The sequence below is a fragment of the Gastrolobium bilobum genome, unplaced genomic scaffold (genome assembly GCF_033153095.1).
Source record: "Gastrolobium bilobum isolate Gb01-03AN ecotype WA unplaced genomic scaffold, APGP_CSIRO_Gbil_v1 utg10651, whole genome shotgun sequence".
NCBI classification, from domain to species: domain Eukaryota; kingdom Viridiplantae; phylum Streptophyta; class Magnoliopsida; order Fabales; family Fabaceae; genus Gastrolobium; species Gastrolobium bilobum.
Window position 1 is genome coordinate 239,599 of NW_026898033.1, and position 58,788 is coordinate 298,386.

Genomic DNA, 58,788 nt, shown 5'->3' on the forward strand with positions numbered 1-58,788 from the left:
GCCTGATCGCTGCATGCGGCAATTTTGCATGCAACAACACATCCTTGGACCTGTTGGATAGCTGCGAGGTGCACATGATCTTACACTACGTGGTAAACTGAATGAGGATTGGGAAGCCAAGATGGACCTGCACATATAGTTATGGAACACTAGGCATGAATGTATTGAGACAACAGATGCTTCGCAGTGGATCATTTTCTCGAACGACGAGTATATGACCTAGTATTTCACTCACACTCGACGGTTCATGACGAGGCAAGTGGCCAAGATTGGTCATGTGATACGTATTGATCTTGTTTCTGGCATCCTCCATATTTCATCGTATTATGTATTATTTATTATGTGTTTTTACTTTACTGTATAAACACAAGTTGATAGGGTAGAGTGGATATGGTGGACGCATTCTCCACAATTCCATGTGCAGTGAAACAATGACTAGGTCCAAGAGGTTTGTGACCAGTTACTACAAGCTCTTAAAGAGTTTGGACGAGTTGTCGAGCCCGGTCCAAGTGCATCATCGGGACCGTTAGTTGGTGTACCAGATCCTGAGTTAAAGATACTGCCTCATAAATAGGAGGGTCGGGGAATGGGTCATTAACAACCGCGCATTAAGCAGCTAACCTGGTCCACGCGGTGGAGGTGTATATAGACCACCCATGTGGTCTGCTATGGCTTATACTCCTATTCAGTGGTATCCTACACATATGCCTCCACACCTACAATCAGATATATCCTTTGGGTTTGCTCATATGCCTTTACACACACAAACACAGTATCCTTATTCATATCAGTGGATGGGCACACAATTCGACCAGGGCAGGAGTTTGCAGAGTTCACAACCCCCATTTTTTGCAGGGTTCAACGCCTATCATCCTACACACGAGTGTTCGGCCTTCGGTGCTTATCAGAGCACAGAATCAAGTAGTGCAGCTGCAGACAGTAGCATAAGTCACCTGATTGATATAGCTGATGTGGGAGGGTACGTTTCGGGGGATCCATCACAATCTACTAGCGGTCCATATCAGTTAGCACAAGACATACCGAATGACTTTCTATAGGCAGCCACTAAGGATTTCTATATTATGCACGACATAGATGCACAGCGAGGACCTAGTGGTGTTCTGTCCTTAAGACAGAGATGTCCAGCCCAGTAGGCTGGTATATCGATCTTGAATCTAGTGCCCTCTCCAAGGTATCTATGAATAAGATACCCCTGAGTCAAGCAGATCACTGTGCACAAAATATTGTAATGGCGTTAGCCAATGAGGTGTGTGTGTGCACAATGACAGCATAACAGTAAGAGAGAGAGCATATCGTACCTTTAGGGTTTACCTTGTATTTATAGAGGTTACCTGTGGGTAGTGTGGATGGGCCTTTGGTACCTCTGATGAGGGCCTAGGCCTGTTTGCTATGCTGTCGTATTAGGATTAGTATCCTTGATGGATATCTATTCTTTGTTAATATCAATCTGTATCTTATATTGCGTCTGGTTGGGCTTACCACTTAATGGGCCCATTATATGGGTCCATAACAGTTGCCCCTCAGCCTGGCTACGTGGAAGTCCGGGTAGTCGGGGTGGACTTACGTGTGCATCTCTTCAGGTTTTTGCCCCTGAATGTGTTCGCGTTTCTGCAGACTTTACATGCTCCGCTTGTGATGGAATTTTTTCCATACGGGGTGTCCCTTGCCCCTTTATGTCGACGGTTTGAGCATCAATCCGATGAGATATGTTGCGTATTTCACCTTCTGGGTCGGGTATAATCCTGAGCTGTCGGGTTCCTACAGCCGTGTTATCCCGTGATGTAACTATGTAAGCATATATGCTTATGTAGAGTTCTTTGTTTATGTCGTGTTCACCGCCATTTTCCCTCGTTGCACTGCTTTGCTGGTTGAGCATCAACCATGTTCCTACTCCGAGTTAGGAATACGCTTAAGTTATTCGAATCTCACCGGCGGGTTGCCCTCAAGCGTTATACCTTAACTCAGATTATGTCATTATGCCTATTTGTTTGGTAGACGGTTTGTGCATGAACCCGTCGAGTCTTTCATGGGGTAGCCGGGTAGAAGATGCGCTTTGGTAGTCGTGAGTCGACTATTGAGTTGCCCCAAGTGTCAACGCTTAACTCGGTTAACAGCTGTATGAGTATATATCTTGTCTTATCTGTTGGTTTGGAATTGCACTCATTTCATTCTGCCACGTGGTACATCCCGCGTGCTTTAGCGTGCTGCAGCTGTTTTATGTCGTCGCTGCGTTTCGTGCGCATTTATTGCAGCATCATTTCATTTGTCTAATCATTGATTTTTGGGGTAAATTGGCAGTAATGCCCTTTCCCCTTGGCTTTCTCCGTGTTGCGGTTTCCGCGCATGATAACTGCGGTTTCCACCCACGATTGTGGCAGTTATGATTTGGCGAGCAGAAAGACCTAAATAGCCTTGATTGTTGCTATTCACGACCCCAATGGTCACTAGTCATGGCTATTTAAGCCTCTGTTTCCCCTTACATGTTTTCGTTTACCCATACAGATGTGTACCGTCCACCTGTATAACTGGCTTGCTCCATTTGAACGTCTCACGACATTGATTGAAAATCCAAAAAACATGTTGAAAAATTCGATACCCATTAACAACATGTCGATTGATGATATACAGTTCATCTTGAATATGATAAACATATTCCTAGGAAAAATGCCACATGTGCCCGAACCATCTTGGCAAGAATGCATATAGCACGTCCCAATCACCGTAAATCTTAGCAATTGCTTTCTGTTTTGCCTTACATGCCTTCCTGTAAGAAACATGAAATCCAAAGAGACCAGTCACACATTCTTGTATCAGGATCCCGGGTACCGAAGGTGAATCCTTGACCATGTTTGTAATCCTATTCACAGCATGTGCGTATTATAAATTTTATTTACATCCACTGATAAACATAGATAATTATCAAAATGAATAGTTAAAGAATGCATAGTACCTATTATGGCCATAGAAATAAATTCAAAATCAAGTTGCTTGTGATCTTGGGAGAGAATTTTGATCACACAACTATGATTTTCAACCCATTTACTAACCACTCAGGTGCTGCTATTCTTCAGTTTAATTGCTCTCACTTGTTAATTGCAACCTTGTTCATGGTTTCGACATTTCATAGACAACTTGGTCGTAGTGCTCTCGACTACTAAAACTTCTTAATGTGTACTAATGTTTTATGGCGGCTTGGATGTCATGCTTAAACCCAAACTCTTATTTCATATACATTTCCTCTAATCTTGTCCACGGACCACGACCTAAGCCTTCAACATCTAGTATGTCTTCGTTTAGGTAATCCCTATTAACAACCTCATAGTGTGGAATCGCATTCCAAAATGGTGTAACATCTGCATATACACACGTAATAAGGTAGGGATAAAACATGGTAACTAATACAAAAAATTAATGATACAACTTGTGAACACCTAATTTTGTCCTAAATAAAAATTTATTATGAGCACCATTTTTCTCAAAAAAAATAAAATAAATAAATAATAAAAAAAAAATGATAATGAAAAAACCCATAGTCCCTATCAATGTGTCAATATCACTGCTCAAAACGGAGCAACTCAGCTGGCGCCTCTGTGTAAGTAGAGCCACTTTGTTCAAAGAAGAGCAGAGAGCAAAAATAGGTGAGGAGCAGAATCAAAAGCTAGAAGCAATGTCCAAAAGAAGAAATTGGAGAAGACCATACACTGAGTAGGCCTGAGCGTCTTGGAATGCATGGAAGATCCAACTCTCTCTTAAATCCATCGGGCTTAAGGAGGAAAGGCTGATGTTTTTCTTCTATAAAAGCTAACAGCAAAGAAGTGAAAAAGGGGTTTTTTTTTTTTGAGATTTTATGGAGAGCAAAACGGAAACAGAAAGGAAGTAAAAAAAAATCATAGAAGAAACCAGCAAAAAATACTCAAACCAAGCCTGACCCCAGATTTTCCAACATAAACTCCACAACCTCCTTCATCACAATCTTCCAAAAAACGTGAAATACCAAAAACCCAAGGTCTCATCCCCCGCCACGGTCGCCATTGGGAGATTGTCCACCACCGTGCTACATCGTCCAAAGCTCACGCGATCCCTACCACGCCCTCGCCGTCAACTGCTGCAAGTTTCTCCATCACCATCGTGAGGACCTTCATTTGATCGAAGACTTGTAAGTTGTTTTTGGTGTTAAAATATTATTGCCTCTCTTGTTGATTGATCTGGAAGTTTCCAAAGGCATGATATGAAGAAATAGTGATCTCATTTATTTGTTTGACCCTAAACGTATACACTGGAGCGTGGCTGGAATGTTGAAGGAACAAGTTGAAATATATTATCTCTTGATCTCAGCCACATGTGATGTGTGGTCATGAATCTCTATCCATTTTATTTGTTTCATGTACCATTAGGAGGCCACGTATTAACTTGGGTGCATGATTTTTGTCCTATATTAGTTTTTGTCTTTGTGATGTATGATAGAATTAATTAATGTGCAATTTTTCCCTGATGTTATCAGAAACATCAAATGCTAAAAATATGATTAAAATAATATTGTTAGAAAATATCACATGCAAAATCCCTTTTTGATGAAACACACCTGTGGGTGTAGCTATGCTGTTTACCGAAAATATATACAAGTGATACACCATCCATTTTGTAATTCTTATGAAATGAATATTTTAATATTTCATAGGTTAGGAAACTTCAGCTTTTTAGTTTAGCTACATACATATTCACGATGCAATGTTGCTATGTTTCAATGATTTAATATTTTAACATTTGCAGTTTACCATATGCTTTTGGTTTATGTATTTGTACACTCACGAAGCAGCGATTACCGTTTTTTAATTCATTTCTCTTTATTTGCATTATATTAATGATGGCAACATAACACTTTGCTTTCCTCTTTATTCTTTTTACCATAATATATCAAGCGTTTCCATTATATTGGATTTCATTTTTGTTTTTTTTGTTTTTTACATTGAATTCTATTTTTATTTCTTCTTTCTTTTTCCTTTCTTTTTCCTTCGTATTTTTAGACAATCTGATTAATAGTATTATTATTATCATTATTATTATTATTATTATTATTATTATTATTATTATTATTATTATTGTCTAGTTAATCATGAAAAAAATCACAAGCTATATTTATAGCAAAAAGAGGGATTAACTGAGTCGTGACGGCTTGTTAACTCGAAATATTTCATTTGGGTCATTTTGGTTGAGACAACTTGGTGACCCATGACTCGTAATAAAATTAAAATTATCATATATGGATTAGCTGAGTTGAGACAGCTTGTTAATCCTGTGTCTCGCTCGGATCATTTTGGTTGGGACAACCTGGTAATCCGGGAACATCGAATATAATCAAATGAATTTTTGCAAAATTAAAATCAATAAACAAACGAATATTTTAGAGAACGACGTAGCTTTGAATTCCTCACTGCACCGGAGGGTACGTCGGAGCGGAACTCTTTTCCGTCAAGCTAAAATAAAATTTTAATAATTTTAGTCTTTTTTTTTCTTAATTAAATAATCATATTTATTTTAAGGGATGAAGCAAATATTTTTAAAAGTTATTAATAATTCGCACAATTAATTCAAGGTAACCGTTTTTTAACGGATGTGTCAGGGGTGCAGTGGGATTAAGTTTTCACCCTTCCCTGCGCGTAATTAGGCTCCCGAACCTTTGATCTAAAGTTTTAAAGACCAGTTAACAATAAGAGGTTTTCCAATTTTTCCAAAGTAAATAAAATTGGTGGCGACTCCTTTGTTTTATTTTTTTTATTTCGGGTCGTTACACAACTCACTAACTAACCTGATGATGGTGGAACAACTGCGATATTAGACATAGGGATATTTGTATCCTGCGACATGGGATTATCATGATGTTCATCACCTGCATCGCTGTCATTCTGATTATGGTCATTTGCCAACAAAGTGTCTTTATCTTCCTCTTGCTTTTCATTGTCAGGTTCAACATCTACCATATAGTCGCTTTCTTTTCTATGTGCAACAGTTGATTGTGTGGGCTGGGTACACACGATGATATATAAGTGTTTGACTATTAAGATCTAGCCAACAAATCGATATTGATATATCCTCTGAGTCTCAATATCCACGTATAAATCAACAAATTGAGACATAGTTTTTGATGAATGTTATAAGAAAAACATCTACGTCCTCATCATTAGATATTTGTGATTTCCACACGGGACTCTACCTGTAACTGAAGATATTATCTGATTTTGTTGCAGCTTCAGCTTTTGACAGATCTTCTCATTTAGATTTTCATCAGATATTTCAAGACCTGCATATTTGCGGTTTCAAGACCTGCATTGCTCTTTTTCCCACTTCGAAGCTCAAACTGCTTGCTCCGTTAATTTTAGAACCATTGACAATATACAAATGAACGAAATTGATCCATTGCAGTAGTGTTTTTATGCAAATAACACACAAAATTATAAGGTAGTTATGACTCAAAATAGGTAAATAAACAACGTGATTATATACAAATTGAGAGTTATAAAAAATAAAAATTATGAGAGAAACATAGAAATAAATATCAAATTTAGAGAGAAATATTAAACACGAAGTAAATTGTGAGAAACTGAGCAAGTCATTTTTATAGTGGAGGGTCTATATATACCCAATTTGGTTTCCTAAAACTACTCCCGTAAGGGTCAGTAATGAGAATATTGTTGTATGTACCGGTTACGAGACTTACATCCACGCTTATCACGTTTTCATTGACGTTTTTTAGTGACATGGCAGATAGTATCGTCATATAGGCTGAGAGGACTAGTGCTGAGTGGGGTGACATGGCAACTAGTGCCATCAAGTGCTATGACGGGACTAGTCTAATAATGTGGTTTGACTGTACTAGTTCCGTCAATATAGCGACAAGATTCATTGTGTCAATTTGTTTGATGAGACTGTATGCAGGTGGCTGACATGGAAGCAAGTCTTGTTATGCACACTGATCTCGCAGGTTGGACCAACATGTTTGATTGCTATACTCCAACGTTAATTATCAAATGTGATTTTAGTAGGAAAAGCTTTTACAAAAGATTCGTAGTACAATCGTTTTGCCAAAATGCTACATACGAAATTGTTGTAAATCGCGCTCAGGTCTTGTACAACAAAAGTTTTTTTTTTTTTTTTTTGCAATGACAAAATAAAAAAAAAGGACAAAAGAAAGAATCCCCTCCAATTCTAGGTGCAAAAAAATATTTATGTTATTTAAAATTTAGTAAATTTGACTTCTGAAACTTTTCAAATTATACATGTTGTATATGTGCAAGAATAAATTTACGCTATTTTACCCAATTTAATAAATTCTTAGAATTGAGTTACTAAATTTAAACTACGTAGATAGACGATTTTTGATATTATAGACATTGGCTGGAAATTAATAGAATTTTATCAATCAATGATTATGTACAAGAATTGAAATTTACTCAATGATATTTTTATGTTTGAAAATAATCTTCTTAAAATAGTTTTTTTTTCATAAATCATCTTTATTTTTGTGCATTGTAAATTTATTTCCATATGATTATCACAACATGTTTTTTAATAATTACTTTTTAAAAAAATACTTTGTCAAAACACACATGAGTTGATTATGATTTTTATTTTCGTGCTTATTAATTTAAGCTCCAGATTTTTTATGTTAATTTTGCTCGTTAAATTTTTTGTGAGTTTTATTTTAATTTATTTTTTCCTTAAAAGAAGAAGTCTAACCAAATATATCTTTATAAAAACTCTTATCATAAAAGAACTTGTAATGAATTAATTAGAGTCTGTTTGAGTTTTTTATTTTTTTAAAAAATAAAAGTTACTTTATGATTATATAAAAAAGTTATCTAGAAAATTACTTTAAAACTCAAGCTAAAAATGATTATTTGGTAAAATAATTTTTGGAAGCTCTGTTTCTAATAAAAATTATTATAAAAATATTAGATACCTCTATTATTATTTTTTCCTTTTTTTGGAAACTACAATCGATGTTTGAAGTTTTAATAGGTTTGATTAATCCGGTTTTGGATTTAAGACTCTTCACCCTCGCCTTTTTGATCATGGTGCCTCTCATTAATTTGAAAATAATCAATTTGTCGCTGATCCAAAATATTTAACCAATTTGCCTTTATTTAATCGCTGACCGAAGATTTAATCGATTACAATTAGGACATAATCGATTAAATCTTAAAAAGAAAATTGACAGTTAACACCGCAAGTCAATCGATTACACTTGCGGTTTTTGTGCATATGAGTTTTATTTAGAAAATGGACAGATAGGTGGCAGAACCCAGTTTGAGGATGTGGCAGATAGGCCTTATGATAAGTGTCAAAGACACTATATTTTTAATGTCAAATATAGTTCAAATAATAATTAATATGATTAAAAATATAGTGTTAGGTAATACAATCTAAAAGATATTAAAATATCAACAACTAGATAAGATTATAATCCCTTTTCATATTGTTTCAGGTTGTTTGTAACAAATCACCAATTCTAAGGGATAAAGATAAACAAAGGATAAAGATCAAGAAAAATAAAGAATTAATCAATATTAATTCGTGTTCAGCGAGCTGACCCAAATATTAAAAAGCCCAGTTTATTTCTTTAAAAGGACACATTAGGGCTTGTTCTATATTATTCGAAAGACAGAGGACAACAAAGCTCATGATGGCTGCGGCTTGGGATAGAGAAAAGCTTTGTTCTAGACCTGAGGAGCGGAGAAACGGTCAAAGTTTCACCGTGGAGACCGGGTTTTATGTTTCTTTTATGAATCTTTATACTTTCTTTTTATATTTTAATTTTGTTATTATGACTATGCTTAGCTAAATTTCTCTAAGTAGTTAGGGCGAGACGGAACCAATGGGTTCTTAAATGTTGTTTGCCTTTCTTACGATTTATATTCTTGATTTAAAGTTATGCAACCAATCTGTTCTTTACGATTAGCTTTATTTATGAATTGATCACTCGTAGATAAACATATGAGTCGTGCATGACAATAGGGATGTTGGTGTATTGATTCTGATTGGTTGATTGCTAGAATTTGTATGATCTAGGGATAGACTTATGAATTCTATAACTGTAAGGTTCTTGCGTTAATGCTTGCTTTATGAAAAAGTACTAAGGGATTAGGCTTTTGAGTGAAATAAAAGATCAGATTATCAAGGGATTGAAATCTAATCAAATATAGAAAGAGTTGTTAATAACTTGATCTTGAATGTAATTATACGAATAGGCACACTCGTTAGGAAAACATTGGGGAAGTTGAGTCCTAGCTACGTCTTTTATAAAAACTTAAAACCAATTTTTTAGCATTATTATTTCTGAATTTAATTTCTTAAATATTGAAAACTAAAAATAAGTTTAAAATTTTGTTTTAATTAAATTAAAATATTCTTGTTCGATCTTGGAAAGATCGTATTGCTATACCGTATGGTGTGCGCTCAGAGATACCGTAAGAATAGGTATGTATCTGGCCTATGGCCAATATCCCAATCACTGCGCACAAGCAATAGGCTTATAGCCAAGACGTGGGTGTGTGCACAGTGTTGGCAGTAATCGTAAATAGGTTAAAAGTGTGTACCTGAGGCCTTTAACCTCTTATTTATAAGGGTTACCTCTTGGGCTTGTGTAGATCTCCCAGTTGTAATAGGATTCAACTTCCTTTCTGTAGGGATAGGGACTCTATCCTTAGCAGTCTTACTGTTTTATATTGTTAGAATAATTATCATTTAAGGGATCCTCGGGTAGGTGGTTAGGATATGAAAATATTCCATAACAATTCTCAAACCAACCTTCATGATCGATCCAACTTTAATTAAATAGATAAATTAGCGATTGATCATCAGTCCTTGTGGGATCGATAACTTATTCTTATCACTTTATTACTTGTACGACCGGTGCACTTGCCGAATTCGCAACAACTTATCCTTAGTTGATGCATTCCAAGGCCTTACCAACTACCCCTAGTAAGATGCTATAATTAACGAACAAAAGCTTTAAACTTTGACTGAATCTTGTTATTTCCAACTGCTACGAGCACAAAACCCATTCATAATCCTTGAGCTAGTTTCAACTTTTCTAGATCATTTTATTTTAGACTTTAGACACAGAAAGATTGATCAAGTTGAACAGGGAATACTTAACATGTTCAAGAATCTTTTGTACATATAAATAGTCCAAATATTTCAAAATGACAAAACCAAAGGCTGTTGTTATAAAAACTTGCAGCACTAAAAGCAAATGAAAGCTAAATGTATTTTTATTTGGGAAATGTTATGATTACTGCCTATTTTTCTTACTATCTCTTACTACCAATTTTAACCGCTGATTTCTGTCAATCTAATCGTTATAATTTATTGGAAATTAATAATTAATTAATAAGTATGACTCCATAAATTACAATCGTTAGATTGACGAAAATCAACGGTTAAAATTTATTAATAAGAGGTAGTAAGAAAAAAAGGTAGTAAGTATAACCTCTCCTTTTTTATTTTGTGTATGATATAACACTGTCGTCAGCATCAAAGATAAGTATATCCTATGCAAAAGTAAAATAAGGAGCAGACAAATATACACATTGTGACTGAATATTGAGATCCCCTGCCCAAATCGATATTGAACAAATCCTTAGTTGTGTCAACATTTACATATAACTCAAAAAATTTCCTCTTTGATTGATTAAAATGCTTTGAGCATCACAACCAGAACTTCATCATCACATATTTCTACACTTATATATTCACGATTGTCAGCAATCACTCTTGTCTTCACTTTTTGGTTGGTTTTTTTAGAGCCTCCATTTGCAGTGAATCTTCTACTTCAATTTATCAAAAGAAGTGTCACAAGCAAAGCAATATGCATTGCTCTTTTCGCACCCTTGAATGTCATACCATCGGGATTCACAAATTTACAATAATTATGATAGACAATTACATGAACTATTTTTATATTTGAACTTATTTTTTAGACGATAATAGAAGATACAAAAAGGGTAAGTTAACTAACTAAAAATGTGTTATAAAATTTCTAAGGTGAGCAGAGTTATATAAGGATTTGGGAAGGGGGTTGTTATGATGAATGGTCAGGACAAAGCCACGTGGCATTATCTTGAAAGTCTTGCAAGAGTGGCATACGAGATTTGGTGGTAAGTACATCGCACGAGCATAATCGTGTCATATGGCTTAATCTAGTGGTTATGTACGCTGACAACATAATATTAGTCCCGCACGTCAGCCATATAGGACTTGCCAGTAGGGGTGTAAATGGGCCAGGCTGGCCTAGTCTAGCCTACAGTCCGGCCTACGTTGAAAAGTAGAGTAGGTTTAGGCTTATAAAAAGTTTTTTTAACAAGTAGGTCATAAGCCAATTTTGTCAAGCCTGGCCTAAAGCCTTGTAGGCTGGCCTATTTAATTTTTTAAAATAAAATAAAATAAAATATTTATTTTAGGGTATATGATATACATTATAGAGCCGGAGTATTACGTTGACTCTTTCTTGTTTGTCATTTTTTATGAATTATGAGAAATACTAATGCATGCATGAATGGAACTTTGCTCAGTATATTTTTTTATTTATTTTTTTTACTATTGTAAAATTTTTAATGCTCACTAGTGAATTTTATATCTCGTGTAAAAAAATGCAGCAATTTATGAACATGTTAATGACTTGTAATGTCAAGCGAATATTTTAAAAATTGTTAGAAATATTTTTAAATTTTTTAAAAAATGTTTCAGTAGGAAGGCCTCGAAGACCAGTAGGTCATATAAGGCTCTCTAATTTTTTAAAATAGACCAGGCTTGGCCTATGAATAAAGTCTTTAGTAGGCCAATAGGCTAGATAGAATGAATATTTTTTTACGTAGACTTAGGCCAAGAAAGTCAAAGCCCAGCCCAACCTGACCCATTTACACCCCTACTTGCTCGTGTATGATGAAGTCTCTGCATTGTTAGCATACAAGATGGTCAGCAAACGATATTGACTAAATCATTGGGGTATTTATTTCAAAAGTGCATTAATCTGATGATTATTTTTGAAGACGCGTACAGTAAAAAAGCTTCATTTATTGACAAAATAGAGTAATTAATCGAGGCAATTATGGACAAATAATAAATAATTTGACACTCAAATTTGAAATTAAAATTCACTCATGAATATTTATAATTAATGGAGAACTCACACACACACATATATATATATATATATATATATATATATATATATTTCATAATTAAAATAAAAATATATACAATTAAAATTTAACATAAAAATATAATACAAATGAAAATGCTTATATTATAATATAAAATTCTAAAAATAATAAATGTTTCTAAATAAATAGAAATCCTAAAAAAGGAAATTATTTAAAATAAAATTAATTACGCTTACTTTTTTATTATGTAATTCAAAATTTAAAATATATCCCAAATCTTAAATCTCAATACAAGCTTAATTTGTTCTTTTTCAATCTTTTCCAACAAATTACAATCAACTATGCAGATTTGTTTAAATTGAATTTTGATTGAAAATTGCTAAATATTAAATTGATTTTTCCTTACGTGACTATTGATGATAGATTTGGACCTCTGAAAACTGGACCAATTATAAGTTGAACCAATTTACTAAAAAGAAAAACTTGAACCATATCCATTGATGCCACGTGATAATTCTGAACCAATTTACTAAAAGTTATACCTTTATTATTATTTTATAATTTCCAATGAGCATTCAATAAGCATTCTTATAACACAAGTATTAATTTATATTTAAAAAATAAAAATATGACAACAAACTAAGTTAAATGGAAACAAAGTATAATTCAATTTAAATTTATAATATTATTTTACATCTCTAAATGAAAATGTGAATTCATGCACAAAAGGACACTGTAATTGCACGTCATATGCACCTGAATACAAGAGACTGGCTTTTTTTAAATTGAGAATACAATCAACACGTGGGTCTTGCTTAATATGAGAAAACAAACAAACACAACAAAAGGCTAATGCTAGGAACACAAAACATGACTGTGTCTTTAGTTACAAGCCGCGAAGCGAACTCTCTCTTGCTCGCAACAAAATTAAACTTCCATTTTCAATGAATTGAAACATTTAAATAATTCATGAGACATTTATTTACTTATTTTAATTTGGGCCTTTTGTCTCTTTAGCTCTTATTTTTTTCCTTCTTCTCTCATTAATTATAGCCAACCTTCTTATTACTCTTCATTCTTTATCCTTTTTCTTCGTTTTATCAGTACGTCAATATGGTAATGCAATCGTGGGAATTGAAAATATTTTTTTTCCTTTGTTGTTGTTTTGATTTTGAAAATCAGTAACTACATGGTTGACTCATCCTTTGCCATTTTGAGAAACAAAGAGCTGAGAAGGAAAGTTCATCAGTTTACAATCAATGGGTCCTCATGTCACACATATTTATATGCTACCTGCTTAATCACTGAGACTTTGAGAGAGAACTCAATAATATTTTTTTAATTAAAAAAGAATAATAATTCATAAAAAAATTTCAAAAAATGCTTATTTCTTTTTTTCCGTACGTTCAAAAGCATTTGTGATTTTTTTGTCACTTTCTCAGAAAAATTATGTTCTCCTACTTATTTGGTCCGGAGAAGTCTCTCTCCAATTTGGAACGTTTTCTTTGACACATCACTTTAGATGATTTTTTTTGAGTTTCATTTGTAGTGAATCTTCTACTTCAATTCTCGAAAATAGTGTTGCAAACAATATGTATGGCTCTTTTTTCACTCTTGAATGTTATACCATCGCGACCTACAAATTTACAATCATTGTGGAAGACAACTATACGAACTATTTTTATATTTGAACTTATTTTTGAGACGATAATAGAAGATACAAAGAGGGTAAGTTAACTGACTCAAAATGTGTTATAAAATTTTCAAGGTGAGCAAGGTTATGTAAGAATTTGGGAAGGGAGTTGGTATAATGAACGGTCAGGACAGAGCCATGTGGCATCATCCTGGAAGTCTTGCAAGGTTGGCATGCGAGACTAGGTGGTAGATATGTTGCACGAGCACAATCGTGTCACATGACTTAATCTAGTGAGTTATGTATATTGACAATATGGTATTAGTCGCGCACGCCATCCATATAGGACTTGCCAGCGTATGACAAAGTTTCCGCTTGCTAGTAGGGTTGGCAAAACGGGCCAATCCGACTCAACCCAACCCAACCAACGTTTAACCCGAAAAAAATGAGGGGTTAGGGTTGACTCAAAAAATAAACAAGTCTGAAAACTCAACCCAACCCGACTTGAGTAGGGTTAGGGTTGGCTCAAAAAAATGAAAAATAAAATAAAATTCTATTAATGCTATAACTTCTAAATTTTTCCCCTAAATTATTAATTCATTCAATACAAAGACATATAGATAAATCATAGAAATTTCCTTTTTCATTTGGACTTGGACTTATTGGCAGTTGGCATCACATTCATACTGTCACGCATACTATAAAAAAAGGTCCTTAATGCACGGTTTTGGACTTATTGGCAGTTGCAGGGTATTTTCGTTTGGGTCTTTGGAATTGAGATTTTAGGTTTTAGCTTTCCACTTTACCCTCATTAATTTTTATATTAAAAAAAATCATAACCTGCGAGCCAACCCGTTGACCCGTGGTTGGCTCGGTTTTTTTCGAGCTAAAACGAGTCGGGCTGACTCGAGTTACTAACTCATTTTTCCTAACCCAACCCGACTCATTTTAGTCGGGTTACGAGCCAACCCGATGGGTTGGCTTATTTTTGCCAAGCCTACTTGCTAGCATCCTTGGATAATTTATTTCAAAAGTGCATTAATGTCTCGATTATTTTTGAAAACTGTGAAAAAGTCCCATTTATTGACAAAATGAAGTAACTAATCAAGGAAATTATGGATAAATAATAAATAATTTGACACTAAAAAATGAAATTAAATTTCACTAATGAATATTTATAATTAATGGAGAACTCAAAAAAATTTATGAGGAGGCACACATTATATATTTATATATATATATATATATATATATATTCTCGTTTTTAAAATAAAAACTTATACATTTAAAATTTAATATAAAAATATAATACAAATGAAAATGTCTATATTATAATATAAAACCTAAAATGATTTTATCATTAAAATCAAGATAATATTTTGTGAATTAATAAAATTCGCCAAAATTAGATGAAATTTAAGGTTTTTGTGCTCCAGAACACACATTAAGAGATAAAACCTCAAAGCTTTGGACTTAATGTTTATCCTTTAAAACCCAAAGTATTAAAATCAAGATAATACTTTATACCTCTATTATTATTTTATAATTTCCAATGAACATTAAATAAAAATTCTTATAACACAAGTATTAATTTATATTTAAAAAATAAAAATATTACACCAAACTAAGCTAAATAGAAACAAAGTATAATTCAATTCAAATTTATAATATTATTTTACATCTCTAAATGAAAATGTGAATTCATGCACAAAAGGACACTACAATGCAAGTCATATGCATCTAAATACAAGGTATTGACTTTTTTAAATTGAGGATATAATCAACACGTGGGTCTTCCTTAATATGAGAAAACAAACAAACGCAACGAGAGGAATTTCAATGGTTCTGTATCATTATTTATTCGGTGATCCAAATCAATCAAAATCATACAATTAATAAGAAGAGAGAAAAAAGAAGAAATAAAAAATAATTTTTTTTATCTAAGTGTGACCTCGTGAATGAAAGGATCACATGAGACATGAAACACAAAAAAAAATTACAAACGCAACAAGGCTAAAATTAGGAACTCAAAACATGACGGGAATAGATACTCTCATGTGAAAAAGTGATTATATGGTCATGCTATTTGATTACATTCACTTATTGGTAATGAGATAAGAGAGAGAAAAATATATAATTTTTAAAGGAATAATTTTGATCAAATAACATGACTACTTTTTCACGTGAAAAGATTCATTTCCAAATATGACAGTGTATTTTTTTATTTTTAAGATAACAACGTGACGCTGTCTTTAGTCACACGCGGCGAAGCGAATTCTCACTCTCTCGCCATAGGACTTACTCTAGTCTCTTTCGTTTCTACTCTTCTTCTTTGTTTTTTTTTGTTTTTTTTTTAATTCGTACCTTTTTTAATTTCCACCCCTCTCTCAAATCACAAAACAACTGAAATCACAAAATCTGCAAAAGCTTCCATTTTCGATTAATTGAAACATTTAAATAATTTATGAGAGACATTTATTTAATTACTTTAATTTGGGCCTTTTGTCTCTTTAGCTCTCATTTTTTCCTTCTTTCTCTCCTTAATTATTGCCCACCTTCTTATTACTCTTCATTCTCTTTCCTTCTTCTTTGTTTTATCAGTATGTGAATATGGGTAATGCAATCGTGGGAATTGAAAAGATTTTTTTTCCTTTTTTTTTGTTGTTTTGATTTTGAAAATCAATAATTACATGGTTGACTTATCCTTTGCCATTTTGAGAAACAAAGAGCTGAAAAGGGAAGTTCATCAATTTACAATCAAAGGGTCCTCATGTCACACATATTTATCTGCAACCCCTGCTCAATCACTGAGACTTTGAGAGAAAGAGAGAGAGCTTCCTGTATATCCAAAAGCATTTGTGATTTTTCTGTCACTTTCTCGAGAAAAATTATGTCCTCCTACTTGTTTGGTCCGGGAGAGTCTCTTTCCAATTTGGAACGCTTTGTTCGACACGTCACTCCAGATGTTCCTTCACGGACTCTTCCTCAGGTAATTTTTTCAGTCCTTGTTTTTTTTTTTTTATTCAGTTTTCTTTTTACTCCATCTATACCCTCTCTCATCTAAATTAATTCACGTTTCTTCACCGTTGCGGGAGAAGTGATAATGGGATATTTCATTTTTCTTCTTTTTTTTAAATTCTTTTATGTTTCTGCGTATAATTTTTGGATTACTTTTTAATTTTTTCATAAAAAAGTCCAAGTATTCCGGTTCATATTTTGATACCCATAGATACCTTGCGGCTCTCCGAATTATTATTATTTTTTCCTTGAAATTCTTAGTATGTTACATGAAATCTGTACGATTTTGAATTGTGTATCTAATCTTGTCATGGATAATCTCATTATGGTGTGGAAAATTTATAGATAGACATTACGAAGAATCAAATTTTATTTTTTTATTTGAGAAACCAACAAAAGTGAACACAACTGAGTTTGATTCATTCCTTTCAAAGTCGTGGTTCAAACGTTGTTGACCGATGTGAAGATGTTGGTGAGTGTTTCGAAAATCCTTAATAAAGAGATTGGAGAGTTTTATTTGACTTTAGTAGAATACTAATATCTAATTCCACTTAAATTTTATGTTATAAAAAAAAGTTTATTTTTTTATATGAATCAATTCTATTGTCTGCGAGTACCATAGTCATACGTTGGATTTGGTTCTCTCTGACAACTGAATCGTCACAGTCACACTAACATAAAAGATTGTAACATGCCTAAATTGCCCTCGGTATTTAGGAATATTCGATGAGATGCCATCGGCTGCGTGTCATTTTCATTCATTTAAATAAATGTTACAATATCAATACCATAATGTAAAAAATTGTTTATTTGCCATTTTTTTAATTTTTAAAATGTTTGTTTGGTTAGTTTCGGTCAATGTTGAGGTTGCTTGGAAGGACGAAATATATAGAATAAGGTAATAATTTTGTGATTTCTCGATTTCAGCAGAATCAGCGGGATTTTATTAATTATCAGGGAATCAATCGTTTTACTTGGTCAAAATTGATTCCATGAAATTTTGTGATATTTGATTTTGAGAAAAAATATTGGTGTATTGAGTTGTTTTTTATTTTATACAATGATAAAAATGATCAAATAACCGGCCTTTGGTGTATTGAGTTCTCTTTTTACGGGACATTTGGTAGAGGAGAAAAATTTTTTATCCAAAAATTTTAATTTTCAGAAATATGATTTTTACGTTCAGTTTACAATAATATCTGAAAATTAAATATTTAGAAAAATTCAATTTCCAGAAACTTCAAGAATTCCACGAGTTAAGGTATAGTTGAGTGCCACGTCATTCTCATTATCATTCTCATGGATTAGTATTTTTCATTTTTTTTGTGGAACATTCTATGTGAAAACATGTGGTACGCTGGAAATTTTTATTTGCTTGTTCTAAGTTACAAAATTCCTACGTGATTATGTAGGCATATTTATTTATTTATGTATTTATCAATCTTTGTTCGTTTCGAGAATGGTCAAAAGGGCGTAAATGAAGACAGAAAAAAAAAAATCAAGAAAATGGAGGGTGCTATCTATTGCATTTACTAGGCTAGCACCTTTGCTTGACATTGTTTATAGTGGGTGATGATCTCATCAGCAATTGGTTATATTTTTGGTAAATCTCTTTTCTTTAGACTCTAGCTTTTGCTACTTGAGAGTTAAACCTTAGATAGAAAGCGTGTTTCTTGCATTTTATGAAATTTCCGAACGTCACGTAGTTTCTTGTAAGTAAGTTCTTCTGCAATATTTGACAAACATATGTTAAAGTTGTTCTAAAAAAAAAAATATATATTTTCTTTGTTGGATGGCTAGCATTTAGCAATAGCATTGCATTGTTGGTCCTCTTGTAAAAAGCTATTATTTCTAGCCACATATAAAGCGGAAATAAAGTTGTATTGGTGCTACTAAGACCTTGTAAATCAATTGACACTGCCCTAAAAAGCCTTTAAGATTTGGGGTGTGATGATAGTGTCGTAGGTTGGATCCTCTGCCAGTACTTGCACCTCCAATGCACCAAAAAATGGTTTCCTTAATTTTTGTTGCTTTTTATCATTTTATTTGCAGAGCTGCTTTATTGATCTAAATAGCCAATGGCTACCTCCTAGCATGGACACAATTGAATACTTCACTCTGAAAGATCTTTGGGACTGCTATTATGAATGGAGTGCTTATGGTGCTTGTACACCTGTAATGTTGAAAAGTAATGATACTATAAAGCAATACTATGTTCCATATCTGTCTGCCATCCAAATCTACACCAGAAAGTCTGTTGCAGCTTCTAGGTATGTAGAAAACATTACTGTATGTTAATATACTAAATGTGACAACAAAGTGGTGTGAGTCATCTTCTTCTATTTTAGGAATCGGAGAGAAGACAGTGACAGAATTGAGTGTGAATGTGATTCCTCAAGTGATGATAGTGGAAGTGATTACCTATCTAGATCATCAAGTAACAGTTCTAGCAAAGCCTGGGATGCCGTTTCTTTGGATTCGAGCAGTGACCAGGTGGGTTCATGCCCAACAAGGGATATGCTTGGCTACCTTTACTTAGAGTACACTGAGACATTTGAACCTATCCGGAGAGTTCCATTTACTGTCAAGGTAGCCTTTAACTGCTAAGTATAGTATTCAGAACCTCTTTTTGGTGGTAATACAATTGGGACATCTGGCAGCTAGCGTCTACTGATGGTTTCTTGTTTCAGATAAATGAGTTAGCAAGAAGCCATCCGGCATTAATGACATTGAAAAGTGTGGATCTTTCCCCAGCAAGTTGGATGGCTGTTGCTTGGTGAGCATAATTAGTTGTTGTTCTTGTTATACTGAAATTAGTTGTTACTTGAAGATGAACATTTCAACTTGAAATGGGTGCCACCTGATGATAAATTTGCCTTGTTTTTGCCTGATATCTGAAGTAAGGCTTCACATTTTCAATTAACTTTATAAGAACCATTATCTGAATTATTTTGGCTGCAGTCTTCTAAACTTGCATACTGACAAGTTACTTGGTTTTTTTTTGTATTATCTAAACTTATAGTCGATAACAAGTGGTTGTCTCTGAATTGTTACAGAGAGAGATACTATGTTTTTTTTTTTTTAATTTTACTTGAAGCCAAAAGCCAAAATTGGTTGCGGTTGTGATTTCTCATGCAAGTATAAATCTGTATCAATGTTTTCTAATGAAACAGAACTGAAGGTGGAGGAAGAGAATTCTCTTGCTTATATTGTGGTTCTGTGTTTTTCATAATTACATATATAAGAACAATAAGTTTTTATTCAGTTTTGTCTATCTTGTGAAGTTTATATTTTCGTACTTCCCGTAAAAGATGTCTAGTGTCTGTTGGATTCTATGGTAGAAAAGTTGTTATACTGACTTGTTATCATTGAGATAGGTACCCTATTTATTCCATACCATGTCCGCTACCTCAAAAGGACCAGGCAGCATTCCTCACTTATCATACATTGTCATCTTGTTTCCAAGGTATCCTGATGTAGTGATTTGTTTTTTTTTTTTTTCCCCAGCGGACGAGTGTGTTTTCTTGAAATCAGAAAAGCATATCAAATCATTTGGAGTTCTTGCCATTTCTTTGTATTTTTCTACATTTTTATATGTTTTCTTGTATTTCACGAAAAATACATTGTGCGTGGGTTCTTTCTATGTGTCCACCTGTGTCACATCTGTTTGAGGTTTGTGGATGTTTCTCATTAGCCAAATGTGCTTGTGCTTGATCCTTTTTTTGGGGTAAATATTCTTTGTGCTTCTGGAGAAGCTAAGCACTGTCCCATTTACATTGTGGAGTGCGGGAGCAGATATCTGCATCCTGAATTTTCCAAGTATTCTAATTTTTCATATGAGAGTATTAGATATGTTTAACAATTGATCGTTGTGATATACTCTTGAAAATATTTGAATACAGAGGATATTGTGTGCCATTAATTCAATTTCTATCTGCTATCATGAAGTCTGTTTATGTGCATTGTACATTATTAGATGAGAATGCGTAAGACATTCTATCTACTATCATTTTATCACTCAGTGCTTGTATATAAGATTTTCTTCCAATCTCACACATGCCTCTTATGAATTGATGCTGTTGTTTCTTTCCAAATTCTCTGTCGAGAACTAAAACAAACATGCAATGCATTTACCATTTCAATGCTTATCAAATTTTTGGGGTAGCGTGTTTTGATAGTTTAACATAAAAGGGGCAATTTTGATAGTTTAACATAAAAGGGGCAAAAGTTAGAAAGTTTTTACCGGTGTGATGGAGTCATTTTACTACAATTTAAGAGTACAGGCACGTGTATAGTTTGCTAATTAATATGCAATAAATTAACATCAAGATAACCTTTTCTCCAATATTTTACTAAAATTTTGGTCCTTGATATTTATCTTTGAGCCTTGAGTTGAATGTGTTGCTCTCCTGATTTAATATTATGCATCATGGAAATTACATAATTATAATCAGATTTGATGGATTGATTCAAAACTTTTGTTTAAATAATTGTTTATGCCTGAGGCTTGCCTCTTTTCCTGCATGAAGTTTCTATTCCCTTCAATCTTTTGCATTTCTTTTCCCTTTCCTGAACAATTTAATCATTTCTTAAAGTGTCCTGCTGAGAAATCATTTAGATTCTCCTCGTGTTACTTATTTTTGTCAACTTGGCTGTGGTTTCGTGCATATTATTTAGGGTCCGTCGCTTCTCATGTGACTCCTGATGAGAAAAGTTACAGCAAATTTTTAACACTAGGATACACGTGCGGATCTTAGGATACACGTGCGGATTCTATAAAAAAAAAAAAACTAGGATTCGGACGCGTATCCTGGTAAAAGTAAGTGTTGCTGCATTTTCTCCCTTCTGCAGTCACATAAGAAGTACTTTCCCCATTATTTATTGGGAGAAGCTGGCCCTGAGTTCATTCCTGCTTAGTGTTGGAGCGGGTCAGTAGTTTAAAGTGTATTAACTTTTTTTCTTATTTGTTTCTGCAGATTGTGCAAAAGAATATAATGACATCAACATGGGAAAAAATATAAATTGTTACGGGTGGGGATTTATTCCAGGAGACAAATGTAAGAAAAAGAAGAGTGATTGTATATCTCTCTCTCCTTTTGGGCTAGTTACTTACAAAATGCAGAGTGATCGTTGGTTAAACCCCTCCAATGATGATGATGATGAAAGGGTATATGATGATGAAAGGGTATCCAATCTGTATAGTGCTGCAGACTCATGGTTGAAGCAGCTTAACGTCTACCACCATGACTTCAACTTTTTCACAAAAATACCTAGTAAATTGTTTTTTGTTCACCGCTAACTGACTACCCTTTGTTCAGTTTGGCACACTGACTCCGACAACAGAAGTTCCCCTGGGTGCAATCCTGAAAACATTGAGAAACTGAGATTGCATGTAAAAAGAATTTTTAACCTTAAGCAATGTAAAGTTTTGCTTATTTGGGGGGTTGGTTTTGCTACTTTCCTAGGTATAGATGATAGCAGTTTGTAGGCAACTGAACTATTATCTCTTTTGTACTTAGTTTGTTTTCTTTATTTAAATACTTGCTATTGATTTGTTTGGTTAATTTTCTTCTCTTTTCTTTTTAATCTGGATTCAGGGCAGATGCAATTAGTAATTTAGTATGATGTTTGATCAAATTAAATAAGTTCCAAAAACTGATCATGCCCAATTGTCTTTGGTGATGGGGATATAAAGTAGCTAAGTTTTTATTGTTGAAACAAAGTGGATCAATCCCCAAAGCAATTTTTACTATTGACTGTTCTAATTAGGGAAATTAGAAAGTAGGCCTGCTTATAGAAATCAAGTTTTTTTTTAAAAAAAGTAAAAAAAAAAAATTGTTTGGAAAAAGTTGTTTTGGAAAATGAATCCCAAAATAAATATTGTTTTTTAGTTTTAAAAACTAAAAAAACAGAACAATTTAGGGATGTTTTTAAAAGTTATTTTTTAGTTTTTGTTTTTGCAATGGTAATTTTATAAATATGAGAATTTATTGATGGCACTTTTATAAATAATTTTTTTTATTTTAAATTATTTTAAAATGGCAATCTTATAATTATAAAATCTCATTAATGGTATTTTTGTAAATAATTACAATTTCTTTATAACTTTAAAACTAATTAAATTCAAACAAATTTTATTATTCTTTTACTCTCAAAATCAAATTTTAAAATTTATACTCAAAGCAGTTTTAGAAAAAAAAAACACATTCAAACACATCCTTCAATTTTTATTTTCTTTGTTCGTTTTCTTTAAACTATGATAAAGCCGAAGGTCCCTTAATGAAATATAGAAACAATCAGGCCCATCATGAAACAAGCTGCACTATTGACATTCTGAATTTTATTCCAATTTCCAAAACCGAAGTCTATATAGATCTTGTGCATGTATTTGTATCTTTTGGAACATCACAAGCTCTTTACATTATAAATAATATGGGTTTGATTATTTTATGAGAATTGAATTCTTATGTTCTCGTCTTGTGATTTAATTAGTGGTGGATCTCATATTTATTAAAAAAGAAAAAGAAAAAAAAGTTTTACATGTAAATCAAAAGATCACAATATACTGTTGCAAGCGATGGGTTAGTTAGGCACGTGTAGGTACGCGCGCGAAAACTTTGCTGTCTGCGAGGGTTTGTATTCTGAGTTTTTGCTAGTTCAATGGAGGATTTGAAGGAGAGTCAGAATGAAACGTTGTCAATGGCTAGGAAGAGTACTAAGCGTACGAAGAGTGGTGAAGAAATACCAATGGAAGCTCGAATGCGAGAGGTGGTGAAGGAGTTTCAATCTGGTGAAACGGTTCTTGAGAAACAGAGATCTTTTGCTAAGGTAACAGGGATGGAAAATGGTGTGTCTGGTGAAGCATCTCCCTGGCTAATAGAGGAAGAGGAACCTGTTGTGGAACCCCTTGATCCGAATCAGGGGACTATTTCTGAGTGGGGTTTCCAAACAATAGTCAGAGATGATGGATCGGTGGAAATCAAAAGCAATGGAGAAGCTCGAGCTCGCATGCGTCAGCGATGGAAGAATGCCTTGATAGTTAAACTACTAGGCAAGAAGATCGGTGTTGGATTCATGAAAAGGAGATTGGAAGCTCTCTGGGCTAAGGCAGGAAGCATAACAGTAGCTGACCTAGGGAATGATTTTTTCTCTGTAAGGTTCAGCTGCTTGGAGGATCTGAACCTAGCTATAACGGGAGGGCCATGGGTGATACTGGGGCATTACCTAGCAACGAGGAAATGAGAGCCTTGCTTCGATCCAGAGAAGGAAAACATCCACAAGGTTGCAGCATGGGTGCGCCTTCCAGGTATTCCACAAAAGTATTGTGAGTTTCCTTTTCTGAATCATCTAGGAACTGTGATTGGTAAAGTCTTAAAAGTTGATAGAACAACTTCAACCGGAGATAGGGCTAGGTTTGCAAGAGTTTGCATTGAGATTGACCTTGCTAAACCTCTGAGAGGGATATACATTCTGGATGGCAGTAGGAAGAGGATATAGTATGAAGGATTATTCCTAATTTGTTTGAAATGTGGTAGGTATGGGCACAATTCGGATTCCTGCCCAGAATTTGCTAAGCAAACTCCAATGGAGAAGCCTAGTGAGACTTATGTGCAGCCAATGGAAAAGCCTGAATCTCAAGGGATTGGTGAGTGGATGGTGGTGCAGAGAAGGAAGAAAGGAGGCCAAACACATCAGAAAAGTGATATCAAGAACACCAGATTGTTTGGGGAAGATATCTCCAATGCTAAGAAGGGACAGGGGTTGAAAACGGGTGTTAGCAGTGGAAGTGGTATTCAGAAGAAAGTGATTGGAAATGAAACAGTAGTGAATGTTCCCAATTCTTTGGTGAACAAGGAAATTTTGGCCTTGGTTAACAATTCCCAGAATACTGTGGGAGTAATGAATTTTAATGCTAAGGCTCAAAATAATTCCAAGAAGTCTTCAGGTGTGAAGCAAGGAGCATCTATTACCAAGAGGAATTCGGTTAAGACTATATCAGCTAAAGGAAAAGGGGTACAACAGCTTCTTGCTCCTAATCTGAATGCTGGTAGTAGCTCAATGACTCAAAAACCTGTTCAGGAGAATTTGGAGCAGAATAAAGGCAAGCTTTGGGGTGATTTGGTGATGGCAGCTGATTCTGCTGCTGCAGAAGCTCTCCTGGAAAATGCTGAGAGCATACAGCAAGTTGGCAGCCTGCTCATTGATTGTGAATTGAAGGATCCTGAACCACCTGACTTGGTTATGGGGGAAAACTTGAAGAATGCAGAAAATCAACCTGGAATGGAGATGGATCAGCATTCTTTTGCAGTCCAAGGTAGCTCTATGCATAGTATGGTTGAGTTAAATGATCGAGAGGGAGATGTAGATATTCAGGAGGCTATTGATGTAATCCAAGATGCAAGTGGCAAGAATTTTGTAATCTTGCAGCAAAATCAAAATTCGCAATGAATGTGATGACCTGGAACTGCAGAGGTGCTGCCAAGAAGCAATTCAAGAGTACCTTCAGTAGGTTTAGGAAAAAACATGGGGTTGGTATTGTTGCCATTTTGGAGCCCGGAGTCAGTGGAAATAAAGCCTTGAGTATTATTCGTAGTTTGGGGTACTCAAATTATATAATAGCCGATGCTAATGGGTATGCTGGTGGTGTGTGGGTTGTATGGGATCCGATTGATGTGACTATCAGTCTCAAGAGGAAGCATGACCAATTCATTCACTGTTGGGTTGAATTTCCTGGTAAGGATGGATTCTTCTAGACAACAGTTTATGCTAGTCCTAAAGAAGAAAAAAGAAGAATGTTGTGGGAAGATCTGAAGCATATTGGAAGGACTATGAATGATCCATGGATGCTGTCAGGTGATTTTAATGAAATAACTTCAGCTGCTGAGAAGAAAGGAGGAAGCCCAGTTAATGCTAATAGATGTCATATGTTCAATAATGTGTTAGATACTTGTGGGGTAATAGATTTGGGAGGAGGAGGAATTAGATTAACTTGGAAAGGTCCCAAATTCCTTCATTTGGATAGAGTGTTTAAAAGGCTTGATAGAGCAGTTGCAAATGATTTATGGAGAACCTGTTTTGAGGAATCTTCCAAGAATCTTCTCAGATCATTGCCCTGTATTGGTGAGATTGGGAAAAGAGGATCATTGTTGCAGGGATAGACCCTTTAGATTCATGGCTATCTGGCAGAATGATGCTCGGTTCAATTCTTTTCTCAAAACCAATTGGGATTCTAACTCCAATTTTTTGGATAGCCTCCTTTCTTTTACCCCTGCAGTCAAAAACTGGAATAAAAATGTCTTTGGATTCACTCTTTATAGAAAGAACAGGGTGATTGCTCGGCTGGAAGGAATTCAAAGACAGATGAGCTTGAACAATATCTACCACTTGGAGGAGTCGGAAACTAAACTAAATAAAGAGCTAGCTGATATCTTAGATCAAGAGGAACAAATTTGGTACCAGAAATCAAGGGGTGATTGGATAAAAGGGGGTGATAGAAATACTAGGTACTATCATACATGTACCTTGATTCGAAGGAAGAGAAATAAGATCATCAAACTTCAGAACAATGGTGGTGGCTGGATTTCTGGAGAGGATGAACTAATTGAGTTAGCCAGAAGCTTTTTCATCAATCTCTTCAAAGAAGACATGATTGAATCAGAGTGGAATCAAACTGTTTATTCATGGCCAGCTATCAGGGAGGAATATAGAAGTTTATTGTCATTAGATATTTCTCTTGAGGAAGTTAAGAAGGCTTTCTTCCAAATGCCCCCACTGAAAACTCCTGGACCGGATGGTTATCCTGCACTGTTCTATCATAGGAATTGGGACCTGATCAAAGAACAAGTCTTCAATAGTATGAAATTGTATCTAAACAATCCGGATCAGTTTAAGGAGATAAACCATACTCTCCTTACACTGATTCCCAAAGTGGATAGACCTTGCTCTATGAAAGAATTTCGTCCCATTGCTCTTTGCAATACAGTTTACAAAGGCCTGAGTAAAATTCTGGTTAATAAGATTAAACCTTTCATAGGTGATCTTATCTCTCCTAATCAGGTAAGCTTTATTCCAAAGAGGAATATCCAGGACAATATAATTATTGTTCAGAAACTTATACATTCTATGCATCGGATGCAAGGGAAGAAGAGCTATTTCTCTATCAAGATTGATCTAGAGAAGGCCAATGACAAACTCAAATAGGGTTTTGTAAAGACTGTGCTTGAAGAGTTGAAACTTCCAGGTGAGTTGATAGCTGCTATTATGGGCTGTGTTACTAGTCCCTTCATTGAGGTGTTATGGAATGGAACCAGAACTCAGGGATTCTACTCTCAAAGGGGTTTAAGGCAAGGGGATCCATTATCCCCTTACTTATTCGTCCTTTGTATGGAAAAACTTACCTATTTAATTATGGATGAAGTATAAAGGAAACAATGGCATCCAATCAAAGCTGGTAGGTCAGGCCCTCAGATCTCCCATTTAATGTTTGCAGATGACATTATTTTATTTGCTGAAGCTTCTCTTAGCCAATTGGAGTGTATTACAGGCTGTTTGGAGAAGTTCTCTCGAATGTCAGGCCAATGTGTGAGTATGGAGAAATCATGTATCTATTTCTCTAAGAACACCTCTCAAGAGACTGTGAATACTCTTTCAAATGTGAGTGGGTTCAAAGTAGTCAAGAATATTGGCTGCTATATAGGAACCTTAATGAGACATGGAAGGATCAGTAGACATCACTATACCAATGTCATAGATAGAGTGCAGAATCAGCTTCAAGGGTGGAAGTCCAAATGTTTGTCTATGACTGGTAGAATTACATTGGCTAAGAGTGTGATTTCAGCTATGCCAATGTATCACATGCAGAACAATACTCTTCCAATTCATATTTGCCAAGATATTGAGAAACTACAACGCAATTTCATCTGGGGAGACACAGAAGAAAAAAGAAAAGCTCACTATGTAGCATGGGAGCAGCTTTATAAGCCTGAGGAATATGGTGGCTTAGGTATTATTAATCTTAGATTGCAAAATGAAGCCTTCATGCAAAAGAGAGCCTGGATGCTCATCAATGAGCCAAACAGTCTCTAGGCTAAAGTATTACTTGGGAAAAATGGGAGAAAGCAAGATCCTAGGATAGGCTTATCTGTTAAAAAATGGGACTCATCCTTATGGAAGAGTATTTGTGCAGCTCGAATTAAACTGGATCAACATCTGATATGGGAGATGGGCAATGGCAAATCAGTTTTGTTCTGGGTAGACTGTTGGCATGGATGGCAAAATAATCTGTATGAACTTGCTTTTGCTAAACCTTGCAATGTTGAGCAAGAATCAAAGGTGAATGACATGGTAGATCAAGAAACAGGTGACTGGCAGTGGGAATACCTGAAGAATTATCTTGATGATTCTATACTTAGGAAGCTGCAAAGTATTCAACCTCCTTGCCCAAATGGACCGGATGACAGGCTCTGTTGGCTAAAACATAGTCCAAGTAGTTCTATGGTTAGAAATGCATACCAGCAACTATCGGCTGTAAATTTGAAAAAAGATAAAGTTTGGACTATCATCTGGAAATGGAGAGGACCATTTAGAATAGCAATATTCTTATGATTAGCATGTCTAAATAAGCTACCTGTTAGAAGCACCACAAGTCTTTGGAGTGGAGGTGAGATTCTATGCCCAATTTGCTCAACTACCCAAGAGACAATCATGCATGTGCTTAGAGACTGTTCAAGAGCTAGAAAGGTGTGGGAGAGATGGTTTGAAGATAAGATTCCAGAAGCTTTCCTGTCAGCTGATGATTTGGACTGGTTTAAACTAAATATCTGCAAAACTTTTTCAAGTAAGTTTTGGCATTCTTGGAAGGAATTTTTTTTGTTACTTGTTGGATGCTATGGCAAAGGAGGAACCTGGTTGTTCATGATGAATTATTCTCTTGGCCTAGTGATCCGATAAGTAGGATCCTGCACTACCTGATGGAAATGAAAGAAAATTGTGCTGATGATCCTTTCTCCCAGAAATTAGAATCCACTATTCCACTGTTCGGGTTTAGGAATCAGGAACAGAATGAGGTTTTAAAGATTTTTGTTGATGGTGCTGTGAATCTGAATTCCAAAACAGGTTCATGTGGAGGTCTTATCTGCAATTGGAATGGTGATTGGATAAGTGGATTCTCCCTTAAGATTGGTGCTTGTTCAATACTTGAGGCTGAATTATGGGGTATATGGCAGGGTCTAAAGCTGGCAATAGACCTAAACGTCCAGAAGGTATGGCTTGGGAGTGATAGCAAGGAAGCTCTTCTATGTATGGATAACCCTAATGAATCGGATGACTGCTCTTTGTTAGTTAGAAGAATAAGGAACAGTTTACAGTTCCTTGAGCATGTTGATTTTGAATTTGTTCCTAGAGAGTTTAACTCTTGTGCTGATAGCCTAGCTTTGTTAGGATTTACGGGTAGAGGTGGAGAGTTGAAGTTATATTCCTCTCTCCTATAAGCATTTTTCCATTTTGGACATACATCAGCTTTCAATATAATTCTTCTGGGCTAGGCCCACCACTTTTACCAAAAAAAAAAAAAAAAAAGATCACAATATAATAATTAAATTCGAATTCTCATGCAACATATTTTTTCTAAATAAAAATAGCAAAATCGCTTTTCCATGCCGTTGAACTAGATTTGATAATTAAATGGTTGCTTCTCGCTGACTCTTATTTGTTACGTTAAGTAGCTCTATTTCCCCGGGTCACATCAACGCGGTTCCTTCCTCTTTTATTTTATTATTATGTGATCGCACTGTTTGCTAACTAGTAATTGTTGCATTGGTACATACAAGTTCATCTCATTTTTTCCCGAACCTTCCCATTTTCAACCATCTCTTTTTCGCACTTCTCAAATGGCTTTAGCTTTTGGTTTCATTCTCATCGGTTTTGGTCTCGGAGTAGTGGCCGTTGTTGCTGCCGAAGCTCTGGGACTGTTATGGATCATGAAATGGTTGCGCCGCAAGACCATTAGAGAAGAAGCCAAATCCCAACTGGGTGCTGCATCTGCACAGCTTGATCCTCACCAATCTCTGGATTTTGCGATTAAAAAAAAGGTCGTGCTTCGAATTCTTAGCTTAGCTTAGCTCGAATTGTTTTTCACCCCCTTCTACTCTACTAATTAAGAAATGGCCAAACCGAAATTTATGATTCTGAACAGGAGCAAGTTTAAGTTGAAATACATGAAATAGAATGTGATTAGTCACTTGTGTTATTGGTTTTATTTTGGTGAAATTCCCAAATGGAAATGACTTTAAAGTCACTCCAGGGTTGAGATTACTTTGTATTTAAAATAGTTTATAATCAAAGTATTAATGCCAGAGCTTTTGAGAAAAAGAAAAGAAAAAAGAGAGGCAATCTTTGGACTGCTGAAACCTAATGCTTGAGCCATTTGTGCCCTTACACAATTAGTTATCTCACTGAAAAAACTGGTCGAAAACTTTGGAAAAGAAAGTTTGAAGTGTGGGAAAATTTGGGGAAATCTGCATGGTTCTCTATTATGTTTAAATGTTCTAAAGTTACAAATTTGCAAGCTTCGCTTGGACAAAGGTGATAGAAATTTTCTTTTGTGGGCTACCATTAATGGTTAATTTTGGTTTTTATGGGAGTTACTATTCTCATGTTGCCTGGGATAGTTCTCTCTGTGAGATAAATATGTGGGGTCCACACTTTAAAACCAAAGGAAAAAGAAATGAAAAAAGTTAGCACAAAATACGATGAGTCTATAACATGAGATATCTATCTCTAACGAAATGAGAAAAATATTTCCCTTTATAAAAATAGGTTGATAATATGGTCACTTTAATTTCTAAGAGTCACTTAATTTCTAAGAGACATACTCGTAATGAGAGGGTTATTATGTGAACAAATTATATTTGCTGCTAGGTTTGTTGTCACTACTTCTAAAATTATATCAAAATGATGGTCTCTTAGGTTTATAATATATTCAAACCTTTAGGCTTCTTCATCCTTAACTTTCCCCATTGAAAAACTGCCCTCTCCCTATCTCAGAATTAGTGGGGGAGGACTTTGCTTAGCATGATCACCAGTGTCCACTGTCTTCCAATAATCAAAGGTACATAGCTTTGTTCGCTATGAGTGGATGAACATGAAGCACCAAAGGCACTGGACACTGGTGCTAAGTTAGGTCTTTCCCCATTACTTCTAAGATAGGGAGAGGGCAACTGTTCAATGGGGCAAGTTAAGGATGAAGAAGCCTAAAGAATATCATTAACCTAATAGAGTATCCTTTTGATATAATTTTAGAAGTAGTAAATTTCACAGAATTTACAGGTTAATTTGTACAAAAGGTTGCTTGGGATTTTGGGCTTCCTATTTATATGTGTGGTGGATAAAGATTGGTTCCACAAAAACTATCTATTTGATTCCCTCTGAATTAATTTTTTTTTTTTTTCAAACTCTTTATCTCATTAGCTTCGCCTTTCAGGGTGTGGTTTGGGTTCTTGAATCTGAAAAAATTTCGAAATTCTGCTTGGACAAACCATCAAGAGAACAAAAAAGAAATAAGGAGCTCTTGGAGGTTTCCCCCATTAAAATGTATGGACAAATCAAGGGTCAATCACTTATTCTGAGAGGATCTGATGGTTTGCACTCAACAATTGAACTCAAGGGCTGCTCTGTTCAAGCTGTCTCAGCTTCAAGCCTTTCTTCAAGAAAATGGTAATGTGATCCAGAAGTCACTTCTATTGGGTGGTATTATTTCATTTGGATTCACTGGCAACATTATTGTGACCATCTTTTCACTTCACATGCTTATTTATCATCAACGCTGCATAGTTTCCCAATAAGTGGGCGGGGAGTATCCACTTTTCCATTTTCCTATAATTTTTATCTTGCCACTTCCCTTAAGTTTTCTACTCCAATTGCCTCCACTTTTTCCTATTAACTGCACATGCATATATGAATGCCACGTTCTTGTAAAAATGTAAAAAACACAAGTGACAAAATTCTCTAACAGGTGATAGGGGTTAGCATAATGAATATCTTATTCTCAGCTACAGCTAATGTCTAGCTATTGTAAAATTTCTTTGAATACCAAGCTATGATGCATGTGAACTCTGCTATCATCCTTGAGCAGTATTACATTTCGCAGAAAACCTGATACTAAATTGATTATGCTAGAGTCATAGTTCCTCTTATAACTTCTCCATTTTTCCTTCCAAAGGGAAACCTGTTCAAGTGCATATTATTTTGATTCAACGTATGACTCACTGCATAGAAAATGTAAAAAATAGGTTTCTTTTTTGCAAATTTCCTTGATATTTAATTGAACATGGAGAAATCTCATTTCCTTTGTGCCTTGCTCACTTTTTAAAAAAAAAAAGTAACTAGTGATAGCTTGGATTTGGGGTATCATAAGTTAAATAATATTGGAAAGATTGAATTTTGTTTCAACTATGGGTCATTTGTTGAGGAAATTAGGTGCTTCAAGTTCTTATTTGATCGATGATTGATCTGTTATTTTGGTAAAAATGGGTGATGAATCTTATAGGGCAAAAAAGTTCCCCATCAAAGTGGAAAGCAAGACCTCTGTAATATACAATGGAAGCAAAACTGTTTACATATATCTTGAAACTTCATGGGAGAAAGAAGCATGGTGTAAGGCCCTCTATCTGGCTTCGTGTGTTCAAAATGAAAAAATCAAATGGTTCAACCAGTTGCATGAAGAGTTTCATAGTTATCTGACATCCTTAAATTCTGTGTATCATTCTTTTATGAAACCATCGGTAGGATCAAGTGTTGAGGCAATAGAAAGGGCTAGTAAGCCTGATGGTTCTTCCTCAAAGGTTCGTCAATTTTTGAAAAAATTTGTAAAAAGAACTTCCCGAGTTGGTTTGGAAAATAAATCAACTTGGACTTCGTTGTCAGGCCATGAAGGGAAAAAAAACACTGAAAAGCTTCGTGCTTGCCAAGATGCAGTTTTGGCCAGTGGCTTGTTGAAAGCTACTTCAACATCAAAGCATCTTAATAGTTCCCTGGTAAACGATCCTCCACCATTATCTTCAAAGATATCTCATTCAGGAAGCCAGAGTCTTCACTCTGTCGGCTCTGATGCGAATGCTGATGAGAAGTTTGGTATTGATGAGGGAACATTATGTTTGAATTTGTTGATTTCCCGACTCTTTTTTGATGCCAAAGGCAACACCCAGTTGAAGAGATCCATGCAAGCAAGGATTCAGGTTTAAGCCTTTCCTATTTGATGTTTACGTGTTTGATTGTGAGTTTGTTTGCAAAGATGGATATCATTATCATTTTATAGCAATTAATTTACATTAGTTTTTAAATTGATAATATTTACTTAGTCATGCTGGAAACATGTTAAAAAGATATTATATCATTTACAAAAAAAAAAAAAGATATTATATCTTTCTATAATCTTATCTATTGTTAGTAGTTCCGAAAACTCAAGTTTATAGGTACAAGCTGGACTCTTTTCAAGCTTAAAACATTAAGCTATATCAACCAGATCTAAAGGTGCTGTTCTTTCTAAATGTTTCTAACTAGTAATTTTGTTAATTTAACTGATATGGTAGGTTTAATATTTCACTATATCAACCAGATTAAAAGGAAGCTATCCCATTCATAGAGTTTTTTTAATGTAGTGAATGGAAGAAAAATTAGTTGATTTCAACAATTATATGAATTGGAGGGGAGATTATTTTGAAAACATGTTTTTTGTTTTCCCTATCCTATTTTTTTGCGGCAGACTTCATTCCATAATGGTTGTTATGAGATAAATATTGATCTCCTCTGAGAAATCCCCCACAGAAAACTCCACCTCATTATGGTTTCGATGAGATAAATGATGGTTACTTTTTCTTTTCTTTTCCTTTTGTTTTTAACAGCGAACATTGTCCAATATGAAGACTCCCAGTTATATTGGTGAAGTCATCTGTAGCAACATCAATACCGGGAATGTTCCACCTTGCATTGCAGGAATGAGAGTTCTTCCTATGGAAATGAGTGAGATATGGGCCTTAGAAGTTGACATTGAATATTCTGGAGGTGCAGTATTAGAGATTGAAACAAGGCTTGAAGTTCATGAACTAGAGCTCCAAGCAGGGACAGAGGACTCAAATCCAGAGCCAAGCAGTGATGGAGTTGTCCCATCAGATCTTATTGAAAGTTTTGAATATTTTGGAAAGCAATTGAATCTTGCAGAAACAGCAAATGATTTACAAGAGCAAAAAGAACATGGTGATTGGAACACTGGTTAGTACATGAGTCCAATCAATATAATTATTTTTGCATTTTCTCCGTGAGTCCTATCAATTCCAATTATTTATGAACTTTGTCTTTGAGTCCTATCAAACCCAATTATTTATGCACTTTCTCTTACTTCCTAAAATCCCATCTGAACTTAATTGGTCGTCTCAGAGGATATCCTATATGCTTGCTACGTAAGGTCATACTTTCTAAGATTGTTAGTGCATCCAAGTTTTACTGTAATTTCCACACTTTACAGACTAAGTTTACGGGTAGATGGAGAAAATGGGCTGGGGCTTCCAAATCCTATAATATATCCACCTCTGGTGTTTTTTTTTTTTTGAGTTTGGAATTTTTCCAATTACAACAATGAAGAAAATTGTGTTGTTTCATTTTAGTTGTTTTTCCATTTTCTTTTCCTAGAGGATACCTTATTGGATATTTCTAGTTCTGCTTTTCTCCTTAAGTAGTAAATTTCCAAAACGTGGAGGAGGGAGTATCTATCGAGTTTTGTATTGCGTATTTAGATTGATAATGTAATGTGTATCTTTTTTTCCCTAAGCAGATGTGTCTAAGAGCTTTAAGCGTGCTATGTCTTCCTCAAATTTAGGAGCAAGATGGAAATCTATATTAAATTCTGTTGCCAAACAGGTTTCACAGGTACCCTCTCTTTATTATGCCTCCTTTATTCCATCGGTTGCTTCTTCCCACTACACTTTTTGCAGCCCATGTTTACATTATTCGACTTCTGCTATTTTAGTAATGTTGTGTGGTAGTATTAAATGGGGTTTTTCCCTCTTTTCCTTTTTGTGTCTCTCCAGAGTTAAATAGTATGTGTGACTTGCACATATCATTTAATAATAGTTCAACTATGTTCTATTTTTTTGCTGTCATATATTTTGGTGAAAAATCTTGTTACATGGTTATAGTCTGTTTGTTGGCCATAAATTCTGGTTTGAGTAAATTACACTAACCTCCCCAAGGCCCCTCCGGTCTTAGAAATTGTACTGAATTTCCCTATTGTAACTCATCAGACAGATACCTCCATATTGTTAATGTTAGAATATTAGATATGATATGATTAGATTTGATTAGATATGATTGGATTCTGTCTTATCCGTAAATAGTCTGACTGTATTAGGATTAGGTTTGGATTAGGTTTGGGCCTTACACTTAAGCCCATTAGGGTCTCTATATATTGTAACTCCCTGACACAGATCAATATACAACGTATTCTCTTACATTTAACTTGGTACCAGAGCTATTTCGTTCCGGGAACCCTCGCTTCCGCTTAGAAATCTTGTTCTTCGCTTTAAAACCTAAGCCCACTACTTAGGATTCATCTTTTCTTTGCCGTGCGTCCTTCCGGTAAGATATCAAAGGCTGTAAGTCCTCTCCAGGCATCTTCTGCACGTGTCCACATCCCCAAACAGTCACCGGAGCACCATCAGCCACTGTTCAGGCTTCCGGAGTACTTTTCCGGCGAGTTTTCAGTCTGGAACGAACGCGAACAGAACCCTCTCCTCCCGGCGACCTGCTCTGTGGAAGTCCGGCCACCATCGGAGTTGTCACGCGCTCTCACGCGCCTCCAGTCTTCTCTGCGCGTGGGCTTCACGCGCCACCTTCTGCCGGCGCGTGAGCACTATTCCGGCGGCTTTTTCCGGTCGGTCTTGGACAGAGAAGCTCGTCTTCTCCTCCTCTTTCTGGATCTGTGGTTGGTTCTTTGTGGGTCTGACTTTTTGTGCGCACCTCTTCTTGATTGGTGATCAGGTTCGTTTCTCTTTATTCGGTGTGTATCTTTGTGATTTGATACTATGGCAGCAAACCCTCCAATTCATTCGGAGGTCAAGTCTCCATCTCCTCCTTTGAGAAATTCTCCCAATATCATCTCTACCAATATTGAAGGGATCTGTTAATTACAAGAACTGGGCCACCTCTGTTCGAGTTTGGTTCTTTGGACAAGGATATGGGAACCATCTCACAACTAAGTCTACTGATGTCCCTAAGGAGGACAAGTCTGATTGGGAAAAGATTGACAACCAGCTTCTGAGTATCCTCTGGCAATCCATTGATCCGATTGTCTTGGATATCTTTTATTCATTTCAAACTTGCACTGAAGTGTGGGAGGAAGCAAAAAACCTCTACACTAATGATGTTCAGCAACTCTATTTCATCATCTCTCAGTTTATGGAATTGAGCAAATCATCCGACATTCAGATGGAGACATATATTGGCAAGAGTCGCTCTTTGATGCAGGCATATTTGGATATGCTGCCTTACCCTACTGATGCTACTGCATATCGGAAACAGGTGGAACGTCTCTTTATGGTTGCCACACTTTCTGGCCTTCCCGAAGAATATGATAATGTTCGTGATACTATCTTGACTAGTGGGGAGCCTGATCTATCCATGACGTATCAGCGTCTTCTGAATTTGAATAAGAAATCTGCTCCTGCATCGTCTTCTGCTGTTGATTCTACTGCTCTAGTTTCCCGTATTGATTTTCGCGGGCATATTGGAGGTGGACGTGGTCGTGGTAGAGGCCCAGGAGGACGTAGCCCAGGAGGTCGTGGCCCAGGAGGCCCAGGAGGTCCAGTCGGACGTGGTCAGCGACCTCGTTGTCATTACTGTCAGCAACTTGGTCATTATGAGGAACGCTGCTACACCAAGTATCCTCACATGCGACCTTCTTTTGCTGCTAATGTAGCTCAATCGGATACTGCTTCAAATGGTTCAGTCTCTCTCTCCTTTGAAGAATATGCAGCATTCCAGGCCCTTTTCAGGAAGTCCTCTCCTCAATCTCAGGCCTCTGCTTCAGAAACTGGTAATCCTGTTGCTTGTGTTTCTCATTCTGCATCACTTGGTCCTTGGATATTTGACTCAGATGCTACTGATCACCTCTGTGGTAATAAGGAACTCTTTTCTTCCCTTACATATTCTAATAATTTACCCTCTTTTACTCTTGCTGATGGAACTAAGGCCCCCGTTCATGGGATTGGACAAATCTGTCCAACCTCCTCATTGACCTTGACATCTGTCTATTACATTCCTCACATCCCTTATAATTTAATATCGGTTAGTAAATTGATCAATTCTCTTAATTGTATTGTCACATTCTCAAACCATTCTGTTTCTGTGCAGGACCCGGGTACGGGGAAGATGATTGGAGTGGGCCGTGAGTCACGGGGTCTGTTCTACCTTGATGTGCCGAGTCCTTCAGTTGCTTGTTCTCTCACAGAGTCTCCACAGCTCATCCACAGTCGTCTCGGGCATCCTAGTCTTGCGAAATTGCAGAAGATGGTTCCTCTTTTATCCGGTCTTCAAACTTTAGATTGTCAGTCATGTCAGCAAGTAAAGCACATACGCTCCTCCTTTGCTAATCGAGTCAATAAACGAGCTGATGCTCCTTTTTCAATTATTCATTCAGATGTTTGGGGTCCTAGTCGTAGTGTGTCTATTTTAGGTTTTCGGTATTTTGTCACCTTTATTGATGATTTCTCCCGTTGTACTTGGATTTATTTAATGAAAAACCGTTCTGAGTTGTTTTCTATTTATCAAAAGTTTTCTGCTGAAATTCATACTCAATTTGGTGCTTCTATTCGTATTTTACGTAGTGATAATGCTAAGGAGTATGTTTCTGTTGACTTTTCTCACTTCTTAGCCACACAGGGTACTTTACACCAAACCACTTGTCCTCAGACTCCACAACAAAATGGAGTAGCTGAACGTAAGAATAGACATCTCATTGAGATTGCCAGGACTCTTCTTATTCACATGCATGTTCCTCTTCACTTCTGGGCTGATGCAGTCCTTGCTTCTTGCTTTCTCATCAACCGCATGCCTTCATCTGTGCTTAATAATGATATTCCTCATAACTTATTGTTTCCAGATGTTCCTCTCTTTCCTCTATCCCCACATGTTTTTGGTTGTACCTGTTTTGTTCATGATCTCACTCCTGGTAAGGATAAGTTAACATCCAAAGCCTTTAAATGCATTTTTCTTGGTTATTCTCGTCTTCAAAAGGGTTATCGCTGTTACTCTCCTGACCTCAAGCGTTACTTAGTTTCCGCGGATGTCACCTTTTTTGATCAACAACCCTTTAATTCTATCCCATCTCCATTGTCACAGGTTGATCATGTTCTTCCTGTTCCTTTTCTTGACTTGTCTTTGCCAGATGCAGGTGCTTCTACTCCAGATAAGCCATCACCTATTGCTCAAGTACCTAAGGACCGTCCACTTCTCACTTATCAGCGTCGTAAGACAGTACCTCCAGTCGACTCGACCCCTGCTGACTCATTGCCCTCTGCAGTTGATTCTTCCCCTCCGGATCCTTCACCAGAGGCTCTTCCCATTGCTCAAAGAAAAGGTACACGTACTACTCGTAACCCTTATCCTCTTTATACCTTCTTGAGCTATGATCGCCTTTCTCCTCCTCATTTCACCTTTGTTTCTAGTCTTTCTTCTATTTCTATTCCTAAGACCACAGGTGAAGCACTTTCCCATCCAGGATGGCGCCAAGCGATGCTTGATGAGATGACCGCACTTCATACCAATGGCACTTGGGACCTTGTTTCTGCTCCTCCAGAGAAGTCTATAGTTGGTTGTCGCTGGGTGTTTACTGTGAAAGTTGGACCTGATGGCTATGTTGATCGTCTCAAGGCACGCCTAGTTGCCAAGGGTTTTACTCAAATCTTTGGCCTTGATTATAGCGATACATTCTCTCCAGTCGCTAAGATGGCGTCCGTCCGCCTATTTCTTGCCCTTGCTGCTGTTCGTCACTGGCCACTCCTTCAACTTGACATCAAAAATGCCTTTCTTCATGGTGATTTACAAGAAGAAGTTTACATGGAGCAACCACCTGGTTTTGTTGCTCAGGGGGAGTCTGGGAAGGTATGTCGTCTTCGAAAATCCTTATATGGTCTCAAGCAGTCTCCTCGAGCATGGTTCAGTCGCTTCAGTTCTGCTGTACAGGCGTTTGGCCTAATTCGCAGTAAAGTTGACCATTCTGTATTCTATAGGATTACATCTCCTAACAAGTGCATCTATTTGTTAGTCTATGTTGATGACATCATCCTCACCGGAAGTGATCAAGACGGAATCCATCAGTTAAAACAACATTTATTCAGTGCATTTCAAACAAAGGACCTTGGGAAGCTACGTTACTTCTTGGGAATTGAGGTGGCGCAATCTAGACAGGGCATTTCTATCTGTCAAAGGAAGTATGCCTTGGATATCCTAGAGGAGACTGGTATGTTGGGGTGTAAACCAGTTGATACACCCATGAATCCTAATGTTAAGTTATTGCCCAAACAGGGGGAGCCGTTATCTGATCCTGGACGTTATCGAAGGCTGATTGGGAAGCTCAATTATCTTACTGTGACTAGGCCAGATATTTCTTTCGCTGTTAGTACGGCCAGTCAGTTCCTTGATTCCCCTTGTGATTCACATTGGGATGCTGCTGTGAGGATCCTCCGATATATCAAAGGAGCACCAGGAAAATGTTTGTTGTATTCGGATCAGGGAAATACAGAAATTTGTGGTTACTCAGATGCCGATTGGGCAGGATCACCCTCGGACAGACGCTCTACTTCTGGTTATTGTGTCTTCTTCGGAGGAAACTTAATCTCATGGAAAAGCAAGAAACAACCTGTTGTTTCCCGATCTAGTGCAGAAGCTGAGTATCGTGCAATGGCAAATACTACCTGTGAGTTGATCTGGTTAAAGCAGTTGATTCAGGAGCTTCATCTTTGTGAACAGAAACAACCCATGACACTCATATGTGATAATCAAGCTGCGCTACATATATCCTCTAATCCTGTTTTTCATGAGAGGACCAAACATATAGAGATTGATTGTCACTTCATTCGGGAAAAGATTCAGTCAGGAGAAATCAAGACAGCTTTTGTCAACTCGTCTAATCAACTAGCAGATGTTTTCACTAAAGCTCTTAGAGGTCCTCGGGTTGAATACATTTGTAACAAGCTTGGTGCTCATAATATATACGCACCAGCTTGAGGGGGAGTGTTAGAATATTAGATATGATATGATTAGATTTGATTAGATATGATTGGATTCTGTCTTATCCGTAAATAGTCTGAATGTATTCTGACTGTATTAGGATTAGGTTTGGATTAGGTTTGGGCCTTACACTTAAGCCCATTAGGGTCTCTATATATTGTAACTCCCTGACACAGATCAATATACAACGTATTCTCTTACATTTAACTGTTAATTTATTTCAGACATTTAAAAAACCACTCCTCATTAAACCTTACTAGCGAGGGTAGGGGTGAAGGAAATGATATACTGTGTTTTTTTCTTTCACATATCCCTTGAAAAATGAACCTTGAGGGAGGTCTTTGTGTAATATGAAACTAAGCCCATTTCAATCCTAAACCCTAAATCTTCAACGAGGACAAATTAATTTGCTATTATTGTCAAATGGTTTGTTCAGAATAACATACTACTGCACATTATCAATTTAAGGAATTTCAAATCAAACGGGTTCGTATGAAAAAAATAATTGTGATTGATATGCGTAGAAAATTTAGGGACTGATTTTCATTTGCTTGCCAGCATGTGAACAAGGGGAATCCATTAATTCCAATCCTTGGTTCTCAAATGAAAGTAGATTATATGGATTATGGAGGACAAACTTCAATATAAAACATATATTTGAATGGAGTGCACTGGCACCAGAAGATTGACAGAATATACTGGCAAAGAGGTGAAAATATTGAATGAGAGAACTATAGGCGAACATGCAAGTGCTAGAGATGATATTTTTGGTTATACTCTTCTAATGTTGGAAAGATTATAGGCTAAGTAAGTTTGACATCCACAGACCATATTTAATCCCGCCCCGTAAATTCATTGTTAGCTTTTATTCATACTTCATCAGGTAAGACATATTGTTACAATTTATGAAAATCAATTTATTTCTCTAAACTACAAAGGAAGAGAGTCGGTTGTTAATACTTAAACTGGGTTTAACTGGAGTCAACGATGGTTAATATGCAGATGTTTTATTTTTCTATTTATCATCAGTTTATATACAGCTAAAGTTGTTTTATGCTCAAAGTAACTAATTATTTCTTATCGAAAGGTCCCTCTCTCTTTGGCAATAAGAGTGGCTTCCCTCAGAGGGACATTGCGTTTGCATATAAAGCCACCTCCATCTGATCATTTGTGGTATGGTTTCACATCAATGCCAGACATAGATTTCAACTTGGAGTCGTCTGTTGGAGAACATAAGATAACTAGTGGTCACTTTGCTTTGTTCCTGGTCAATAGGCTAAAGGTATGATAGCTCTCTTTCCATTTGATTTATAACTTGTGAAAGAATTCAAGTTAAAGACTACTCTTCCCCCATTTTTTGATAAGGGTTTTCAAGTTTTTCTAATATTTTGTTCATTCCCATGTCTTTTTTGTCTAAACTATTTATAGAAATATTTTACATATACCATTGTATCATTAATTATATACAAAGAAAACAAATCTTTGAATTTTCTTTTTCATCCTTTTGTCAGTTTATTTGGACTAAAAGCCTAGATGTTCTCTCATTAAAAATGTCTACCTTTCTCTTAAGTGCGTGACCATAGAATTCTGGCTTTGTTAATATCTGTTTTTCTTTTATCTGGGTGGGACATTAATTTCCTTCTTAATACCCTTGCTTCTCTCTCTCTCTCTCTCTTTGCGTGTGTTATACAGCAAATAAGAGTCCATAAATTATAATGAATACATTTGTATAAGTTATAGTGCATACCTGCTCCTATATTAGCCACTCCAAATTTCAGATGTCTATAATGAATACAGTCTTATGTCTGTAAGTTATAGTGCAAATTTCAGATGGGGTAAATTATCTTTACTGGAAACCTACATCCATGGATTGATCTCTCGTACGTATCACAATTAATGCAATTTCTATACTTCATCAATCAATAGTAATTTCTGTGTACAGGCTGATACATCTTAAGGTGGGACCTAAGATACAATAGATGTTATGAACACCACTAATAACCAAACTTATGTTTAATTAGCCAAATAGTCCACTTGCTAAAAATTAGATTCAGTTGAAAATTGTTTAATGAAAATAATTTCACGTTAACTGTTGAAACTAGCACTCATCCTAAGCACTTAAGTGGTTAAACTTGTCTCTTATTTGGTTAGTTATGCATAAATTTGAATTTGATTCTTTCCTTTTAGTTAAGAACAAGAGAAGGGTTTTCATGATAGAAAGATGGATCTGGATCCTCTAATGTGAAAAATCACATGACCATGTAATGTGGGAAATCATAACCATACAAAGGTAGATCAATGGTAATAAAGGAGGAGAGAGAAAAAATATTAAAATAGGTAGTTACAAAATCATAACCGTTGATTTACCTTTGTATGGTTGTGATCTTCTCACATAACCATGTCATGTTTTTTTTCACATGAAAGGATTCATTTCCGAGAAATATACAAATTATATTGTTGAGGGGCCCACTATTACCTGTGTTTTGGGTCCATCAATTTATAAAAAACACTTTGTGTCTTTCTCTCTCATAATAGAATCCTCTCTTATTATTGAGATAAAGGAGAGAATCCATTTTTCATAAATTTGATTGGAAGTGCAAAACGGTAAGCAATTCATACTATCTAACAACAACAAAAAGAAAACCATTTCTCACTAGTTGGGTGTTACGGATGTAGGGCCCAAAGCCCTGAAGTTATATTCTAGAAGATTAAAAGCATAAGTAGTTAGGGGTGGTTAGACAATTGGTTGGTTAGAAAAAAGGGTAGTATTGGAGACAATGTATAAATAGGAGTTGGGTCTTGAATTTCAGTTGGGAGAAACCACATTGGTCTCTAGTTCTTGTATCGTTTTCAGAAATAAATGAAAGTGCATTTTCTTTCTCTTTCTCGTTTTCTTTCATCCTGTTGCATTTTCTTGTTGCTTTCTGTCACTGAGAGATTCCAGAGCTGGACAGCGGGGTCTGCTACATGGATCAAATGACACCATTGTACTTTTTCAAATATCAAACTTTTAGAAAGGCCATTTAGATCAAGATCTTTCTTTATGATTTTTGTTGGAGTTTTCCTTGGTCTTTCGGTCTTTTTCTACCTCTTTTACAGGTTATCCTCCTTATGATCAATTCTTCATATTGGGGCCTTTATTGGTCTTCTTACATGACCAAATCATCTAAGGCGAGATTCTGTCATCTTTTCCTTAATAGATGCTACTCAATCTTTCTCTTGAATACATCGCTTTCTTTTTCTTTGGAGTTTGCTTAGAAGTGCATTTCCTCTCTGTTATGTCTTATCTCATCTTTAACACAAGCATTCTTTTGTTGACATGTCTATGTATACACCAAATAGTTGTGCATTGACAGGATTGTTGACATCCTTAATTTTGGGTACAATTATAACGGACTGAATAATGTGTTTAAACTTCACATCTCTTTAGAAAGGATAAGAGCAGCTTTCACTTGCAAACTGAATTTAGTTTTATTCTGCAGACAGTAATTCGGGAGACCTTAGTGCTCCCAAATTGTGAAAGCGTATCTATCCCATGGATGTTAGCCGAAAAGGATGATTGGGTTCCTCGGAATGTTGCTCCATTCAAATGGATTAGCCAAAAATTTGGGAATGAGACTTCCACTTCAATTGATACCAATAATCAACCTTCTGGTGGAGTGGAAGCTAGTGCAAGCATCTCAAGTAATGGTCGAGAGTATAAACAACAAAAACCTAAGAGTGCTGAGTCTAGTCAAGAACCAGCTAGCAAATCATCAGATTCGGTAGCACTTCCATTAAGTTCCTCTCGTTCACCAACACTAGAGAGAAGCAGGAGTTTGGAAGAACTGACAACGCCTTTGTTAGAGAATGACAAATCACAAGAAACTGGAGATTTGGAAGATCTTAGGACACCCTCATTACAGAATGACCAACGACTCGAAACTAAAGTACGAGCCATGGAGAATAATTCTGAATTACAATCACTACCCGGAAGTGTGGTGTTGGAGAAAGAAAATCATTCTATTGAACAGGAAGATGGACTGCCAAAGAAAATGGGGAGAAGGGAAAAGATGCTTGATTTAGGGAAGAAGATGGGCGAGAAATTGGAAGAGAAAAGGCGTCACATCGAAGAAAAGAGTAGGCACATTGTTGAGAAGATGCGAGGACCATGAGAAGTATAAACCAAGTAAATGGCAGAATGCATATTTGTTGTTCATGATCTTTTAATCATGTGAGAGACAAGTACTGTCCATACAAGGAAAGAATGTGGGGAATCAGATATTGTTTAATCAATGAGTTTTACACTTTCTAGGTGCTTAGAAAATCGAATGGAACTAGATATACGTTAATTATCCTTGCACAGAAAGGATTGTCTATTCATTCCATGACTTGGTCTTGTAAATTTGCCATAGCCACAGGTTACGATAGAAAATTCGTTTAAATTGTTGAGTTCAGCCTTGGCAGATCTAGCTTCATAAACTGGCTTACGAATTTTTTTTTTTTTTTTTTTTTTTAATACCAACCTTAATTACCTCTTTGAGATAAGTAGATTCTTCCGGGTATCTTCACAAGCTTCTGCTGCTATGAGACTAATCCCATGGTGAGTCGAGGATTAAGGTCCCCTCCCCAAGATGGCATTGGTAAAAATTAAATTGAGATCATTTCTCATCCACTCAGTTTTATTGTACTAACTGAGCTAAAATCTCTTCTGTTATCCTTATTTGACATAAGTTTTTGCGCTTTACAGGGAAAAAACCCCTAGCTGGTACAAAATTGTTATTATTCTTAAACTTTTTTTGTTGTGTAAAAATTACACCATTTCAATCCCTACACTCGACGCATTGTGTACGGGGCTTTATGAAAGGAACTTTTATAAATAAAACAATTAGTGAGCAAATTTGGGTAAGAAAAAAAAAGTATGGAAGATTTACGTTTTAGGGTCATAATTATATGCAATTAGCACAAGTGGCTGCATTTAAAATCACAAATGCACAATTTATTGGGTTGGTACAAACCAAAGATTTATACTAGCACCTGAATATTCTTTGAATACCCTCTGAATGTTTTCCACCGTGATTGAAGCATCTTTTTTCCATTATTCTCACCCAACAAATCTTTAAATGATCACCAACCATCATTTGAGGGAAACCTTAAAACAATAAATTTATGGTTCCTTGTCCGCATTTAATTTATTTCTCCTGAGACTTCATTTCTCACTCTTCAATTCCTAAGACAAGTTCGGTTGAAGTGGCATTAAATCTATAAGAAATCACAAAGCTACCTATACAACTATAAGTTTACTCTGGAATTTGTAGCAGTGACATTAACTTTTAAAAGAAATCACAAAAGAACTCCAGTGGTTAGTGGTGGAGTGAGGAAAGGGTTACAGAACGAATTAAATTTATATAAATTTTTAATAATGAATATGTTAAAGAATAATATAAATCATTTAAAGGTTATCACCCAACACTTTAAGGTTTTGAGTTGAATTGGCTCTTTACATAATATCAGAGCTTCAGTGATCACAAATTCGATTCTCACCGCTCCCAACTTGTGAAATTAAATAAGCATTAAGGTAAATCAAAAATTGGACCTATGCAATAATCTACCTTTCAAGCTCAAAGGGCCCTTAAGTGAGGGGTGTGTTAGAGAATAATATAATCCATAAAAAAGATTATCACTCAGTACCTTAAGATTTTAGATTGAATTAATTCTTTATTTTTAATTTTTATTATATATTTAATGTACATTCCACTTCTGAATTTAAAAAAAAAATTAAGTTGTAAGTGTCATTTATATTTTTTTCCATCATATAAATAGTTATAATTAAAATTTTAAAAGCAAAATTTTAAATTATAATTTCGCCTATCACCGCACTTCATTTGGAAGTGTCGCCATCTCATATAGCAAGCAGAATTTAGAAATGGTGCATTTTTGAATGTTCTGTCGTTCATTATTATACATGGTAAAAATTTCCATGTCAGATATAATGCATCAATTATCACTCATTACATTTGAATTTGTTCGGATTTAGGACACTTGGCACTTCTTAGATCAACTCACATTACATTCAGTGTTCTCTCCTTTTGCCTCCCACGTATTTTACTATTTATCTTCATATGGCCAAGGCTTATTGTGTTCAGAAAAAAATTGCATGTGCTTGATGTGCTCTAAGCTACATGATTGTTAAATGATTAAAGATTTGAAAAGCTTATTGCATTGAAATCAAGTTAGCCTCAGTGCAACCAAATTGTAGATACAATTAGAAGCTCATTAACAATTTAACTTAAACATTTATTCTTATAATTCCCATTGAAAATAATTCCAATTAAGAAAATTGAGTGGTTTGCCAATACATTTCTCATAAGTTGCAAAGTGGCTAATCTTGTTTATCTTCTCTGCCACTTGAAATTAAGAGCTTTTGGGAGTCAGGACATACATCTTACAAGCATGTGAACCTAATTCAGCAGAGATTTCTCCCGAAACCAATGATTGTGTTGAGTGCTGCAGAATTCATTACACACAGTCAAAACCACAGGAATCTTAAATGCTCTGCATTGTAAAGAACAAAGTAAGTCTATGTATCTTACCTTCCATAAATCTCTTGCATCAACTATAGTTCCTGGTTTCAGGCCAATGTCAGACCAGGATGCAGTAACTGTTGCATTTGATGAACTTCTATTCCATAAGACCACTGCTACCTTGTTACCTTTTAGAGGACCTGCCCACACCTGACCCAATACCTTTCTATTAATTAGAAGCTTGTGTTTGAGAAATTTGACATATATTTGGCACATGTATATTTATGTGTAAAGATACACACTCTCACAAATGATTTTGTCTTCAGGGGTACATCAATTTGTAATGTATGATAGATGAGATAAATGCACTTAACAATAGTTTGGTAGCAGTATCACAGTTTGTAGTGAAATATGAAAGCATAAAGTATCATTACAAGAGATGATGGTGAGAAACTAAAAGGCACATATAGAGACAAGAAAAGAAAAAGGGGAAAGCAAAGAAACTACCTCCAAATCATTATTGCTTTTCACCTTCTTTCCTTGAACTCCAAGTTTGTCTGCAATACCACAAGAAGATTATAAGTTTTAAAGCATTCTCTGATGAAGAAATCAATGCATTTTCCTTTCAAGAAAGCTGGGTAATTTTTTTGGGTTCGTGCCTTGGTTTACCGCAATGACTTCCGGGTTGCTTATAAGTTTATATGTAGTGTTATCCATTGCTCGAATATCACAACCAACCAATAAAGGAGCCTAGTTATACACAAGAAAATAGTTAAACAGCCAACTACATTTTCCTGAAAGCATGTTATAAGGCAATGTCTCAAATGCAAATATCTAAACTTATTTCATTGTACCTTAGCCAATGCCCATATGCTGAAATGGGCACGATATTCTTCTGTGTTCATGCCTCCATTTCCCACTTCAAGCATGTCAGGATCTAATATCCCAAAGAGAAGTTGAATATATCAGGATCTAATATTGGAGTATGATGTAATTGCAATGTTCTGAAGTTCAATGGCATACATAAACAATTAACTTTGTAACTAGTTTAATTAATTACCATTCCATCCTCCAGGTCCAGCATAAGATGCCCATTTGTCATTTTCATCTGCTATGGAAGTCATACTAGGGAAAGGGGTAAAATTAGTTCACAATATGAAAAATGAATAAAAGAAACTGAGTAATGCAATGAATGAAAATGAATTCCTGAGACTTGATACTTTCTTTAGCTAAATTACCAATATCTTTGTCAAGTGTTGAGTGTAAGAATGAATGTGAGATAACATATTCATGCTCACCTAGTCCACTTATCCTCAATATCCCCTGTTGTTCTCCAACTATTTCCCACACTTTTGGCCCAAGTTGCTGGGTCTTCCCATCCCCTATGTTTGAGAAAGCAATTAATCATAAACAATGTAGTTTCTGGCAACTTTAGAAGGAATGAGCAAATGTAATACTAATTTTACTTTCTCTTCTTATGAGAAACATCATCACCAATTGGACTCACCATTCACACATAGAGAAGAAGATTGGCCTTCCAGTTTTTAATAAAGCTTCACTCATTGGTGGATACCTGTTTAATAAAATGTTTGAATTTCAGGTTTTTATAAGCATGTAGATATATATAGATATACTTATTTGCATTTAAAGGCAATAAATACCTTTTTCTGACGCTTATACCATTATTTTCACAATTATCATACTTCAAATAGTCAACTCCCTAAAGTAACATTTAAATAAGATATTAGTTAACATTATATAGGATATGTAAGTTGATAGAAATGCAAAATGACTTTCAAATGAATGGCATCATACCCAGGAAGCAAATGTTTTTGCATCTTGTTCTTCATGTCCCAGTGATCCAGGCATACGTTTACTGCATGTTAGATTTCTGCAGAGAAATTGTAAGTGATCAGAAATGCTTGAATAATCATTGACATGCATGCTTAAGATCAAAATCTCGATGGTTTAATGTGTTTATACCCTGCATCTGAATAGATCCCTAACTTTAAACCTTTCTGGTGAACATAATGAGCTAGAGCCTTAATTCCTGAAGGAAATGTTGAAGCCTTGGGAACCATATTTCCCTAACATCATGTTAAATTTGTCAGTGATATCGAAAATGAATATTGTAATCTATAAAATTTAAATTAACTTGCATTTAGATTTTAAGCAAACAAAGAATCAAATAAATAAACCTAAAACAATATATGAAAATTTGTATTAATTATTTTCATTTTTTCTTTTATGAAAGTTGGTTTATGTTTTTCTTATCAGCAGTCATGTACAACAATGGATAAAAGACCATAGAAATTAACAGAGAGACAAAATTTAAGTACATTGAATAATGATTACCTTATGGTCTCGATTAAGTTCAGCCCAACAGTCATCTGAAAATTATGCAAAATAATACAATTAAATTTTTTTCTGTATAAATAAAATATAAATTATTTAATGTAATGAATTCACTAATAATAATAATTAGGTATCTACCTAAATTAATATATTTGTATCCCAAAGCCGCAAGGCCCGTTGACACCATAGCATCAGCTGAAATAAACATAAATCCAGATTAACTAAATGATATATATCTGAAATTATGAATATAATAACTTCATGGACTTCCAAATGCACATAAACATACCTGTTTGCCGAATTAGACTTTCATTAATATCACAGCCAAAGTGGTTCCAACTATTCCATCTGATCATCATTCATATATAATATTAGGATACCACATATACACTTTCATGAATTTAACTGGAAACAAAATTATTTCATGTAGTCACTTTAACACATTTTCAGCTAAGGCTCCTCTTTGGTACACCACAAATTTTTATTAAAAAAAAGGGAAAAATTGATCAATGAATTTAAATCTTCTCTGCGGGAAAAAAAAAGGTTAATTTTATTGAATGTTGCAATGAAGTTTACAACTATCTATGTCATCATTCGGCCAAGAAGTCTAAGTAATGATGAACACAAACGTAAAACGGCATACTTCATTGTAGCTTAAATTACAAGACAAGTGCCACGGCCCACCACCATGGACCTGCCATGATAATTTTTGGTGTGTTTGGTAGGTGAATTGTTTTGCAAAAAGTTATGTCCTTATGGTTTGCTTCATAATCACTTATATTTTTGTGGTTTTTTTTATCATATATGTCCATGTGCTTTGTAAAAAATAAAAAATCACAAGGACACGTGATAAAAAAAACATAACCATAGGTGCATATATGATAAAAAAAATCACAGGAACATAAATGATTCTGAAATACATTGATGAACTTTTTCCAATTTTTTTAAGAGTGCTAAGAAAGTGATAGATGAGTTTCACAAATGACCATGTTTTGTATTCCATAGAGAAATTTGCTTAGGAAAAAAAAAAATAATGGAGAAATTTTATAGTGTAAAAATGAAGAAAAATGTTCACTTAAAAATACCACCTTAATGGTGATATTTTAATTTTTCGATAATATTTTAGCTTACCAAATAATTTTATTTTTTTAACTTTCCCACATTTTTCACAATTTCCCTGTAATTATATTTTTCTGATAATTTTTTTTTTTCTCTACCGAATGCCCACACAATATATTGCCAACATTTAAGAGCCTTTTGAATCCACTACCTACCTTTCTGGATGGATTTAAAGTATTTGGGCTGTAAATCTCTGACAGCACGGTATCATCGAGAGTGTCATTGGATAATTTTCTTAATATTAACAATGGTTAATATATTAATAGGTCTAGTATTTCTACTTATATAAAGTTGTATCATTTTAAATGAGAGAAAAAGATAAATAATAAAAATTATGAGAAAGAGAGTGAGAGGTTTTATTTTTTAAATTTAAATTTTAAATAAAAAATATTAATTTTAATTAAAAGTACTATCATCCTTTAGAAAGATAAATATTTTTTCCTATAAAAAAAAAATCAATATAAACAGCTTTATGTACATAAGTTTGATAATAAGGATGTGTTTAAAATTTTAGAAAAATATCTGCAGTATTACTATAGTATTGAAAAATCATTACATCATTTACTAATTTTTTTTTGTAAACACATCATTTACTAAAGTTAAAAAAAATAATTACACTTATTCTACCCAACTATTCATATTAAATGTTATTTAAATCTTATTTCTCCAATTTTTAATAAAAGAGTACATGCTTTTGTGGTACAATCAAGATGCACTCATAATCTAGAATAATTTATGGTTAAAAGTTATTTATGAAAATATGTTCAAAGAACAAATAGTTCAATGTAAATTAGTTCATGATTAAACCATTTTGTCTCACATTAAATGGCTAAAGAAAGATGTATATTTGCATCAAGAAGAGAGCAAACATAAAAATTGATCTCAAGGAAAGAAAGAGGTAAAAGAAATGATGAAGAGGCTTACCCCATGGGGGGTGTTTGGCCGAGTCCATTTTCGATCAAGTATCTCCTAACTTGGTCATTGGACATGGAGATTGCTCTAGTTCTGTTCACCAATGAGCGGGTAGCAGCAGAAGAGCTTGCATTCAAGAGCACAAGAATACACAAGGCAAGCACTGTAGCCACTCTTAACCTGCAGCTACAAACAGAGGATAAAGAATGCATTGCCATAATACTATAAATATAAACGTATATTTGTGTCAATATGTGTTTAAGAACCAAAGCTGCTATGCTATGTGAAGAAAGGAAGAGTATGTTGGCAATTTATAGAGAAAGTCGAGGTGAGATTTTGATTGTCCCAATGGGCCAACTTGTCCACTGGATGCATATAATAATGTTTATTCTAATACTGATACATCATTCCGTTACTATCTTTTTCTTGTATTTTTAGACAAAAGAATTATAAATGGAATGTCATTTTGCTGCCATTACAACAGAAATTTCGGCAATATATGATCACAATATATATATATATATATATATATCTCGGTATGTACAATAACACTCGTTAAATAAATTCAAGGATTGGGTTGTTGCAAATCTGCATTCCATAACAATACTTGACAATTTCCTTTCTTACACGTGAAGTAAATTGACTTAATTAAACAAGGAAAAAAAAGTTGTCATTTTTTTTTTTTGGTAAACAAAAAGTTGTCATTTTAAAGGATATAAATTGTGTTCTTTTAATTTTTAACACTCTGTATCACGGGTAATACATAATTATAATATCAAAAATTACTTTTTTTTTCTCTCTCCTCAGTCACTTCAGCTGACATGGAAAGAGAAAAAAAAAATAACTTTTCATTTGAGTAGGAGGTGAAGCAAAAGTAAGGATGAAAAAAAATTTCTCCAGTGAGGAAAAACTAACACACAAAATCAGTAAAATTAACCCAACATTTTCGAAAAAAATTGGCCTACCAAACATCTTTTAGTAACTTATCTGAAAAAAAAAATCCCAATATATTCCCAGAAATTATTCTTTCTTAGTAAAAAAAAATTCTTCTCTACCAAACGCCCCATATTTTCCTATGTCAATCTTATCATGAATTAGATTTGATATTATCAATTGGATTAGACTTGGTATATGAAGAATTGTATAAAAGGACTTTAATTTAATTTTGAGTATCCCCTCATGGTTAAAACTTATAATAGCCTTTGGTTTCCTCATATGCATTTTTTATTTTAACAAAATACCTTTTATTTCTGTCTATTCATTGTAAATTCATTACTTAAAATTATGCAGATAAGCACAGAATTTAGGGTTGGTGTATAGGATAAGATAAGGCATAATAGTAAAAGACTTAATAGTATAATGCTAATTATATAAGATCTAATTAAATTTTAACACTATCTAACATTTGATATGATATTGTATAAGATAAAGTATTATATAAGATGATCATATCCAGGGTTTGGTAAGGTACAATATAATACTAGATAGGATAAAAATAAATATTTTTGACAAAAATATCTTAATAAAAAAAATTTGGATGAAATGAGAAAACCAGAGGCCAAAAAGCAAAAGGGTAAGCGCTTCGTCAAACTCAGACGGTGACAACAAAATATCGTCAAGGCTCCTAAAATCACCTTGGGTGCATTATTTCTTCATCAATTTTCTCATTACCCAAAAAATGGGGGCAAAAAAAAAGAAACCTAAATACATTCTTTTGGGGTTTTAGATGATGTTATAGTGAACTTTGCCAGAAGTGGAGGACCTAGGGACGGAATGTTAATAAAGATTGTTTTTTATTTTATTATTTATTTATGTTCAGTATATCCAGTGACTTGTTATGGTGATAATCAATGGTTTTTCTTTCTTTGAGAAGTTAGGGCTGATTAGCGGTGTTTGTATAATACCTGAACCAGGATCTACGTGCATCGTCGATTCAAACTCGTGGCAGAATAGAGGGGCTACCTGTAACATCCCCAACCTCGAGCCGGTTCAATTAACATGCATATGATACTTAACAGAAACAGCGGAAGACTTAACTTACGAAAATACGAACTAACTTTTTCTTTTTCTTTAATCTTTTTTCACATGACATATCACATTGCATACTTCTTCTAATTTAATTCTTATTTTACGGAGACGAAAATCGAACAGAGTAACCTCTGTAAATCGGACAACTGGGGATTTTCCAATCCCACTCTCAAGAGTTCCTGATAGACAGTTTAAACAATATATATTTCCAGAAGTACCAGTCATGCAAATATACTCAGATACCCATCTATGGGCGCATGCTGAACTTGGCTCCGTGCCACAAATCTAATAGCATGCAATCCAATACATAACATAACTGAATACTACATAGTCATATCATCATGCCTGAATACATAAATGTACATGTATGAACACTATGCAACAATACATCTTTTCCAAAAATACGTCTAAAACAAATAGTAGCATCCGACCACCCAGAACTCCACATCCTCATACTAGTACCTCTAGCCACGGTTAGTGTCCTGGTCCCATGAGGCTCTTCAATTAACTGTGTTCCTGAAATCATATCCCCAAACGGGGTTAGAGACGAATCTCTAGTAAACTCCAGGTTTATGGAAAACCCTCCATACCCTGGGCTCACTTCCTGCATGACAGTCAGATACATAATATACAAAACATCATATAAGCAATTATCATAACTGAACAAAGCATATATACATATCTTATCAAAGACAAACGCAGTCATTCCCAATGGATGACCCCAAGCGAAAATCAACGCACGTAACAAATATCTTTTACAAAAATCATCACAATACTCATATCAGAACAAACGTGTTATATCAGAGACGTACGCAATCGTTCCCAAGGGATGACCCCAAGCGGAAATCAACGTACGTAACAAATATCATTTACAAAATCATCATACATATCCCATAAAACATGTCATATAATCAAATATCATAACTAAACAAAACATATACACATATCTTATCAGAAACGTACGCAGTTATTCCCAAGGGAGGACCCCAAGCGGAAATCAACGCACGTGTTCCCAAGGGAGGACCCCAAGCGGAACCAGAACATATCAGAGGCGTACGCAGTCATTCCGAAGGGAGGACCCCAAGCGGAAATCAACGCACGTGTTCCCGAGGGAGGACCCCAAAGCGGAACCAGAACATATCAGAGGCGTACGCAGTCATTCCCAAGGGAGGACCCCAAGCGGAAATCAACGCACGTGTTCCCGAGGGAGGACCCCAAAGCGGAACCAGAACCTATCAGAGGCGTACGCAGTCATTCCCAAGGGAGGACCCCAAGCGGAAATCAACGCACGTGTTCCCGAGGGAGGACCCCAAAGCGGAACCAGAATATATCAGAGGCGTACGCAGTCATTCCCAAGGGAGGACCCCAAGCGGAAATCAACGCACGTGTTCCCGAGGGAGGACCCCAAAGCGGAACCAGAACATATCAGAGGCGTACGCAGTCATTCCCAAGGGAGGACCCCAAGCGGAAATCAACGCACGTGTTCCCGAGGGAGGACCCCAAAGCGGAACCAGAACATATCAGAGGCGTACACCATCAGTCCCGAGGGAGGACCCCAAAGCGAACATCCGGGTACTATACAATCAATGGCCAGATATTGTTACAGAAATCATATTACAGAAGTCATATCATAACAAAACATATCATATTAACACATATAAAAGTAAATACATCAAAACAAAACATATCATATTATCATATAGCTCTATATGAATGCATCTATATCATATATCTCATACATATCATACAACCTGACCACAGTCCGTACACTATGGCGGAACACAAAGTAGGAGCGAACCCCATAAACATAGAGCTTACCTCTTGGAGCTTTACAATTTGCTTACTTGAAGAACAAGCTATTTATCTTGCTCCACGAGAATCCAAACGTTCACAGTCTCTAGGCACACCTAGAGAAGGAATTCAACACAAAACTCAATAAAATGATATAATGCCATGTAAATATACAAGACACGTACTTTATTGTTTATTTTCTTTTTACTTAATCATATTAAGTCATGAGTGGGTGGTTCTTTGTTCAACAAATCCCTACAAAATTCCACATGTTCACTTAGTCTTAGGATAGTCCCAAAAGGCCTTTAGAACACTCATTACTCCTCTTACCACCTAAAAGCCTATTTTTCCCAATTTAAGGCAGAATGCCCATTACAAAGGAGCTATAAGATTTCTCTTTGTCTAGTGCCTAAACCCAAGCTTAGCCACCTATATAAATTATTTTACACATATAAGTGTTCTTACTTTGCGAAACAATATCTCCGCACATATACTTCCTTTGAAAATGGCCAAAACTCATTTTAAGGCCATACAAAGGAGCTACCTTATTTTCTTTTTTATTTCACCAAAGCGAAGGTCTATACACCTTAAAATATTATTCCACGCATAAAATTATGCTCGCTTTGTAAAACAGTAACTCATAGCACATACTTCCTTTGAAAATGGCTAAGAGGCACATACAAGAAATCATGCCAACTTCATGATTCCAATGCTTTAGTCCATCAAATTCAAGCTTATCACACACCTTTAATCCAAGATTCATTAATTCATATATATACAGTATTGTTCCTCTCTACAGTACTATTCATGTATACGTCATTATTCACGTATACGACACTATTCAAAAATACGTTATCTTTAATTTTTTTCAAATACATTTTCACCGTTAAAATTCTCATCTAAACACTTTTCTCAACATGAGCTAAACTTGAATCAAGCTCTAACATGCTCAATCAAAACAAATTTTCAAAATGAAAACCTAAATTCAATCTTCATAAAAACATGAAAAGGAAGGGAATTTCTTACCACAATGCACTCTAGAACAAGGGAGAGATGAGTTCCTAAGCTCCCATGGCCTCAAGCTCCATCAAAATCTATCTTTTCCATGAAATTCGAAATCTTTAGGGGAGAAGATCTCTCTCTACAGTGAACCCCACCCAGAAATATTGGTACCAATAGGTTCCTCTCGAAATTTCTCACAGGTTTGGCTTTGGAACGGAGTGATTTGGAGGTCTCTAGCTCAAGTTATGAATTTTGGAAGATTTAAAACCAAAATCTCCATTCTTTCTTTCCCTTACTGTCGTCGGATGAAACGTAGAAGAAGGAGAATAGTGACTTAATTGAGTCAATTAATGAGTTTACTTTATCAGTGGGTATAAGCTTATCTATCTACACACCTCCATTCATTACCAAACTTTACCCTATGGACTAGAATATTTTTCTACTCACTTTTTTATATTTACTTTCACTTTTTGGATAACTTTATTTACCCGCATTTTTACTACTTTACTGTCATTTTAACTCTTTTTTTCACCAAAGGTGACTTATTTCTTTTTCTTTATACTTATCCTTCAATATTAAATCCATAACTACTAGTGAGGGCTATTATACTACCACACATATGGAAGTGCCCCGAAGGAACAGTTTTGGGGTCGTCAGCACGACGTCGCCATCTAGGGTTTGAATTTGATAGCTTCCAGCAGATTTCACCGAGACTACTCGCCGACAAATGACAATCGCAAGAAACATTTGGGGATGTTGTTGTTTCACGGTGGGATTGAAGGGTTATAATGGGGAAATGAAAAATGGGGAGGGATTAACCTAATACATTAATTCCTTACCAGGTCTAATCCCACCCCCATAGACATGATAAAATTGTACATTGTTTTGATGTATTAAGGGAGTCTGATGTAAGCTTATACTATACGATGGTTACACCAAACAACTGATAATGTCATAATATATACCAAATGCCCCCTATTTACCTATGTCAATCTTATCATAAATTAGATTTGATATTATCAATTGGATTAGACTTGGTATATGAAGAATTGTATAAAAGGACTTTAATTTAATTTTGAGTATCCCCTCATGGTTAAAACTTATAGTAGCCCTTGGTTTCCTCACATGCATTTTTTATTTTAACAAAATGCCTTTTTTTCTACCTATTCATTGTAAATTCATTACTTAAAATTATGCAGATAACCACATAATTTAGGGTTGGTGTATAGGATAAGATAAGGTATAACAGTAAAAAATCTGATAGTATAACGCCTAATTATATAAGATCTAATAAATTTTAATATTTTCTAGCATTTGATATGATATTGTATAAGATAATGTATTATATAAGATAATCATATCCAATATTTGGTAAGGTACAATATTATACTAGATAGGATAAAAATATATTTTTGAAAAAAAATATCTTAATAAAAAATTTCGATTAAATGAGAAAACCAAAGGCCAAAATGCAAAAGGGCAAACGCTTCGTCAAACTCGGACGGTGGCAGCAAAATATCGTCAAGGCTCTGAAAATCACCTTAGGTGCATTATTTCTTCATCAATTTTCTCATTTCTCAAAAAATGGGGGCAAAAAAAGAAAGATAAAGACATTTTTTTTGGGATTTTAGATGATGTTATAGCGAACTTTGCCAGAAGTGGAGGACCTGGGGACAGAATGTTAATAAAGAGTTTTTTATTTTAGAGCAAATACCATTTTAGGTCCCTAACAAAAAATATGGTCCCCACTTTAGTCCCTTCAGAAAAAAATTAGTCTCGAGGTACCTAAAAAATTCAAATTGAACCCATTTTAGTCCTTTTGAGGGACTGATGTGGGTCTTTCTTGAATTTGTGAAGGACCACAATTTCAACTAATTGGATCCACTTTGAATTTCTTAGAGACCTCGAGACTAATATTTTTTTGTAAGGGACTAAAGTGGGATCATGTTTTTTGTTAGGGACCCAAAATGATATTTACTCTTTATTTTATTATTTATTTATGTTCAGTATATCGAGTGACTTGTTATGGTGATAATCAATGGTTTTTCTTTCTTTGAGATGCTAGGGCTGATTAGTGGTGTTTGTATTATACCTGAACCTGGATCTACGAGCATGGTCGATCCGAATTCGTGGCAGAATAGAAGGGCCACCACACAAATGGAAGTGCCCCGAAGGAACAGTTTTGGGGTCGCCAGCAACAATGTCGCCATCTAGGGTTTGAATTTGATAGCTTCCAGCAGAGTTCACCGAGACTACTCGCCGGCAAAAGACAGTCATAAGAAACATCTGGGGATGTTGCTATTTCACGGTGGGATTGAAGGGTTATAACGGGGAAATGAAAAATGGGGAGGGATTAACCTAATACATTAATTTCTTACCACGTCTAATCCCACCCCTAAAGACATGATAAAATTATACATTGCTTTGATATATTAAGGGAGTCTGATGTATAAGCTTATATTATACGATGGTCACACCAAACAATTGATAATGTCATAATATATACCAAATGGCCCCTATTTTCCTATGTCAATCTTATTCTGAATTAGATTTGATATTATCAATTGGATTAGACTTGGTATATGAAGAATTGTATAAAAGGACTTTAATTTAATTTTGAGTATCCCCTCATGGTTAAAACTTATAGTAGCCCTTGGTTTCCTCATATGCATTTTTTATTTAAACAAAATACCTTTTATTTCTGCCTATTCATTATAAATTCATTACTTAAAACTATGCAGATAACCACATAATTTAGGGTTGGTGTGTAGGATAAGATAAGGCATAACAGTAAAAGACCTGATAGTATAACACCTAATTATATAAGATCTAATTAAATTTTAATACTATCTAGCATTTGATATGATATTGTATAAGATAATGTATTATATAAGATAATTCTATCCAGTGTTTGGTAAGGTACAATATAATATTAGATAGGATAAAAATAAATATTTTTGACAAAAAT

The 58,788-nt window shown here is 35.1% G+C and overlaps 3 protein-coding genes across 4 annotated transcripts; 2 read left to right on the forward strand and 1 right to left on the reverse strand.

Annotated features, from left to right (window-relative positions):
* The first annotated feature begins 16,693 nt into the window (after nucleotides 1-16,693).
* Nucleotides 16,694-22,132, forward strand: LOC133312297 (uncharacterized). Its single transcript, XM_061513465.1, has 7 exons — nucleotides 16,694-16,804; nucleotides 18,886-19,103; nucleotides 19,191-19,422; nucleotides 19,524-19,609; nucleotides 20,211-20,309; nucleotides 21,685-21,761; nucleotides 21,810-22,132. Exons 1-7 carry the CDS (start codon nucleotides 16,706-16,708, stop codon nucleotides 22,130-22,132), a joined length of 1,134 nt encoding a protein of 377 aa, XP_061369449.1. The 5' UTR covers nucleotides 16,694-16,705.
* Nucleotides 22,133-29,674: 7,542 nt separating this feature from the next.
* On the forward strand, nucleotides 29,675-44,515 carry LOC133312307 (uncharacterized). Of its 2 annotated transcripts, none has more exons than XM_061513481.1 (7): nucleotides 29,675-29,921; nucleotides 31,313-31,545; nucleotides 32,378-33,065; nucleotides 33,732-34,098; nucleotides 34,655-34,752; nucleotides 41,198-41,392; nucleotides 43,593-44,515. In XM_061513481.1, the coding sequence occupies exons 1-7, from the start codon at nucleotides 29,721-29,723 to the stop codon at nucleotides 44,262-44,264; spliced, it is 2,454 nt and encodes an 817-aa protein (XP_061369465.1). In that variant the 5' UTR covers nucleotides 29,675-29,720; the 3' UTR covers nucleotides 44,265-44,515. The 2 variants fall into 2 exon arrangements, with proteins under 2 accessions (XP_061369465.1, XP_061369464.1); XM_061513480.1 differs by having other exon boundaries at nucleotides 34,658-34,752.
* A 1,988-nt stretch (nucleotides 44,516-46,503) lies between these two features.
* On the reverse strand, nucleotides 46,504-51,217 carry LOC133312298 (alpha-galactosidase-like). Its single transcript, XM_061513467.1, has 15 exons — nucleotides 51,012-51,217; nucleotides 49,258-49,316; nucleotides 49,107-49,163; nucleotides 48,969-49,003; nucleotides 48,597-48,700; nucleotides 48,429-48,504; nucleotides 48,275-48,333; nucleotides 48,121-48,186; nucleotides 47,912-47,995; nucleotides 47,674-47,738; nucleotides 47,468-47,550; nucleotides 47,273-47,363; nucleotides 47,121-47,170; nucleotides 46,683-46,823; nucleotides 46,504-46,596 (listed from the first exon to the last, which is right to left on the reverse strand). The coding sequence occupies exons 1-15, from the start codon at nucleotides 51,215-51,217 to the stop codon at nucleotides 46,504-46,506; spliced, it is 1,269 nt and encodes a 422-aa protein (XP_061369451.1).
* Nucleotides 51,218-58,788: the final 7,571 nt, after the last annotated feature.

Coding starts and splice junctions, on each gene's coding strand:
- LOC133312297 (XM_061513465.1), top strand. CDS start 16,706: ATGTCCTCCTACTTGTTTGGTCCGGGAGAGTCTCTTTCCAATTTGGAA. Junction 19,423..19,523: donor GAGTTCCATTTACTGTCAAG/GTAGCCTTTAAC, acceptor TTCTTGTTTCAG/ATAAATGAGTTAGCAAGAAG. Junction 19,610..20,210: donor AGTTGGATGGCTGTTGCTTG/GTGAGCATAATT, acceptor TCATTGAGATAG/GTACCCTATTTATTCCATAC.
- LOC133312307 (XM_061513481.1), top strand. CDS start 29,721: ATGGCTTTAGCTTTTGGTTTCATTCTCATCGGTTTTGGTCTCGGAGTA. Junction 29,922..31,312: donor ATTTTGCGATTAAAAAAAAG/GTCGTGCTTCGA, acceptor TTCGCCTTTCAG/GGTGTGGTTTGGGTTCTTGA. Junction 41,393..43,592: donor TCCTGGTCAATAGGCTAAAG/GTATGATAGCTC, acceptor TTTATTCTGCAG/ACAGTAATTCGGGAGACCTT.
- LOC133312298 (XM_061513467.1), bottom strand. CDS start 51,217: ATGGCAATGCATTCTTTATCCTCTGTTTGTAGCTGCAGGTTAAGAGTG. Junction 47,996..48,120: donor TTCTTCTCTATGTGTGAATG/GTGAGTCCAATT, acceptor TCTCAAACATAG/GGGATGGGAAGACCCAGCAA. Junction 46,824..47,120: donor AAAGCAATAATGATTTGGAG/GTAGTTTCTTTG, acceptor GTATTGGGTCAG/GTGTGGGCAGGTCCTCTAAA.